The sequence below is a fragment of the Hevea brasiliensis genome, chromosome 1, assembly GCF_030052815.1.
Source record: "Hevea brasiliensis isolate MT/VB/25A 57/8 chromosome 1, ASM3005281v1, whole genome shotgun sequence".
Lineage (NCBI taxonomy): Eukaryota > Viridiplantae > Streptophyta > Magnoliopsida > Malpighiales > Euphorbiaceae > Hevea > Hevea brasiliensis.
Window position 1 is genome coordinate 97,734,491 of NC_079493.1, and position 72,089 is coordinate 97,806,579.

Genomic DNA, 72,089 nt, shown 5'->3' on the forward strand with positions numbered 1-72,089 from the left:
ACAAGTTTGGCTCAGCTTGCCTTGTATCAACCACGTGTGCTAGGTAAGCTTCACAGCCTTTTCTCATCATTCTTCTTGCAACTGTGGCTGAGATAACATTGGACAGGAAATCTGTCCTTTCACCCACAACAATGATCTCATTACCCTCAGAAGTTTTCAGAGAAATCCTCTTCAATTTGCAATCAACTATTGCCTGATGACGTGACAACCAGTCCATACCCAAAATCACATCAAACTCGTGGAAGGGCAATTCAATTAGGTTTGTCGATAATTCATACCCCTGAATCCTCAACGGGCAACCTTTATACACCTTATTCACTACCACACTGTGGCCTAGTGGATTTGTGACCAGAATGTCTTGATCACTCTCCTCTACTGAAACTCCCCTCTCTATGGGTAGTTTGATGCAAATGTAGGAATGAGTGGATCCTGGATCCACCAATGCATGTACAGAAGTATTGTAGAGGGAAAACGTACCCCTGATGACATTCGAGGCATCTTACTCCTCCTGAGCTTTGATGGCATAAGCCCTAGCTGGCATTCTAGTGTCTGGCCTCCCAGCTAACTCGGATGCAGGCCTCAGTGATGGACCAGCTGTCTCAGGTTTACCAGGCTTCCTACCTCTTTGTGGTGCAGGAGCAGGTCTATCAGTTTGTGTTGGAGCAACTGTAGTAGTCCTCTTCGGACAATTCTTGATCTGATGTTCTGTTGATCCACACCGTAAGCATGCACCAGTCACTCACCAACATTCCCCCTTATGCCACTTCTGACAGTACTGACAGGCAGAAGATGCAGGGGCTGGTCCCCTAAACACCGTCCCTGGAGAGCTGCCCATTGATGGTGTGGGCTGGCCTCTCCTCGGTGTGAACTGCGGTCTGGCCCCAGGATCGACTCGACCATGTGGTGGTCCTGAACTCTGAGCAGGAGGACCCTTACTCTTCTTACTGGAAGCAGAAAATGCACTAGACTGACCCGGACCCCTCTTCTGCTGTCTTTCCCTTCTATTTTGTTCATTGATTCTGACCCTTTCCACTTTCGATGCTGCATCTACCAGTTTAGCAAAATCCGTAATCTCTAGTGCTGTGATCATAACTTTGAAGTTGTCATTGAGCCCTTCCTCAAACCGTCTGCACCTCTCCGCCTCGGTAGGGACTATCTCCCTCCCATACCGGCTCAGTCTGACAAACTCACGCTCATACTCAGCCACTGACAACTGTCTTTGTCTCAAACTGATGAATTCCCTTCTTCGCTCTTCTAAATATACTTTGCTAATATATTTCTTCCTGAACTCTGTAAGGAAGAATTCCCAAGTGATCCGTTAAGGTTGCACCTCACTGGTTACTGTGTCCCACCACTGATATGCGTCATCCTGAAGTAGGGACACAGCACCCACCAGGTTCTGCTCGGGGGTGCAGTTTAACTGTTTCAGTACTCTGATGGTTCTGTCCAACCAATTTTCTGCAGCCAAGGGATCATCCTCCCTTTTTTCGAAGAAGTCTACAGCCCCATGTTTTCGCAATTTCTCCAAATGGGACTTCTGTGGGGCTGGTGGAGGTTGTGGTTGTGGCTGTGGTGGTGGAATTGCCCCCATCATTTGTCGATAGAATTCGGTCATTTGTTGAAATAGCGCAAACTGAGGTTGAGCAGGTGCCTCAGCTGCTGGTGGAGCAGATTCTCCCCTGCCCCCAGACTCAGCCCTTGGTGGAGCATGACTCTCCACCTCTTCATCAACTGCTCTTTGCGAAGCAGGATCCATGTCCTATTCAAAATAAGAAGACAAACAGACTGCATCAGTGTCACCTCAACATTTACAAATGCAATGCAATGGTATGTACTCTATCTAGGCCCAGAAATGCCTAAATCAATGCTCTGATACCACTAAATGTGACACCCCTTACAAGTCTACAGTGTAGCCAAGCAAGTTATGCCACTCAGTGTGTCGGAACATCAATTAATGTTTTAATTTCAATTTATCCCTTTTTATTTATTTATTTACAATTTTTGAAAAAAATCTATAATTACCGCAAATTTTATAGAAAATCCGGCAGAGTGCCGGCTATATTTTGGAAAACAGTTCTTCTGCACCTGTTTAAAAACACTCCCAATATAATTACAATCTCAATCTCAATCATTTGTCAAATCAATTCAGTATTCCAAAATTTACATTCAACTCATATTCACCAAGTTCAATGAGAAATACTCATATTTAATTCTGAACACAGTTCATAGATAATTACAGCAAAAATATAAGTACATGAGTTTATAATGTACATAACAAAAGTTTAAAAAATACAAAATAACAAAATATCAAAATATCCCAGATGGCCTAATGTCCTACCAAATGCACTGCAATGCGAGGTGACTCTGAACTCTGAGTGCAGATATGATGGCTCACCCAGTATGCGGTCTGCTGGACTCCCTAGCTAAATCTCCAGTACCTGCGCATGGCAAAAGCGACGCGCTAAGCAATTCTGCTTAGTGGTGACAATATAAAATAGAATAAAATAAAATATAATAAAATATGCAGAATGTAGGTTTACATTTTTGGGTGGACTAAATTTCAAATATTTATTGCAATATTATTCGATTAAAGTTGAGTAAGATTTATTAACACCGCCGAGTAACCTATACTAGTTGGATCGGATCGATAAACGGGTAAACCGCACAGGTACTAAGTACCTCGTACCATCACACCATCGGTCACATTGTGTCTCCCGGTGTGCAACAGAACAGCTAATAAGCTGTAATAATTATCGGGGGTTAAACCCAAGTATAACAACTCACTATCATAGCCAAAGGCTATTATGTTACAGAATGGCATGGGATGCAATGAAATACAGAACGGCATGAAGCCATATGCAGTACTGCTAACAGAACCCTATTGGCATGCCAACCTATCCAAACCAATCACATTAGGACTACTAGGGCATTTAACACTTTTAATTTGTGTAATTCTTTGAAATTGAAATTTTAATGATTACTATTCATTTCATTAGTCAACTAAAATGTTGACTTTTGCATTGACAATAGGTAAATTAGGTTAAATATCATCAACATACCACATTTTACATTTTAAACTTGTTGGTATTGGTTGCCAACACCATCTCTAAGCTTAATGATAATTAGACAAAATTTTCAGTTTTCATGCTTTAACTTTACTGTTCCATTAGTCACCTTTGCAGTGGTATTTTGGAAAAGTGATCAACATGAAAGTTGTTCCTTATTTTATCTACATGAATTTCTTTTTTTGAATCACTCCATTTGGAGTTTTGTAGCTCAAGTTATGGCCTAAACACCATAACTGGCCGGATTGGGCAGATTCCAAAATTCTGGGCAAAACTGATTCTGCCAGATTTGGTGTCTCAAGTTTGGTTGGCAATTTGACTAGGTTATGATCATAATTTGGGTCAGGTTTCTTCATGAAAGTTTTTGGTCTATATGTCACCTTGTTGCTGGTAAAATTTCAGGTCAATCAGACCTTTCTACATTGAGTTATGGCCAAATGACCAAACACTGTTCATTTGGTCATTTTGCCCAGGCAGATTGCAGGTCACCCGAATTAGGGCAAGCTTTTGGTCAAGTTGGTTTCGTTTTCTGGGCATGGTTTCTTCATCAAAGTTGTGCCATTATGTGTCTAGTTTTATGTCCAATTGGCCAAACACCAATTGAACCTCTACAATTCAAGTTATGGCTGTCCAAACAGGCTGGACTCACAGCCACACCTGCAGGTCACCCAAGACAGCCACTCCAACCTCAAATCCCACAACCCAATTCACTTCATTTCTGGTTCAAACCAAACCAAATGGTCACTAATTGACCATTAAAACCTACTTCTATGATCACAAGATCAAAGTCTCATTTTTCCCCCCCTCCAAACCCTAACTCAACATTATCAAACTTGCATTTTCACTTTATTTCTTCAATCTACTTAGCAAATACACATTGTGGGCAGCCCCAATACCCTTTCAACTTCATTAAACTCAACACCATCAAACCCTAACCATGGCTGCCAAAAATAAGGGATGGCATACCAATGTCTTTCATCAAGTTTCTTTGTCATTTAATCACCAATATAATGCTTAAACATGGAATTGAATTTAAATTTAAGGTTTTGGTCACTAACCTCTTTTAGCTCAAATCCAAGCCAACCAAAACTTTAATTTTTCTTCAAGATTTTACTGCCCAAAGCTTCCTCAAGGTGAGGGGTGAATTTTTTTGTGAAGACAACTAGGGCTTTTATGGTGTGGAAGCTAGGGAAAATCAAGCTTGAAAAAGCTTGTCCATGGAGGTTAGGGAAAATTGGTTTACGGCAAGGAAGAAGAGGAAATGGAAATCTGATTTCTTTCTCTCATTTTTCAGCCCATTTTGTCTTTTTAAACATATTTATGCCATGTTTCAACACTTGAGTGGGTGAAGGCACACTAATGACATCATGTGATGTCATAAATTCCCATTTAATTCATTTTTTTTCTTTTCTTTTCTATTCATTTTCAATTCAACTTTTAGTAATATTTATTCACATTTTATGTCATAATAATTATTTACTTAACTGGACAAGTCGGCCAAAAATCACCTTTGAAGGCGAAATGACCAAAATGCCCTCCGTTTGGCTTAACGGGCCAAAATTGTCTGTACCGATTGAAAAATTTTTCTAAGTATTTTCTTGGAATTCTAATGCCATAAGAACCTCAATAACCCTTCTTTGGAGTCCCAAAAATTATTTTATAATTTTTCCCCCGGGTCTAGGGCTCCTAGTTGCGAGAACCGTAACTTCTCACTAGGTTACCCATCGCTAGGGCACCGGCTCATTTAACTTGGTTGTATTTTATTTCTAAAATTTTTGCTAAATTTTTCTTATTAATATTTGAGTTAATTATAGTCCCTCACTTTAGTTTAAATATTTTTCCATACATTCTAGCTGTCCGGACCGACACCGATCACCGGAACAGCAGACTGTACGGACTAGCTAAAGTGAGGATGTTACATATAAAGTTTAAATTAATGGATTATTTTATTAATCAAATAAAACTTTAAGTACTATATTATAATTTATCGTTACTTTCTCAAATTTAATTTAGTTCATTTGATTACAATTGTGACAAATAATTAAGTTTCGGCTATAAGACACAAAAAAAAAAAGTTTTGACTATAATCATGAAAAGCATAAATATTTTGGTTTTTTTTTTAATTCTTTTATTTTTTTCATCCAATAGGCTTTACTAAAAAAAAAAAAAAAATCCTTATATGTATATGTATTTATTTAAATTGACCTTTTATAAATTTAATAATTGAAATTTTTTTATAAAATTTAAAAACTAAATAAGGATATAATGGTATTTTATAAAGATAAATTTACTTATGGTATATGTGATCAATTGATAAATTACAATTTAGTCACCAATATAAAGAGAGATATATTTGATAGTATTAATATTATTGTAATTTTTGATATTTTCATGTAAGATTTTGTCAGGTAAGTAATATTACTATATAGGCTAAGCCGGTGCCCCGGTAATGGGTGACCCTAACGAGGAGTTGCTATCTTCACAACTAGTAGCCCTAAACCCGAAGGGAATCCCATGAAATAATTTCTGGGATTCCAAAGAAGAGTTACGATGTCCTAGGTAGCATTAGAATGCCAAGAAAAGGTTAGGAGAATTTTTGAGATCAGTACAGACAGTTTTGGCTCCTTAAGCCAAACGGAGGGCATTTTGGTCATTTCATTTTCAGAGATAATTTTTGGCTAACTTGTCCAGTTAAATAAATAATTATTATGATATAAAATATGAATAAATATTGCTAAAAATTTAATAAAAAATGAATAGAAAAGAAAGAAAAAGAAAATGACTTAAATCCCTAATTATGACATCACATGATGTCATTTAAATGCCCTCCACCAATCACCATTCAACAACACAATTAAAATTCTTTAAAAAGGGAAAAATGAGTCAAATTAAGAAACCAATTTCTGGTTTCTTCTTCTTCATCCAGCCGTGACCCTCTCTTCTCTCTCCCTCCATAAAAATTTTCTTTCATCTCTTCCATTTCCCATCAATTCTCACTACTAAACCCTAGACATCTTTCATTAAAACTTGTCTATACCTCTTGGGAAAGTGTTTGGCAGCCTAGAAAAAGAAAGAAAGTGAAGTTTAAGCTTGGGAAAATTTTGCTAAAAAAGGTTAGTGCTATGTAATTCTTTCTTTCTTCTTAAACTATGTTAAGCATGCATAAGGAAATAAAAATTGAAAGAAATTAAAAAGGATTGTTGAGAAATTTTGAGTTAGGGTTTGTATTAATTTTGGTACTTTAGTGTTATGTCTTGAGATTGATCTTGTTGAGACTTTTTATTGATCATTTGAATTGTTATAAATGATAAATTGTAGTTGGGAGTAAGAAGGATGGAATATTGGTAGTGCTTCTCTTATGCAGGAAATTCGGACCTATGAGTCTAGTGTCTTTTTTGGGTTATAATTGAAGTTGTGTGACTCCAATTGGTGTGAAGCCAATTGGAGGTGAAACTAGACTCAAAATACCCCATTTTTCATGAAGAAACACAGCCCAAATTCTCTCAAAATCTTGGTCAATTTACTGTCCCAATCCGGATATTCAAACACTGAACCCAGAAAAATGACCACACTGTTCATTTGCCAATAACTCCCTTTAGACAGGTCTAAATGATCTGAATTTTATACCATTGGAAAGATTAAACATAGGACTACAACTTTCATTGAGAACTCCAAGCCCAGAAATGCTTCTAACCAAATGAAATTTCTGACCCAAGTTAGGTCACCAAACTGACCAGAATCAATTCTGCCCAGAATTTCCTGGACATAGACCACCTGACCAGTTTTGACAAATGGTCATAACTTCGACCATAATAATCCAAATGCAATGAAACCAATGGAAAATTTTTTATATGACATAGGTCTACAATATTGGTCTTTTGACTAAAACCCAGAACCCAAAGGAACTAGGTCAAATGGTTAGTAAAATTTAGCACATTAAAACCTGAAGTTTGACCAAACTACACTTGACTCCAGAACACTCAATTAGTCATATCTACCACTAGAAAACTCCAATTAGGATGAGCCATACTGATCTGGAACCCTAAGAAACAGGGCTCCAACTTTGTTTTACACATGGTTTTCAAATTATGAACATAAGAACCCTAAAATGGAGGTCAAAGCTACAGACTTGAATAGGAACCCTGAAGACACAGGGCACATGAGTCCAGGCCAGTGATTTGGCCATAATTAATTCTATAAAACTTGAAAAATTGTAATAAAAATTTTTGAGTGACTATAAGACATAGGGTAACAATTACTATGAAGAATCTTAGGCCTAAAAATAACATGAATTAAAGAAATTATAGGTATGAAATAACATTATTTTGCCCAAAGTACACCTAGACTCATTTATATAGGTTGGATCGATTGGTATACCAATTAGGGACTACATATTGCAGTACTTGCTAAACAAAATTCCTCGTGGAACGATACTCTACTTATCACTTTATTACTTGTTAGCGATACGTACACTTGCGGTAATTGTAAAATAGCGAAACAAGTTTTTGGCGCCGTTACCGAGAAACTTTTGTTTTTAGTAATATCAAGCGATAGGTGATTTAGCTGATTTAGGCAATTATATTTATTAATTAATTTTATTTTACTGGTTGTATTTCTTTTCTTTTCTCTCAGGTACCCGATCTGGTATATGACCAGAATAAAGCCAGAAGAAATTTTGGACTGTGATCTAGAAATAGACAGAACTCTGAAAGCCATCAGAAAGGAAAGGAAACATCAAGAGCACAATCAAGGAGATCCCAAAATCCCAACCATGGTTGATAATAATGACAGACCAAGACTCTTGAGAGATTACGGAGCTCCATCTACCCGAGGATTTCAGCCCAGTGTCACTAGACCCATAGTGGAAGCCAACAACTTTGAATTAAAACTAGCATGGCTCCAAATGATTCAACAAACCCAGTTTGCAGGTTCACCAACAGAGGACCCACACTACCACCTCCAGTGTTTTCTTGCCTTATGTGATACATTCAAGATGAATGGAGTGTCTGATCAGGCAATAAGACTCAGAGCATTCCCATTCTCCCTTCGAGACAGGGCAAGGAAGTGGTTACTTTCTCAACCGGCTGAAACATTCACTACCTGGGAAAACCTCTCTTAAGCTTTTCTAGCAAGGTATTTCCCACCTGCAAATACTGCAAAGCTGAGACTTGAGCTCAACACCTTCAGACAAAAGGAGGGAGAATCACTCTATGACGCATGGGAAAGATATAAAGACCTACAGAGGGAATGTCCACACCATGGCATAGAAGATTGGCTATTGGTGCAAAATTTCTATAATGGATTACTACCCTCTATAAGGAGCACAGTGGATTCAGCTGCAGAGGGTGATCTAATGGAGAAAACAGTGCCACAAGCACTTGAACTCCTAGAAAGGGTTGCATACTATAACTATGAGTGGTCAAACGAAAGAGGAAATGCAAGAAGAACTGTAGGAGTCCTGGAAGTCGATGCCCTGAGCATGATAAATGCCCAGTTTGATCAGCTCACAAAGAAACTCGAAAGAATGTAAGCCAACGCAGTTGGTGTAAGTAGTCAACATAAAAGCAGCTACGAAGGAGGGTACATGAATTCAGAATACAGCAATTTTAACAAACCTATAGAACATATGAACTATGTGAATAATGGAGGAAACTTCAACCAGAGGCAGCCAAACAATCCGTATTCAAATACTTACAACCCTGGATGGAGAAACCACCCAAACTTCTTATGGTCCAGTCAGCAGAACCAGCCAATAAACAAGCAACAAGGGTACAAACCTCCAGCACCCCCTGGATTTCAGAACAGAGGTTAGAACCTTGCATAGCCATCACTACCTCTCCAACCTCAACAACCCCAGCCGAAAATGACCATGGAAACCATGATGGAAGGATTCCTAGCAGCTCAACAACAACAAACTGAATTGATTAAATAGTTGACTTCTAAAATGGACCAACTTGCTACCCATAACAAGATGCTAGAGAATCAAATTGCTCAGCAAGCAAGTTCTTCAAATAAGGCTGCTGGCAAACTTCCCAGTCAACCAGAAATGAACATAAGGGAGCATTGTAAGGCAGTTACACTGAGGAGTGGGAAAACTCTAGTACAACCAGAGGTAGAATCGACAGAGGAAACCATAGAAAAATCTAAAGACCAAGCAGAGAAAAAGGAGAAAGAAGCTAAGAAAGATCAAGAAGAGGAAGCAAGGAAGACAAAGAAATTACTAGAACCATACCAACCTCCCCTACCTTTTCCTTAGAGATTTCACAAAGCCAAATTGGACAAGCAGTTTGGGAAGTTTTTGGAAGTTTTACAGAAACTTTACATTAACATCCCCTTCACTGAAGCACTTTCTCAGATGCCATCTTATGCCAAATTTCTTAAGGAAATTCTGTCAAAGAAAAGGAAGCTAGAGGAATATGGAATAGTAGCTCTAACAGAGGAATGCAGTGCCATTCTGCAAAACAAACTGCCTCCAAAGTTGAAGGATCCAGGAAGCTTCTCCATACCCTGTATCATTGGTAACAAGAAAATAGACAAGGCCCTCTGTGATCTTGGAGCAAGCGTCAGCCTAATGCCTCTATCAATATGCAAAAAGCTGGAAATCGAGGAACTGAAACCCACAACAATCTCATTGCAATTGGCTGACCGATCTATTAAATATCCTATAGGGATACTTGAAAACATCCCTATCAAAGTGGGCAAATTCTTCATTCCAGTGGACTTTGTTGTCCTTGAGATGGAAGAAGATGTCCAAATTCCTATCATCTTGGGAAGACCATTCTTGGCAACCACCAGAGCCATCATAGACATAAAAAATGGACGATTAACCCTCAAGGTGGGAGAAGAAGAAGTGGAGTTCAACTTGTTCGACACAATGAAACACAAATTTGAACCTGATGAATGCTTCAAGGTTGACATAATTGACGAACAAGTTAAAGAGGAATTTCATAAGACACATCCTAAAGATCCTCTTGAAGCATGTATTGTGCGCAGCCACACAGTGGATGATGAAAATACTAAAATAGCAGCATGTGCACAACAGTTGGCAGCTCCTCCACCCCTAACTTTAGCTAAGGCTTCCGAGATGGAGGATTTGAAAGAGGAACAAACTGAAGGTAAGCTTCAGGAAAACGCCGAACAGGTAGAGCTTAAACCTCTCCAGTCTTCGTTAAGGTATACATTTCTGGACTCAAATTCTAAATATCCTGTTATAATAAATGCTAGCCTATCTAAGTTAAAAGAGGAAAAATTGTTAAAAGAACTTAGGATCCATAACAAAGCATTAGGGTATAAAATAGAAGACCTGAAGGGAATCAACCCTTTGATTTGCATGCATAGGATACCCATGGAAGAAAACAGTAAACCCACAATCGAACACCAAAGAAGACTTAACCCAAACATGAAAGAGGTAGTTAAGAAAGAAATTTAAAAACTTCTAGATGCAGGTATCATATACCCAATTTCTGATAGTAAATGGGTTAGTCCAGTACATTTAGTTCCTAAGAAAGGTGGGACAACTGTTATCCGTAATGCAAGCAATGAACTAATCCCTACTAGAATAGTCACTAGTTGGCGAATGTGCATAGATTATAGAAAATTGAATGGTGCCACCAGAAAAGACCATTTCCCCCTCCCCTTCATTGACCAAATGCTAGAAAATTAGCGAAACACTATTATTTCTGTTACCTAGATGGGTATTCGGGATTCTTTCAAATTCCCATTCACCCAGAAGACCAAGAAAAGACAGCATTCACTTGTCCCTATGGAACATTTGCATATAGAAGAATGCCTTTTGGTCTTTGTAATGCTCTTGCTACCTTTCAAAGATGCATGATGGCTATCTTTTCTGATTATATTGAAGATATTATGGTAGTTTTTATTGATGATTTTTCTGTCTATGGAACTACTTTTGATGATTGCCTAGCTAATTTATCTAAGGTGTTGCAAAGATGTGAAGAATCAAACCTAGTCCTAAATTAAGAAAAATGCCACTTTATGGTAAGGGAAGGTATAGTTCTGGAACATTTGATATCAGAAAGAGGAATTGAAGTAGATAAGGCGAAAATTGAGATCATTGAAAACATGCCACCACCAACGTCAGTCAAGTGAGTGCAAAGCTTTTTGGGACATGCAGGATTTTACAGAAGATTTATCAAGGACTTTTCCAAAATAGCTAAGCCACTTACTAGCTTGTTAAACTAAGATGTTCCCTTTGATTTTGATGAAAATTGCCTTGTCTCCTTTAACAGAATCAAAAAGGCCCTGATATCAGCACCAATAATGCAGCCACTGAATTGGGAGCTACCATTCGAGGTTATGTGCAATGCGAGCGATTTTGTAGTTGGAGCAGTGCTCGGGCAAAGAAAAGATAGAAAGCTCCATGCTATTTATTATGCTAGCAAGACACTCGATGATGCATAAATCAATTATGCTACCACAGAAAAGAAATTCCTGGCAGTGGTATTTGCAATGGACAAATTCAGATCTTACCTCATTGGGTCAAAAGTCATTGTATTCACAGACCATGCTACAATCTGGTACCTTATGAACAAAAAGGAAGCAAAACCAAGACTTATTCAATGGATTCTACTCCTGCAAGAATTTGACCTTGAAATAAAGGACAAAAAGGGATCTGAAAATGTAATAGCTAACCATCTTTCTAGACTAAAATTGGAGTACATGGAAGATTTCGAAGATTTGCCAATTGACGATTCATTTCCTGATAAGCAATTACTTGCATTCTCCAAAGCTCCATGGTACGCTGACTTTGTTAATTTTCTTGTATGCAGGGTACTACCTCCAAACATGACTTATCAGCAAAGAAAAAAAATTCTTACATGATGTGAGATATTACTTATGGGAAGAACCACTACTGTACAAGAGATGTAATGATGGGCTGATAAGAAGGTGCATACCAGAGGAAGATATGGAAAGTATCATTTATCATTGCCATTCATCATTATATGGAGGACATTCAGGCACTTTAAAGACCACAGCCAAGATTTTACAAGTAGGGTTTTACTGGCCACATTTATTTAAGGATGTAAGATCCTTTGTGCTAGCTTATGATCAATGCCACAGAATAGGTAACAGTTCAAAAAGGAATGAAATGTCGTTGCATGGTATACTTAAGATAGAATTGTTTGATGTATGGGGAATAGACTTCATGGGATCATTTCCCTCTTCCTATGGAAACAAGTATATCCTGGTTGGAGTTGATTATGTGTTAAAATGGGTAGAAGCTATTGCAACGCCAACCAATGATGCAAGAGTGGTCACCAAGTTCCTTAAGAAGAACATCTTCACAAGATTTGGCACTCCACGAGCGATAATAAGTGATGGAGGAAGCCACTTCTACAACCAACAATTCGAAACATTACTGAAAAGGTATGGAGTGACTCACAAGGTGGCCACACCTTATCATCCTCAAACCAGTGGTCAAGTAGAAATATCAAACAGGGAACTAAAGCAGATTCTGGAGAAAACTGTAAACAGATCCAGGAAGGACTGGTGCATGAAGCTAGATGATGCACTATGGGCATACCACACTGCATATAAAACCTCAATTGGCACAATACCCTTCCGATTGGTTTATGGAAAATCATGCCATCTCCCTGTTGAAATTGAGCATAAAGCCTACTGGGCAATTCAGGTACTAAACTTTGACCTCAAGGCTGCTAGTGAAAAAAGGCTCTTATAACTAAATGAGCTGGAAAAAATCCAACAAGATGCATACTAAAATGCCAAAATCTTTAAGGATAAAACCAAAAGTGTTAGTACTATGCCCTAGAGCATATCATTTAGTATGTATCTTGTACATATTTTTATTAATAAAAGGCATTTCCACTTTTCTGTTTACATAATATATTTATGTGTAATAGAAAAGGTCCATTGATATTTTGTTAGAAATATTATTCTTAAGTTGTTAAGAATATGAGTGACAATATTTCTAGCACAAAGTATCATAAATAGGTTCACAATCGAGGATACTTCATAATAAGGACATGACTTATCTAGAAAGATTGTATTCATGTTTGTTCCCAAGTTATTTATCTGAGATATAAATAAGATGGAATGGTGAGTCTCATGCCATATAACAAACATGATAGGCACTTATAAATGATAAGTAGGCCGAACTAGTGACACTTATGACAAGCACATGGAGTTTACTCTTGTCAATGTTTTGTCATAAATCATATCAGTGCATATAATCTTTAGACCTGAGATAGCACAGTTATCTTGTATATAGGTAGTTTGAGTTTGATACTGCTTTCATACTTGTACTATGTATGGGTATATGGGCATGTGTTGGCTCCTACTAGTTATATATGGAGGTAGGTGTTGATCAAGATGGAATCTGTTCCTCTAAGTAAATAGAGATAAAATCCTATGTTCATTTGATTGTTCTTGATGTTTCAAGTTCTGCCAGAGACAGATAGATTTATTCAGAAAAGAGTTTCTGATGAGAAAATCTTTTTAATCAAGAACTGGAATTAAAAGAGAACATAATATTCATAGCAAATGGAGTTTGACATAAACCATGACACCAGCTTGATTTGGGATTTTGTAACAGAGAGATTCTAGTGCATGGTAACATATGATTATAGGTTCATTTAAGGTAAACCTTATTACTAATTGGGTGGCCATGGCATGCTATGCTAGGTGTTAACCATGGTCTATGAGGTTCATAAAATGATTTAGAGAAATCATTTATGGTAAGAAAGAGTTCTGATGATATTAAGAGTTGATATCATGTCTCATTGCCAATTAGTGATGAGCCTAGTAAGTCACACACATACACAAGTTATCACCTATTTAAATATGATTTAATTAATTAATTAAAGAGTTTAATTGATTAATTAAATAGGTTTGGTTTGCAATTAAATTGCAAAGTCCCTAGCATGACTTGAAACCAAATCTAGATTATTGGATGTGTAGTATAAATTAAATTTATATTTAAAGTGTTTAAATATGAATTTAATTAATGAGAAATTAATTAATAGAGATTAATTAATTAATTTATATTTGATATAAATTAATTAGAAGAAGAAAAATAATTATTTTGGGTTAAGAACTCAAAATTAAGACACAGGGGCATTTTGGTCATTTCACAGTGTGACACGTGGCACCATGAGATGGTGACACATGGGATTACACATAAGCTTGCCAAATGTTTTTTAATCATGTAAGATGATTAAAATCAAGATTAAATATAGGTTTGACACTTGGCACAATGTGATTGGGAACATAGTGCTTGGAGGCCTTTGCCATCAGCCTACCGGGCACATAGTGCTTGGAGGCCTTGTCACCACCATTGCCCTCCACTTCAGCTTTGTTCCAGGACATCACAGACTGCGCTTTGTTACTGGAACATTGAGAATTGATCAGACTATTTGCAAATCCATGGGGATATGTAAGAAGGTGGGCAACAAATGCTACTTGATGGATGCCGAAGGAAACACCATCCCTCAGAGAGACGAGGCAAGGGAGGGACCCGGTGAGACTTCACAACCCCAAGAAGAAAGGCAAGAGCAGATGTTCGAAGAGTCCCCTGTCCGATTGCTTCCATACACACCACCACCGACAGACCCGGTCCTTGCATACCTGCAGCGCATGGAGACGACAATATACAGAAGAATGCGAGCTATCAAGGACAGCCTCCAGGAAGCACATAACAAGTTAGACATTCTAATGGACAAACTAAATGAGTAGGATGAGGAGGAAGAGGAGCAAGGATCACCATCATCATCATCAGAGGCCTTTTAGAGATAGGACTATAGGATATGATCTTCATTGTAATATCTTACATGCCCTAGTCCTAACTTAAAACCATAGGTCTCTTTTATTTGCTTTATGTTCAAAATTTTTCCATGCTTAATAAATATTATGCTTCCTTAAAATTTTTTTACACATCATCTAATCTTGCACATTATATTGACATCGAGGACAATGTCTGATTTGAGTTTTTTTTTTTTTTTTTTGGGGGGGGGGGGATACATTTGCACTTGCATATCATTACATGCAAATCATTGCATTGTTCAAATTCAGCTACGTTATTCTTGTGTATCAAATTCAGCTGCATGAAAATTTTTGGATTATAAATTGTGAAACTTAGCACTATAACTAAAAATTTTTGTAAGCTAATAATTGGACTCCACGGGATAGAGGAATGAACGTATCTAGATAGGTAAAAAGGCATTCTAACATGTTGTTTGTGAAGAAGCTAATCTCTTTTATGGAACTAGACTAGCTAAACCTCTCCATAACTATTAATTTATCACATTAAACTTATAAAATTAGGAGAACAAATTTTGAAACACAATCAAACTCAAAAATTGCTTCACTAACTCTAGAACATATCTCTTGGACCTATCGAGGCGAAATCCTAGCATATGCTTGATGAAGAGATGATTAAGGCATTCTTTGACATAACCTCACTAAGCCTTAGCCACCCCTAATTAAAATATATCCCTTGTAGCCAACTTGAAGCCTATATTTATCCCTTAGAATTTATTACTTACCCATATTATTTACCTAGCCCCTAACCTAAACCCCTACCATACCCTTTTGAGGAAGCAAAATGCATAAAGAAACTGAAGAGAGGATGTGGAACTCAAAAAAGAATGTGAGTGTGCAATTAAAAAAAAAAAAGGAAAAAGGAAGAGAAGTCCCAAGATAAGTGTCATGGAAGCATGCTTGACAGTATAAAAAGCCAAAAGCCCTTCCTTTCCACACAAAATATGGAGAAATAAATTCAGTATACTTAGATTTTATACATACATGCTATCCTCATATTTGCATTCCCTAAAATCCTTTCATTGGCACCCAAGTCATTACCCCCTTAGCCCCATCACAACCCTTTTAAAGACCTTATGATCTTTTGAAAAGCACATGCTACATTAGTGGAGATAGAAAATTGAGATATGCCTATGGAGTTAGAATTGAAACACTTCATCTCAATTGCTTACGAAAGAGGCAGAATTGGGGGAGTTAGTGTTTCTTAATTCTATCCTGATAAAACAGGTTATTTGTGGGTTATTAATGGTCTTGCATAGAGGAATAATTAGTCGAAACACCATAAAATGAGGTGAAGTTCCAAACATGCAGCTGTTAGAACCCTTATGCCTTGAAAGAGGGAAATTGGTATAAAGGTTGGAGGAGTTCAATTCTATGCTTATTAAATTGATGGTTGTATTCCTAAGTATCCCCTGAAATATGCTTTAAACCAGAGTTTTGTTTTGCTTGAGGACAAGCAAAAGTTTGAGTTTTGGGGTATTTGATATGCTTGAATTGTATAGATATTTTTAAGCACATTTGTATTCTAAATCATAGCATTTAGACAAGTATTTTTATGCATAGTAGTTGATTTCATTAGTTTTCATAAATTCTATTGCCAAGCCCTTAATTCCATGTTTTCTGCATTATTTCAGGTGTTTTGGTGAAGCCCCAAAGGATGGATATGCAAAGGAAAGCTTAGAGAGGTAAAAAGACAAAGAATTGCTGCTGATACAAAGTACACGGGTCATGTAAACCAAGCACCAGACCCGTGTAACTCCCTGCCAGAAGAAAGCTAAGAGAAATGATGAGAAACACAAGTACACGGGTCGTGTAAGTAGACCCGTGTAATCTGAAGGGACCCGTGTAAGTCTCTGCCAAGCGCAAGCTTGAAGAACCTTATGGGAACAATAGTACACGGCCCGTGTAGTTGGCACAGACCCGTGTAACCTTCTGTGCCAAAACAAGACCACACGATTCTCCTCCAGCAAGTTACACGGCCCTACTTTGCGGGACCCGTGTTGTGACACACGGGCTATGTACTATGCCATAGCCTATTTTTTGACTCGAATTCCCCTCCTGTTTTTTGGTTCGAACGAGACTCCTAAAGCTTTTCGGACTCTAAATGACCTAACCCTAGGGCAACCAATATAAATAGAAAAGAAAACACCAGGAAAGGGGGGGCCACTATCGTCAGGAATGCTGCTGAAGGTTGCTGTTGTCGTGCTCTACATCAGTACCAAAAAGAAGTCTTTCAGCTGAAGCTCCACAAGATCAAAGCTGAAACTCTCTTTGGTTCCTTCGTTTCATCTCCTTAAACAGAATTTTATTACATCCCTTTTTATTATTTTTTTACTTTTTTATCATGACATTTGCTGAACTCACCATGAGTGAGTAGTTTTCTTATTCTGAATTTGGGAGAGTAGCTCTTGTAATTATTATTATGGATGAACATTGAGTTTTATTTATTGGATTTGAGATTTATTTTTTGATTTAATTTCTTGTGATCTTAATGCATGCTATGTGTTGGTACCTACTTAGTTATGATTATAGATGTTAATTGAAGGACTGAAAGGTGAAGATTAACATTAGAAAATCGACATCGTAAACCTAGGAATTCTGATCTAGACATAGGCTGATACCTTTGTGGAACCTAAAAATTCGTCAAAAGTCTTAAAGGATTTTAATTGATTTGATCACCACGAAAGTAGGGTTCGAGTTAATTAGAATACACCCTAGATGCCTTGAGAGAGGATCTAGGATAGCTTAGGACTGATTTCCATCGAGGAAAACGATCCTCAATTCAGTAAATAAATGAGATAACACCCCTAGTATGATTCAAGTGTGAAATCTTAATTCTAGAATTGCTTCAAATAAATCATTTCATTTTAAATTTACCATTTTAGTGTTTAAAGTTAACAAACTTCATTCCCTAAGTATTCGATAGCCTAGATAGTCAAGATTTCTGTGTAGATTGGTACTTGCTAAACAAAATTCCTTAAGGGAACGATACTTTACTAATCACTTTATTACTTGTTAGCGATACATGCACTTGCAGTAATTGCAAAATAGCAAAACATACTACCACAGGGATAATCATTGACAGACAACATATATCTAAGATGATTGTTCTACTAGCTTTTTGCCTGCCTGATGGCCATAGTGCTAATTTTTATTATTACTGGCTTATGCCTGCCCGCTGGCCTTGTGCCTGATATGACCGTTGTATACTGGGTAGACGTACGGATGTCTAGCTAGTATACTCTCGTGTATCCAGTCTTTATAGTCTGTCATAGGTTACTTGGGCACAGTTATGAGAAATAAAAGTTTAAATTTAAACAAGTACATGAGAGAACCATTAATATGAAGTATATAAGACCGAATATGAATTACATGAATAGAAAGATCCCAATTAACTTAATTGCTTCCAAAGTTTTATAAATATGTAAAAGACAGTAAATCATATAATTGTATATTTCTTTATAATGATATACATAGGATAATTATTTCAATTATTTCGATATTTTTATTTCAATTTATGGAGGTACCTGTGGAGGTACTTACAAAAACACTTGCAAGGTGTGGGACCCTTAAACTGATTTAGCATAATCTTTCCATAACACAACCATGATACTAGGATAGTAATGCCATAAAGGTGAAGAAAAGGAGTCACCACTCGAGTAATAACCGGGACAAATTCATAAGAAGGGATGTGGGTGGTAACTTACCCCTTACAGAGGTCCACTACCCTTCTTTTATCATGAGCCCAATGGTCTAAGTTTAGGATAATGCGTACAAGAGAAGGAAGGTGTTAGGCACCCTCTCTGCCTGGACTTATCTTAGAATAAGGGCCACCCTTTACTATTGATTCCTAAAGTTTGTCTTATTGTTTCTTTTGTTAAATTTCTTATTCATACAGTTAATGCAAGTCTAAAGTTACACACACATTAAAACTAAACCATTCAAAAAAATAACATGTATGTACATGCGTGTAGAAAGTCCTATCATGTGATGTTTTTAAGTTAAAAGAATTACCTTCTTTAGCATCTTACCCTAACATGTGAATTAAACTAAGTTAATTTTATATAATATTTATTTACATGTTGGATTACATAGAGTTCTAAGTAAAGATCATTAAGGGCTTTTCAATCATACCATGCTCATAAAAAGTGTGTTCCTAAGCATGCCTTAGTTTCTAGGTTGTATACTTAGGCCTTTTATTACCATATTTTCTTATATGCATCTTTACTAAAACTCAATTACATAACAAAAATTCAATTCAATATTTTCAAAACAAACCAAAGAATTTAAATTTCACAAAAAATGATTAAAGTCTTATAACTAAAGAAAAAGGAAGGAGAATAAAAATTAAACCTTAAAATGGCCTTTTACAGCCCATAAAAAAATGGTCCTACAATTATTACAAGGTCTTAGGTCCAATAACCTCATGCAAGAGGCCTTAGAATCTCCAAAGTGGGTCTTGATCCATTATTTGTATAGACAGCATCCTCCATGACCTTTTACTTGCTCTATGTGTGGGCCTTGTATTTTTTATGGACTTAGGCTCATTTTATTTATTTAAAAAATTTTAAAATAATTAAAATAATTAACTAATTAATTAGGATAATTAAAAAATAAAAATAAGATAAAATTAAAGAATAGAATTTAAATCAAACTAAAATACATAATACAATTTAAAATAAGACTCCTAAATGAGGAGAAATTTGGCCCAGGGTGTAACCCTAGACATCTTGCTCCATTTAGCTATTATTGCACCGAAATAAAAGTCATTAAACACATGCAAAATAAAAAAAATAAAAATTAGAATCAGATTTAAACAAGTAAAATAAAATTAAACATAAAATTAACATAAAAAAACAATAATTCACTATACTAGGTAGCAAATTTGCAACAATAATTAAAAATAGCAAAAACACCTAGAAAAATTATGACATTTTATGATAATATGCCTAACATATCATACTAAAATTCAAAAAAAAAAAAAACATTCAAAAGCATGCAAAATCATGTATGCAATAAGAAATGAAATTGGCATATGCGATTTTATTACCCAATCTGACCTATGGACACCAAATTGCACTTTCATACCAAACAAGAAGAGCAATAGAAAATCTAAAAATATGGCAAGAAATCTGACATCCTAACATGCAATTTAAGCTTAATAATTACTCAAAAAGACCAAATATAGACTAAGTTACGATCTTTTCAAAATCGAGTTTGTGCAATATTATGCCCACTTAGGTATAAATATTAAAAAATCATAACTCATTCTAGAAAAATCATTTTTAGGTGATTCAAAAAGCAAATCATATGTAAACAACATAATAATTCATTAAAAATTAATATCAGAGGCAAAATAGGTCATTTTTAAAAGGTAAAAAATAGAACAAAAGCAACAAAGTCCTAAGCATGCATGTGGAGTGATTTCAATGCCCAGTCAGATTTACCTCATTTTGGTGTTTTAATTTTTTGATCAGAGGCCTTTTAGAACACCCAAAGACACCTTGGAATAATGGAAATTAGTTCTAGAGCAATGGAGATGCAATTGGAGGTTAAAAGGTGTCCTAAAGTGAACCTAATAAACTAATTAGCTAGGGCTAATTTGTAGTGAAAGTTGGCAGCCAAATGGTGGCTTGAATGGGACTTTAGGGCATGTTCTCATTAATTCAAAATCTCCCCAAAGTGGTCAGTAGATTCAAAGTTTATTTAATATCTCTTAGGATGGGTATTTGTAGGAAAACCTAGGGCTAGTGTGATAAGATTAGGTTGATTATTTTTAATTTGAAAATTAAATTGCTCTCACCTTATCCTTATATCTAGATTTAAATTAGGCTTAGATAATGGCTGACCAAATTTATTTTATTTATCTTTCTAATTAAATTTTAATTAATTTTGAAGATAAAAAAGTCTAATTTAATTAAAGCCCATTTTCTATTTTAATTATCCTATTTGAATTAAGCTTGGAGGTGAGGCCTAGTGTGCTTGTTTCAAGCCTAGTCCATTGCTTCTTTGGCCCTTTGGGAACCTTTGAGACTTTGGTCTATGGCTTGATCAAATGGCTCAGGCTTCAAATCTTGGTCCAAGTCAATTTTTCCCCTTTAAGCACTTTAACTCTATTTTCCACTCTATTAATTTTTAAATAAATTTCAACCATTCTAAGTGTCCTTGAAGTAACCTAGAATACCTCTGAATCCTTTAATTTATCATCATGGGGCTCCTCACCACCTCTATACAACATGCATTTAAAGGGGTAAAAAAAAAATAGGTGTCCACACAGGTTCAATAAAAGTACTTGAAGGTACATTAGAACTTATTGGAAGGAAGTGAGTTACTTGAGGCAAACTTTATATTTAAAACAGAAGTCCAAAGGCCATCTATACACCAACAAAGTCCAAAGGCAATTTCTTCAATATTAAGATAAGTTTTAAGCCTACAACTCCCTAAATCTTAAAAGTACCAAGTGAAATGGGAAGTGCCTGCAATTTTTTCAAAATCAAAGCAAATTCACAAGAACCACACAAAAACCAATGATTAAAAAATCAATTGATCACCAAATGGACTATTAATAATGCAAAATAGTATATGAATGTCAAAGATCAATATCGGATGAATCCAAATCACGTGAAGATAGCTGAAGAAAACACTACAAGTGGAGCCTTCGGGTATTCAGATTGGCAGCAAGGAGCACCAGTGGCATGGGAGCAATATTGGTGAATAGTGACATGGGAGGAGCACTGGTGGTGGGTCACCAAGTGTGGCGCACAGTGTTGCATTGGTGGGCACATGATGGAGGAGAGTTAAAGGGAAAAAAAGGGGGTGGGGGGGGGGGGGGGGGCGGGGGGCACGAAGAAAGGGAAAAAAAAAGAAAAAGCTAGGTGGTTTTAATAGTTATGGAGGTTTGATAGTGATGGGTAGAAAGTGAGATGAGGAAGAAGATGAAAAAGTGAAGGAGAAAAAGATGAAGGATGATAGAGAAAGGTAAAAGATAAAATTAAATACAAAAAGTTGATTGGATAAGATAAACCTATTTAATTGGGTAAGGAATCTTATCTCCTTAAAATTTAGATTGGTATAAAAGAGGTGGTTATATTTTAAAATTTAAATTCTTATAAATGAGACAAGTGATTTAAATTAATTTTTTTAAAGGAGAGCAGATGGTACAGGTGCTGAAAGTTTAGATGAAAATTAAAATCCACATTAGAATGGCTTAATCGGGCAATCCATGTGCGTAGGGTAATTGTTTGTACTGAAATAATTAATTTTATTTATTAATTATTTTTAAGCCTAAGATTAATTAAATTAGTTTTTGTAAAATTAATTTAATTATTTTATTTATTTATTTAACTAAAGGCCTGGAGATAACTTAATGGATACATATTGGGGGTTAAGGAGATAAATACTAAAGGAAGTTAGTAGATATAGGTGATTAGCTAAAAAAGAACTGTTGTGGAAAGTTATAAGAAGTCAAGAGAGATGACAAATAATGGACAATTAACTTCCACAATTTGTAGAAAAGTGAAAGTGGATCTTATAGAATCTTCAAAGTACTTACCAGGAGATCTATAAGTATTAGATGAGTAGCAATATGGAAAGCCCAACAACTCAACCAAACAACAAAATCAAACTTTAGTAGTCAATTTATCCTTTGTTTTATCAATCTTTAATTTTCTAACTATTGCATTTACTTTTCAAAGCCTTGTGTTTAATTTTCAACAACCATTATACTTACTTTTCAATCAATCAATCAAAGCTTTCTTTCAATTTTTGACACACTTTTGCCATCAATGTCCTGTGAGATTAACGAAGCTACATACAATAGGGCTGTGCATGGTTCTTAGCGGAATCAAATCGAATAGAAGAGCCGTACTGAACCAACAGGAACCATACCGAATCGAATTTATTTTCATACTTTGGTTTGGTTGTGGTTCTTCACCAAGAATCGAACCGGAATTGTATTGAAACTAAACTGAAACCGAATCAAGAACCGAATTTATACATATATTTTTCTGTATTTTTTTAGATGTATAATATACTTTCAATATAATTATATGTATTTATATATGTATATATAATTATAAACTAAATACAACCTAATATTATATTTCATTTTTCTATATTTTCTTAATATTTTACTTATAAATATATTAAATTACTTTATAATTCTTAATATATATATATATATATATATATATATTAATTCTTAATTATTTTTGTATCTTATAGTTAAATGTTATATAATTAATAAATAGTTAAAAAGTATATTATATAATATACTTATACTATTATATTATAAAATATATTTAATCCTAAATTATATATGCACCTTATAGTTGAAGATTGTATAATTTAGGTATAGCTAAAAGATATATTATATAATATATTATGTATTAATAACTCAATTTAAAACTTAAATGCTAATTCAAGTATAACTTTTTAAGGAAATAATTACATAAAATTGTTTTAAGGGCCGAGAACCAAATTGGAACCGAATAACCAAGAACCGTACCGAATCGAAATTGAAACAATGAAGAACTGAACTGGAATCGTACCGAAATTTTAGTTCGATTCTAGTTCCTAGGCAAACTCTGAACTAAATTGAAACTAAATAGCCGTAGGGTACAACATAGTCAATTCCCATAATCATTTGATTCTAGAAGTCAAAAGTGCAATTAAGGTGATATACTCAATATTTGACACAATTAAATTCCTAAGCTATTAGCTAGCCAAATTATTTTCTAAAGGAAACAATTTTATAAGTGTTATTCTTGTTTAATTGATTCTATGGATTAAAACTTAAATATAGAATTCCCTTTTGAGTTAGAGCCAAATAGTATTCTCTTTTTCCTAATGTAACTTATTGAATTTGTTTAATGATAATATATGAAGTTTGGGATGGAAGGTAGAGTAAAGTTCATGTCAGGAATAATATAGAATATGTTTGAAAGTGAAGAGTTGTGTTGTGAATAATGAGACAAAGTAGATGGGTGTGACAAGTTATTCCCTAAGTTTTGATTCCATCATGTAATACCCACCATTTTTTTATGTCGAAATATCTATCCTTGATGGAATATTTGGATGAAAAGTAAAAACTTCACTGATAAGGGAGTGGCGGTGAGATGTGAAAAATGTGTTTATGTATTTGTGATATGTTTAAAATGTATTTAAGAATAAAAAATGTTTTAAAAGTTTTATTTCCAAAAGTTTTTAAGTAAGTGTTTCTAGCAGAAGGAGTTTCGACAGCCACATTATGGATTTTCGACAGCCGAAGCCTTTTTTCTGCTCAAAAGCTCTTTTGGACAGAATGGACTTGGCAGCCAAAAGCTGAACTTCTAGCAGCCAAAACTCTCTCAACAGAGAGGGTATAAAAAAGGGGCCAAAGCTTCTTTTGCTATCAAAAACACTTAAGGTTTTCTTCTTTCCTCTCTCTCTCAACTTCAGGGCATACAAGGATCTCTTTGAAGAGATTTTCTTGAATTTTTTTAAGGTGGATTCTTTCATTTAGAAGTGTTGAAAAGAATATTTAAGCTTTAAAGTTATGGTTCACACACCTCCACGCTCCAAGAAAAGAGGTAATCTTCTTTTCTTCTTGATCTAATAGGTAGATCTAAGAAAGTTAAAGAGGGATTGCATTTCTCTAACTTCAATTTTATGAAAAGTTATTTCTAAATTGAGTTTTGATAAATTTATGCATGCTAGGGTTAGGGTTTTGTGATCTTATATTGAAGTTGCATGTTTTATGGTTAGAATAGTTATGTTTAAGTCTTATGGGCCTTAAAGGCTAATTTCCCATGATGGATTTGAAGAAATCCATGTATATGTTATGTTAGGTTTGGGGGAAACTAGGATTAGAGTTTTTGATCAATGTATGTGGCTATTAAGTATGTTTTCGAGTTGTTTTAGCCCTAGAGATTTGTATTTATGATTAGATTATGTTTTGGAACTTTGGGATGAGTTTTGAGGTTTTTGGGAGAAGGAATCTACAGGTTTTTTACTGAGAAATTCTAGAAATTCCCATGTTCGGCTATCGAAAACAAAAGGTTTGGCAGCCAAAGGATGCAGTTTCTTAGAAAGTATGGAAAATTTGCAGGTTCAGTAGCCGAAGTCTAAGACTTCAGTAGCCGAAGTCTAAGACTTCAGTAGCCGAAGTTAGCACTAGACAAAAGTACCATCTGAAGTTTAAGACTTCAGTAGCCGAAGTGGGTTATGCCTGACTTTTTCTCCTTTCTTTTCTAAAGTTCCAAAACATGATTTCATAGTTTCTAAGGGCCTAAAATAAGATGTTTATGATATGTATAGCGTTTTAGAACCTTGTATAATATTATAGGATCCAATTTTATAGGATCAAGCTTGAGGGACTCAAAAGGTTAAGGATCCAATGATAGCTACCATTCGAGTAAGGTGATTGATATGCTTTAAGAGGTGAGTAACTCTAACCTTAATAAAATGGAAACTATTTATAGGTAATTAATGATCATCCTCATGTATCATATCATATCATATTTATTTAAGATGTATGCATTTAGAACACAAATATGTTGCATAATTGCATAATTTGTTATTAATGCACTGATGGTTGTTGGATGACCTACTGACTCCCCCTATGTTTATGACTATTTTATGCCATGTATGTAATGGATCCATAAGTAAATTTCATGGGGAGATCTTTATAATGCCCTTTAGGGGAGATCTGCAAGTTGCCTCAGGGTGGATGACACAAGATATGTTTTAAGTGAAAGTTTAGGGAGTTACTGGTGACAAGTCCACCTATGTGAAGTGTTTGTGATGTAAAAACCCATGTGAATGATGCATTACATATGTGTGAATGAATGATATAATTAATGTTGGTTAGTTTACTCGCTGAGTTTGTGTAAGCTTACCCCATTTCCTTAACCCCAGATGCGGGTTTGTAGAACTGAAGAGTTCTTTGAAGAGAGAGCATCAGGTGTAGCTTTAGCCTTTTCTTTTATGTATGATATATGGGTAGATGGACATGTAAATTGTGAATGGATAGTATTGTGTTGGCAATTTAAGAAATTTGGAGTTAGTATTTTTAAGTATGATGATGTGTAAGTTATGTTAACCCTTCTTGAGAGTATGTATATTGAACCATTACACTTTAGAACTTATGTATGTTGAGGTTCAAATTATGAACTATTTTTATGTTAAAGATGTTATGTGTGGATGAAAAGATTAAAGTGTAATGGTTTGGGATATGCTTAAATGGTGAGGTACAGGAATGTGTATATTTTTTACAGGCTTTAAGCTTGCTACGAGTTCTGATAGCCTAAAGCTGACTCAATCCCTAGTGCCTATAATGAGATCTTGTTTAGAACATTACAAAGTTGGTATCGGAGCTCTAGCTTAGATGAGTAGACCTAGTTGCTAGTAAAAGTATAGAAAAGAGGTGAAAGGAAGTATGTCGACCAGCATAGTTAGGAAAATACATGTCCAATAGGATTGAGTCCTTATATGTTATGTGATGAATTTTATGTGCATGTTAGGTTTCATGTTATGCCCAATTATGAGCTGTATTTTCATGTGAATGCGCATGAACCTTTTATGTGCCCAACATTTCTCATTTGCTTTCGAAAATGCGAGGTTCAAGACAGTCCACTAGATTGACTGGCACTCCACCTGAGAATAAGGGTATTGGAGCACTACCCACCAATCCTGTTGTCAAGGAGAGAGCAAGTAAAAGTGAAAGGGGACAATCTTTAAGAGGTCCTAGAAGGTCCTTTGAAGTCAGCAGGGAGACTGCACAGGCACCTAGAATGTTTGTAGATGCACGAAGGAGCTCTCATGGCTTCTCCTAATAGCATAAGAATTCTGAGCCTTTTAGTGTAGGAAGGATGGGAGAAGACAGTTATGAGGAAGGAAGAGGTGAGTTAGAGTTTGTATCTCCTCTACAGCTAGAATCAGAGTATGGGTTTGGGTATCAATATCCTTAAGTGGAAAGTTTTGCAAATCCTAGGTTTATAGGCTATCCCCAATATCCTTCTTTTATGCCCTGCCCACCTTACTTCCCACCGTATAACCCATATCCCATATACCCTCCACAATAGTACTCCCAAAGTTATTCAACCACCATGGGAACTCAAAATCCCATGGACAGAGTTATAAGAGAGCAAGTATAACCACCACCACCTTGTAGTTCCTATAGTTCCTAAATAAGAGACCGAGACAAGTAATCGAGGTAAAACAAATATGATAGACTACTTCAAGCTGGATACTCCAAAGTACAAGGAAGGAGATGGTCCTTTCGAGTATATTAAAACAATTAAAATGATAGCCGACGAATTGGATGCCAGTGATAGTAGGGCCATTCAGATGGTTGACTTAACCTTAAAATGTAAGAAGGCAAAAAAGTAATACAAGTCCTATATTGTTGACAGGGTTGACAGTATGACCTGGTATCAGTTTATGACAGAGTTTACTAATTAGACTTTCCCATAAAGCTCTAGGGAACTGAAGGTGGTGAAGTTTGAGCAGTTGAGGTAGACTACTGATGTGAGTGTTGACAAGTATACAGATAAGTTTATTAATCTTTTGCAATATGTGGGGCAGGATTATGATATGGATAAGAAGAAGGTGAAGAGGTACACTTAGAGATTACACGCTAGATACTTGTCATTAATTTTAGCTGCAGAAACCCACAACTTCAATCCATAGTAGATGCTGCAAAAAAGATAGAAGCTGGGGCTATCGTTGAAGGGAGTCTAAAATTTAAAGGTACAAAAGCCAAGCAATTAGCAATTCCTAAGTCTACGGATGCAGGAAGGTTTGATCATTTAACCAAGACTATTTTCTCATTCGAAAATAAAAAAGATAAAGGAGGGAAGTTTAGCAAGAAGCAAAAGAAGAATAAGTTCTAGAACAGAATCAAGTCAATCCTTGGGATGGGAGGCAGATTTAGTTTGGGCTTGGATACCTCTAATTGTGTTAGATATGGGAAGCCTGATCGAGAAGTTTATAGGTTTGGAACCTCGCAATGTGATAGGTGTGGTCAGGAAGGGCATATGTCGAAGGAATGTCCTAACATGGAAAGGGTGGCTTCACAGTAATAGACTGGGTTAGGCAGTGTGGCTTAATTGGTAGTGAGACAGACTTCTGTGAATCCCTCATTAAGAAAAAGATAGGGTAGAGGATGAGGTTCTTCTTCCTCTATGGCAGGCTCACAAGGGAAAGGTTCAATGGCTCTAGCACGGATCTTTACCGTGACACAACAGAAAGCCAAAACCTCCAACATAGTGGTGTCAGGTAACCATTGTATTGGAAGTTTCAACATGCATGTTTTGATTGATCCTGGTGCATCCCATTCTTTTATTAAACCTAAAGAAGTTTTAAAGTTGGGTTCAGTAGTTTTAAGTCTGTAATGTTCGTTACTTGTTAGTGGGCCCAAGTATGATCCTTTGGTGACAAAGATGATCTGTTATGTATGTCCAGTGATGGTGGAGGATAAATGTTTTCCAGCTGACTAGTAGTCTTAAAATTGATGGATTTTGATGTCATTCTAGGAATGGATTGGCTCTCAGCTAATTATACCACCTTAGACCGTGGAAATAAGGTAATAAGGTTCAAAGGATAGGATGGGTTGGAAGTAGTTTTTCAGGGAGATCAGACATCAGTAGTGAAGGGGACGATTTCCACGATGCATGCTAGTAAAATGCTTCGAAAAGGATGTAGAGGGTTTTTAGCCCATGCTAGAGAGGTTGTAAAGAACAGAAGTAGAGTGGAATCAGATCTTATGGCAAGAGAGTTTCCATATATGTTTGTTGAGGAACTACCAAGTCTACCATCTGAGAGTGAGATAAATTTTGAAATTGATCTAGTGCCTGGTACTTAGCCCATATCTATTCCTCCTTACAGGATAGCTCCTGTAAATTTGAAAAAGTTGAAAGAATAGCTATAGGAATTAGTGGATAAGAGATTCACTTGACTGAGTACCTCCCCTTAGAGTACTCCAGTACTGTTTGTAAAGAAGAAAGATGAATCTTTGAAGTTGTGCATTGAATATAAGTAGTTAAACAAGGTAACTATGAAGAATGAGTACCCTCTGCCCCGTATTGATGATTTGTTTGATTAGCTGGCTGGAGCTAGTTGTTTTTCAAAGATATATTTGAGGTCCATATATCACCAATTAAGGATTAAGGAGTTAGATATTCCAAAAACTGCATTTCAGACCAAATACGGGCACTATGAGTTTCTTATAATGCCATTAGGGCTCACAAATGCCTAGCTACATTTATGGATCTCATGAATAGGGTATTCAGATAATATCTGGATTACTTTGTAATCATCTTTATTGATTATATCTTGGTGTTTTTCAGAAATTCAGAAAAGTATGCACAGCACCTAAGAATAGTTCTTTAGATGTTAAGGGAGCACCAATTATATGCCAAGTTCTCTAAGTGTGAGTTTTGGCTAAAGAGTGTATCCTTCTTGGGACATACAGTGTCAGAGAATGGAATCAAAGTGGATCCTAAGAAGGTAGAAGCAGTGGCAGATTGGCCAAAGCTAACCATAGTGATGGAGATCAAGAGTTTCCTAGGTTTGGCTGGTTGTTATAAGAGATTTGTACCTAATTTCTGTAAGATAGCTACTCTAATGACTAGGTGAACTCAGAAGAATAAGAAGTTTGTATGGAGTGATGAATGTAGGGAGAGCTTTCAGAAACTTAAGGAGTGTCTGATTTCAGCACCAGTACTAGCTCTGCCTGCAGGCAATGAAGATTTCATTGTCTACTATGATACCTCCAGAGTGGGATTGGGATGTGTTCTCATGCAGAAGGGAAGAGTAATAGCTTATGCTTAAGATAGTTAAAGAAGCATGAAGCTAATTATCTCACTCATGACTTAGAGATGGCGGCTATAGTCTTTACCTTAAAGATGTGGAAACATTATCTTTATGGAATAAAATGCGAGATTTTCATAGATCACAAGAGTCTAGTATATTTTCAAGTAGAAAACGCTAAATCTAAGATAGAGAAGATGGGTAAAATTACTCAGTGATTATGACTGTACAATCCAGCACCATTCAAGAAAGGTAAATGTTGTTGCATATGCCATCAGCTGGAAATCATTTAGCAGTTTGGCACATATATCCATACAAAGATGACCCATCTTAAAAGAGTTACTCTAGCTAATTAGGGAAGGGTTAAAACTAGAGTTATCAACTAAGGGTACTTGGATAGCTTAAATGAGGGTGACACTAATGTACCTAAGGAAAATAGCAGAAAAACATCATGAAGACCTTGAGTTGGTAAAAATAGCAGAAGCAATATAAAAAGATAAGAATAATGAGTTCTATTTCAATGGAAAAAGAGTATTAAGGTATGGAAACATGTTGTGTGTACCAAATGACATCCAACTCAAGGGAGACATTATGAAGTAAGCTCATAATGCAAAGTATAGTGTGCGCCCTAGAGTACTAAAATGTATTAGGACTTGAAAAAGGTGTATTGGTGGCCTTCCATGAAGAAGGAGATTGCACAGTTTGTGACTGCTTTTAAGGTCTATCAGAAAGTGAATCTGAAGCATCAAAAGTCAGCAAGAATGCTCAACCCACTACCCATTCCAGAGTGGAAATGGGAAAATGTGGCTATGGATTTTATTGTGGGGTTACCAATAGCCTCCAACAGACATGACTCAATATGGGTAAATGGATAGGTTGACTAAGACTACTCACTTCATTCCTATTAGAGCTAACTATTGTATAAATAAGTTGGCTCAGGTGTACGTGGTAAAGATATTAAGGTTATATGAAGCTTCAATAACAATAGTTTCAATAAGGGACCACAGATCACATCAAGGTTTTGGCATTGTTTTCAAAATGAGTTAGGCATCAGGTTAGACTTCAGCACGGCTTTTCACCCTCAGACAGGTGGACAGCCAGAAAGAACCATATAGACCTTGGAGGATATCCTAAGAATGTGTGTACTTAACTTTAGTGGATCATGGAAGAAGTACCTTCCCCTAGTAGAGTTTACATATAACAACAACTATCATTCTGCCATATGAAGCTCTGTATGGGAGGAAATATAGGTCTCTTATATGTTGGAAAGAGTTAGTAAAAAAGCCTTAGAGGAACAGAGTCAGTGGAAGTCACCAATCAAGCCATGCCCTTAATCAGGGCAAGTTTAAAGACAATAGTTAATAAACAGAAGAGTTATGTAGATCTCCATAGGATAGAAGTGCTTTTTCAGGAAGGGGACATGGTCCTTCTGAAGGTATCTCTAATGAAGGGTGTCATCCGATTTGGAAAGAGAGGTAAACTAGCTCTAAGGTACATTAGACTGTATGAGATACTACAAAGGGTTGAAAATGTATCTTATAAGTTAACTTTGCCAGAAAAAATGGAGAGAATTCATTTGGAGTTCCATGTTTCTATGTTGAGAAAAATTTGTATTAGATCCAAATAAGATTATCAGTGAACCAGACTTGGAAATTTTGAAAGATATTTCTTATGTTGAACAGCCTGTTTGAATTGTAGACACTTAAGTAAGGAAGTTGAGGAATAAGGAGATAACTATGATCAAGGTGTTATGGAACTGTCACAACATGGAAGAGTGCACATGGGAAACATGTGTTTCCATGATACAATGATATCCCCACCTTTTTTAGGTATGTTATGTTTGTTATGTTTGCTTTTTATGTGTTTGTTTTAATATTCAAGGACGAATATTCTTAAGGAGGGAGAATGTAATACCCGCCATTTTTCAATGTCAAAATATTTGTGCTTGATAGAATATTTTGATAAAAAGTAAAAAGTTCACTGATAAGGGAGTGGGGGTGAGATGTGAAAAATGTGTTTATGTATGTGTAATGTGTTCAAAATATGTTTAAGAATGAAAAATGTTTTAAAGGTTTTATTTCCAAAAAGTTTTTAAGTAAGTATTTCTAGCAGAAGGAGTTTTGGCAGCAAAAGCCCCTTTTTTCTACTAAAAAACTCTTTTGGACAGAATAGACTCCAATAGCTAAAAGTTGAACTTTTGATAGCCGAAAGTCCCTCCACAGAGGATATAAAAAGGGGCTAAAGCTTATTTTGCTGCTAAAAGCACTTAGGGTTTTCTTACTTCCTCTCTCTCTCAACTCTAGGGCATACAAGGAGCTCTTTGAAGAGATTTCCTAGAGTTTTTTAAAGATCTAGAGGTGGATTCTTCTGGAAGAGAATATTCAAGCTTTAAAATTGTGGTTCACTAACCTCTAAGTTTTAAGAAAAGAGGTAATCTTCTTTTCTTCTTGATTTAATGGGTAGATCTAAGAAAGTTAATGAGGGATTAGATTTCTCTAACTTCAATTTTGTGAAAAGTTGTTTTTATATTGAGTTTTGGGAAATTTATGCATGTTAGGGCTAGGATTTTGTGATCTTATATTGAAGTTCCATGTTTTATGGTTAGAATTGTTATGTTTAAGTGTTATGGGCCTTAAATGGCTAATTTCACATGATGGATTTGAAGAAATCCATGTGTATGATATGTTAGGTTAGGTTTAGGGGAAACCTAGGATTTGAGATTTGATTAATGGAAGTGGGTATTAAGTATGTTTTCAAGTTGTTTTAAATCCTAGAAATGTGTATTTGTGATTAGATTATGCTTTAGAACTTTGGGATGAGTTTTAAGGTTTTTGGAAAAAGGAATATATAGGTTTTCGATAGGGAATTTTGGAAATTCCAAGGTTCGATGATCGAAAACCAAAGGTTTAGCAGTCGAAGCATGCAGTTTCTCAAAAATCCTGAAAAATTTCTAGGTTCGATAATCGAAGTCCAAGACTTCGATAGTCGAAGTTAGCACTGGATAAAAGTGTCGTCCAAAGCCTAATACTTCAATAGTCAAAGTTCAAGACTTTAGCAGCCGAAGTGGGTTCTGCCTGACTTTTTCTCCCTTCTTTTCAAAAGTTTCAAAACATGATTTCATGGTTTCTAAGGGCCTAGAATAAGATATTTATAGAGTTTTAGAACCTTGTATAAAACTTTAGAATTAGATTTTATAGGAGGGACTCGGAAGGTTAAGGATCCGAGGATAGCTACCGTTCGAGTAAGGTGGTTGATAGGCTTTAAGAGTTGAGTAACTTTAACCTTAATAAAATGAAAACTATTTATAGGTAATTAATTATCATCCTCATGCATCATATCATATTTATTTAGGATGGATACATCTAGAACATGAAGATGTTGCATAATTGCATAATTTATTGTTGGTGCACTGATGGATGTTGGATGACCCACTGACTCCCCCTATGTTTATGGCTATGTTACGTTATGTGTATTATGGATCCATAAGTAAATTCCATGAGGAGATCTTTATGATGCCTTAGGAGAGATCTGTAAATTGCCCCAGGGTGTATGACACAGGTCACGTTTTAAGTAACAGTTTGGGGAGTTACTGGATGTGAAAACTCATGTGAATGATGCATTACATATGTGTGAATGAATGATATAATTAATATTGGTTAGTTTACTCATTGAGCTTGTGTAAGCTTACCCCATTCCCCTAACCCCAAATGCAGGTTTGGTGGACTAGAAGATTTCTTTGAAGAGAGAGCATCAGGGGTAGTTTTAGTCTTTTCTTTTATGTATGATGTGTGGGTAGATGAACATGTAAACTGTGAATGGATAGTACTATGCTAGTAATTTAAGAAATTTGGAGTTATATAATATTTTTAAGTATGTGATGTATACGGTATGTTAACCCTTCTTGGGAGTATGCATGTTGAACCATTACACTTTAGAACTTATGTATGCTGAGGTTCAAATTATGAACAATTTTTATGTTAAAGATGTATGTGTGGATGAAAAAAATTAAAGTGTAATAGTTTGGGGTATGCTTAAAATGTGAGGTACAGGAATGTGTGTATGTTTTATAGGCTTTAGGCTTGATGCGAGTTTCGACGTCATTAAGCTGACCAGATCCCTAGCGCCGGTAACGACCCCTGGTTTAGGACGTTACCCATACACTTTTGCAATTAATTACACACTTTTGCTCTTAAGTTTTTACCATTATAAACATTTTCCTACTTGAATTTTTATCATCATTAAATCTTTTGCCTCTCATTTATCACCTTTTAGTCCCCTAATAATGGTTAAATTGACAAAGATAAATGGAGGTACTAAACAATCAATGAAATCAAATGTGATGTTCTAAATCATATATTTTTAAAATTATGACGGTGAAGTTATTAAGTTTAACATAATTGAGAGACTAAATAGTAATTTATTCTCTTTTCAATAGTGTAGGCCATAATGGTAGGCAATTATAGTTTTTTTCCTCTATTGTTAAAGAAGTTTAACATGTTTTGGACATGATATTAATATAATTATGTTATTGCTAAAGGCTCAAATGGACCATTAAAATTTAACACTATAGTTAATTTAGCTCTTAATTTTTATTTATATTAAGTGAACCTTTTAACTTTTAATTAATGAATCAAATTCCTTGTATTAAAATTTTAGTCAAATTGAACCCAATTTTCATAATGTGCTAGCACTTGATTAATGGACATACAAACATCCATGGTTTGGGCCTGAGGATGACACCTTCATAGTTCATCTAAAACCACTTTGTCACCCTATGATGAATTCTAACCTATAACTTGCATCTTAGGCGATGACCCACATAGTATCTTGGGAGCTTGAGAACAATATAGAAATCCACAATATAAATCCAATTTATAGGTCATACTTGATGCCAAGATCAATGTGCTCCTGGATACCAAATCCAAAACAACTAGTGTCATTGAAGTTCCTTCTTAAAAGTTTGTAATCCTTCACCTTTACCCCATTTTCAAGCAAATACATTGGTCAGATAATAAACAATCTTTTCATTATGCCTGTTCTCAAAAGATCTAACGACATACCTAGCCTTAGAGAAGACTAGGGTTTGATTGTTGAGTTGCTTAACCACCTTGGTTGGACGAGTGAGATTATTAGTGCTTTCATCGACAAAGATGTTAAACTATGGGTTTTTGCACCTTGATTTCCCTCATTGGGCTTGAAAGCTTATTCTTCGAAGCCATTATCACAATTTAGAGGCCAGCTTCGACACAGAAATGGAGTGAGGCTACAGTGAGCTACCTGTTATAAGAATTGATGAGAGAGAGGAAAAAAAAAAATCCCAACCCTCTTCTCTTCATTTTTATTCTCTTTGTGAATTGTAATAGAAAGCAATATTTCAAAACCTACCAACAAAATTTCAATCTCAATATCATTGGTGAGCTCTTAACAATCTATTAACATGCTTGTACAACTAAGATACAACAACATGGATACAGTCAATAGCTTTACCACCATGATCTCTGGCAAGTGGACAACATTTAACACTACCTTACCCTTCCACATTGCTGGTCAATAGTGATACCAATGACCTTCATGGAGACAAATTCTTTCAACACCTATTATCTTAGATTGCTTCTATAGAATACAAAAACTTATCTTAGATTGCTTCTATAGAATACAAAAACTTTGGCAAATATGATCTAAAAATATAAGTAGATATGGAATCCCAAACTTGCTTCCCATAGTTCTGTGGTCTCGAAAATATTATTACTTAGTGACGTTTGCAGTAATTATTAATAAATTTGGAGATTATTATTATTAAAATTAAAAAAGGCACCCGTTTTGATGATTCCTATGGAGTTTTTCAACTCTTATTTTTTTGGATAATATCTTTTGCATGTATCTTCGATTTGATTAGGATAAGGTCTTGCATATCTTGCAATCTCATTTGTATAACAACTTGTTTTTGAAGTCTTGTAACAACCTAATTACGTTGAGTTCATCTTAAACTCTTGTATTGTACATATGTTGTTACTAATATGTGACATGATAGGGGGATTTTTATCAAAAAAATTGTAATAAAAAACAAATTATACCAAAAAAATGTAAATTTGAGAGTAATTATAAAAAAATGGGTGAATTATGCTGAGTTGGATGAGATGAGTGCGGGACACTAACTATAATAGCGTTTTTAAAGGCCGAACGCTATAATAGCGTTCGTATAAAAAATTTTAAAGGAAAGTTGGACGCTATTCAAAATAGTGCCCAACTTCTTTTAAAAATTTTAATTATTTTATTTTATATTTTAAATAAAATATAAATATTATTTTAATAAATAAAATCATAATATTTAATATTATATATTATAATATTTTTATTATAAATATTATTTTTTAATTTAAAATTAAATTAAAATTTAATAAAATAAAAAATTAAAATTAAAAAATAAATAATTAAAAATATTTAAGAAAAGCTTGACGTCCAACTTTTTTTTAAATTTTTAATTATTTTATTTTATATTTTAAATAAAATATAAATATTATTTTAATAAATAAAATCATAATATTTAATATTATATATTATAATATTTTTATTATAAATATTATTTTTTAATTTAAAATTAAATTAAAATTTAATAAAATAAAAAATTAAAATTAAAAAAATAAATAATTAAAAAAATTTAAAGGTTGGAGGCTATTTATAGTAGCGTCAATTTTTTTTAAATTTTTAATTATTTTATATTATATTTTAATAAATAAAATTATAATATTTAATATTATATATTATAATATTTTTATTATAAATATTATTTTTAATTTAAAATTAAATTAAAATTTAATAAAATAAAAAATTAAAATTTAATAAAATAAAATAATAATAAAAAAGTTAGACGTTATTTATAGTAGCTTTTAATTTTTCTTAAACCTTTTTAATTATTTATTTTTTAATTTTAATTTAATTTTAAATTAAAAAAATAATATTTATAATAAATTTATTATAATATATAATATTAAATATTATGATTTTATTTATTAAAATAATATTTATATTTTATTTAAAATATAAAATAAAATAATTAAAAATTTTAAAAAATGTTGGACAAGTAGCGTCCAAGGTTTAAATTTTTTTTAATTAATTAATTATTATTTAAAGGAAAGTCATACGCTATTTTGAATAGCGTCCAGCTTTCCTTTAAAATTTTTGATGCGGATGTTATTATAAATAGCATCCGGATTTTAAAAACGCTATTATAGTTAGTGTCCCGCACTCATCCCGTCCAACTCAGCATAATTCATTCCTTTTTTATAACTATTCTCAAACTCATATTTTTTTTGTATAATTTATTTTTGATTACACCTTTTTGGTAAAAATTCCCATGATAGGGCTCTGACCTATAATACATGACATGATAGGGCTCTGATCTATCTGTTTCACAATTAAACTTACAAATTTGGTCTTCTACAATCAGAATGGGAACAGAACTTGCAATTTAGCAGCTGTATAAATAAAAAGACAAAAAGTTGCTTTATCTCCTCCAGTGTAATATGCAAGTTTCTTCTAGGGTATTCTATATGCCATATATCATAGAACCAAGAACATGGCGGTTTTCAACTCTAGAAGTTACGAGGATATGCTTGATCACGATTATACCAGAGTTTGGCGCTTTTAAACTTTGTTGATGGCTTGATGCACGAATCCCCATCAAAATATATGACACATTTGGTAGGTTTCAATGTCTTTCTAGTTGATATGTGACACTAAAAATTATGTAAAATCATATCTTCTTGGAGCAGTATGATTTTTATTTTATTTTATTTTATTTTGTTTTTATCTTCAGAAGTTATGAGAAGCAAAAGTTTATTAACAAGCTGATTTATGAGGATCGGGCTTTGGGACTTCAGCCCATGCTTTCTCCCGCCAAGCAGGAGAATTAATTATGCCACAAACCTACAATTAATGCATTCTTCTGTTTCATCTGTCTTGCAATTTCTTTTGAATTATGATGAAGAATTCGTTCAATTCCACTTTTCGTTGGAGACAAGAACTGAAAACTCTTACCATTTAAGATGTTCCTGGCCAAGGTCGAATCTATTTTTTTACAACTCTTGGGTTTACTTTGCCAAACGCCACAAGAAAGATTGAATTTCTTCGCAAACAAGGTAAGTTACCATCATAATATATTGATGATAGTGTAATTTAGCTAGCTAAGACAGAAGCTTGCTGAGTTGATAATGAGTTTTTGGTGATTGTATACATACATGCTACAAGAGACATTAATGCTACTGTGCAAATACAGGGAGGAAGAATTGGAGAACTTGAGAGGAGATGGAAAATGAGAGCTTTAGGAATCAGATTGTTTTTATGATTATGCTGTCTATAGTGATTTGGGAGAGCCTGATAAGGGTCCAATGTATGTCCGCCCAATTCTTGGACGGTATACAGAGTACACTTATCCTCGTAGGGGAAGAACTGGTAGACCATTTGAGGCGGGTAAATGTTACTTCCACAAAGACATGCAACAAGGACCTTACTTATCTTGAAAGTTGATGGTTCTCTAAAGCCAGACGGTGAAGAGAACTGGGTGGTATCCAGCAATTTTAGCATCTCATCTCTTCGATAGTGTTAGCGTGGATCTAGAGTCAGTTGTAGAGCATGAAACTGGGTATTTGTTAGGGTTGGGACATTCCTCTGATTTGAAATTCCTCCATTTTCTTTTGGTTATCCATATTTATATAATATTCATTATTTTTTAATTACTATACTATTAAATTTAAGAGCTTTTTATTCTTTTTTGCACGTATGTTACAAACGCCTCATCTTTGACAGTGACGAGATAAATTTGGCCTCAAATGAATAATTGTGAGTTTATTTAGACTAAAAAGTTGTTTTAAACTTATTTAGTCCTCAATGAAAAATTCAAGGCTTAAAGATAATGCACTTAATAAGCAATATCTGAAGATGCTTTATTTGTCCATGGTTTTTTTTTTCTTTTTTTTTTTTCTCCTTTTATATTATCTTTCTTAGATGCAATAAGTTGTCTTTAAATTTTAATTCACACGTCACTGTCCACTATATTTTATAGAATAAATAATATTATTGTCCATTTTAATTATTTTATATTTAATATATAGAATTAAATTAAAATATTTTTTAAAAATATACTATTGTATACAAATTAAATATTCTTATTTTTCCATCATTTTTTAGTATAATAAATTATTTTTTTTACCATTTTATTTCATTAATTATATGTCATAAGAAACTTTAAATTAATAAAAGAAACAATTTTTTTAGGTCAGTGACTTTGCAGGTCTGTCTTAATACTCAAAACCCAGAAATGACTCAAATATTATTAAATTTTTTACTTACATCTTTTTTTTAAAATATTTTTTAATATATATATTTTTTATTTTTTAACATTTAAAATATTAAAAAAAATGACAAATATTTTTTTAATAAGAAAGAAAATTAAGTAATTTTTAACCTTTCATTTATTTTTTAAAAAATATTTTTTAAATTTTTTAACTTTTAAAAATTTAAAAAATAATATTCATGAATAATATAAATCTATAAAATTAATTTAATATTATAACTAAATAATAAAAAATATCTTAATAAAAAATATTTTTAAAAAAATTTTTATGAAAATATTTTTTATATATAAATTATTTTTATAAATAAATTATTTAATTTTTTTTAAAAAAAAATTCATTTTTAAATTTAAACGATATAAATGCATTCCATTACAACCAAACAATGTAAATAAACGCCTTAGCGGCTTGGTGCGACGGTGCAAGTCCCGTGTTTTTTCAGAGATAGAGTCTTTCCCTTGTTGTACGTTCTATTCACGTATTTTTAGAGAAGCTCTGGATTCATTCTTATAATCCAAAAACATCCCAATCCATTCCTTTCTCTTCTTCGTATCAATAGACGAATCTTTGAGTAGCCGAACTCTTTCGTATACAAGTACAGTAGTCGCAATGGGTTGAGAGCTTGCGATTGCAAATATCCATTTTAAATTTGCAATAGTGGATATTTGTTTGAGGTAAACTTTTTATATAATAACTCTTTTGTTAATTTTTATTCGGTTTTTGTACTTGATTTTTGATTAATGTATTCAATTCAATATTATGTTCTTTCTGATTAAAAAAAAAAAAGAAGCTTTTTCCTTGTCCTTCTCAAAATGGGAACTGATTGAATTCGTAAGCCTCGTTGGATTTGGAGCCTCTTCTTTTAGGTAATTTTACAATATATTTTATTTTTCCCCTTTTTTAATATTTATTTTTAAAATTTTTTTATAATATTTGTATAATTATTTGTTTGTTTGGTTTGAATTTATGCACTGTTTGTGTTTGATAACCAAGAAACTGGAGGAAAACGAGTGGCACCAAAAATACTGTATGCCTATTTTGATACTTTCGGAGAAACACAGTGAAGGCAGTTTTAGAATCCGCGTAATAGCAGGGTAGAAAATGTTGGTGGAAACATATTTCCCTAATTATAAAGAGCTGATTTCCGATGCCCATTCGTTTCTATATGCTTAATGTTAAAAGGATCCATCCACATTAATAATTAAAATTTTGAAGAACGAATGCTTTGAAAAATGCTTCTTGAAGTAAGAATTGTGTAAGCATTAAGCTCCTATAAAGAAAGTTTCATGTGAAAAAGCAAGCTTTCAGACAAATTGCAGAATGCTTACACTCCCTATAATTTTTTAGCAAGCTGATCACCATTAAAGTTTCAAACTTTAAAATTCATGGGAAATTTTAAGATAAAGCTACATAATAATCTCAGAAGAAATTATTTCTAGAACTGAAAAGAAACAAAGGAAAAGACAGAAAGTGCACTTCAGAATAAGTACTGTTGGCTTGGTATTGGTTTGGGATGGACGGAGGGCTTCAGAATAAGGCGATTTAAAGTGATCCATGTATACTGATCTCTAAATTCTTGCAATTATATTTCTGATTTGCAATTGTACTTCAGTCAAATATGTTTTGCTAATTTCTTTAGTATCAACTTCAGATAATTTCATTGTTTTAATTTTATAATTCCTGTATTATGTGTTATGCCAATGTCATTATTCTTCACACGCACAAAAGAGAATGAAGAGAGAAGAACAGTGGTAAAGCTATTTCTGCCTTCCAGTTTCATCTTCTCTCTTTCTTATCCTTTCTCCTTTGTTTTTTTCTTTCTTTCCCTTTTTCTACACTCTCTCTTGCCTTCCCTCATTCTTCTTTTCTTCAACATGAGGTACACAGAATCACCATTGGCACCACATCATCATGGTTTCAAATAACAGCCATTAGGAAATGTAATCGCCCTTACGTAAGCAACGACCGTTATTTATAGGTTTTGGAAAGGCCCATTGCACAATACACCGTTATTTGCAGGCAAACTTAGAGTTGTAGGTGTAACGGCCATTACAACTTATTTACCATTATGCAATGATAACGGCTTGCTGCAATCACATGAAAATAGTGTTATTTTGGTTCTCATTTTATTTGTTTGTGTATTCTCTCTTCCACAACTGCTATATCTCTCATATTATCTTAAATTTTTCCAAATTTCTCATTTCTTCAATAAATTCTCTTCCTTATTTTTTGCTAAGCTAAAATCATCATTAAATATCTCTATTCTAGCTATAAATTTCTTACTATAAATTGTCTAATACTAATGATGTCTAAACATGATAAATTTAATGTCTTTATTTGATGTATTTGTGCTTGTTATATAGTTGTATATCATAGTTTTACTTGTATCTACTGATATATAGTTATTTTATGTACTTTGCAAGTTTTTTAAAAAAATTTGTGTAGCGTTAGGTCGTTATTGTTATGTTATGGCCATGACAGGCCTATTTCCGTTATCCGTGACTGTGACTGAGACTGTGATTTGAAACCATGCACATCATATCATCTAAATACTGTTTAATGGTGATAGCTCAAACAACTGAAATTTTGATAATCTAGAGATGGCAGTAATCATCATTCCTCTTTATACTCTATTCTCAATCTTTGTTTTGACATTATTTTTCTCTAATTTTCAAGTTAATTTTACTTCATTTTTATTGTTTATTTCAATTCACTATTTCAAATTTTATCTAAGTTTAGTATTATCTAAATGACTGTCTTACTTTTCCATCCTCTTGTTTTATGCCTAATGATTCCATTCTCATTCAGTTTCGAATTATGATTCGTTTTACCTTGAAGGATTCAAAATTTTTGCAATTTTAATTCTGTAATCATTCAGTTATGAATTTAGGATTCGTTATGCCTTTCAAGTTGCCTCTTTGCTTTCCCTACTGGAATATTATTCTGGGACAGAAAATTTGGGGTTAAATCCCTTTAACTAGAAATGGGGAAGAAGGTCTTGATTTATGGGTTACAGCAGTGGCCATAACAGCGCAAAGAAGTTGCAATTTGAAGGGGAAAGTACAATATATTTTTTTGTTTCACTTGAATTATACCAGCATTCTCACTCTCTTCTACTTTTTTTTTTTGGGTATATTTGGTCTGGCTTAATTCTTCTTTCCATGAATGGCCTCTGAATCTCTTAACATAAAGAGACACAACTCCCATATGTAGCGTGGTACAAGCGTTTAAAATTAGCTTTGAATGAGCTGATTCAGTTGGGACAATATTGGACATGGATACATTCAGAGGCCAATGCGCAGTTTATATTTTGAATTTGTAGTTTTAGGTACACATGTTCTCCTGATTAAGTTCTAAAGTCATTTTTTGTTGAACAGTTTGAAGAAATCAAATTAGGAGCAACAAGAAACAGGTTATTGTGCAGGAAATAATTGAAAAAGAAACAGAAAACCAAACACACATTACTTTATCAGGGTAACAGTTCACTATGGAAAAGCTGTGTGTAACAAATTTTCTTGACACTTGTTTCTGTTGAATTGCCATTTCCTACTTATATTTGATTGCTGAGTATGGGCAGAGACCTGAGTTAGTTGGCAGCTTGAGCTGGTTCATTATTAACCTTTTTTCTGTAGTCTATAGCCAGGTGTATCTATATGATTCTATTTCACAGTTTATGATGGCTTCATTGGCATAGATTGTTAAATCCAGTTGTTTCTTATTGTTTTATTAGTGTAATGGTTAAACTCATTTGTGTCATCTTTAAAGATTTGAACTCTCTCTCTCTTTTTATATTTATACTTTTGGACATTCTCCAACTGTTGAATGCTCAAAAAAAGTGAAAATCCATAACACTTGCCCTAAAAATTTGGAGAAAAAAAAAACATATTCATAGTTCACAAAATAATTGTTCTGTAGGTATTTTAATTGATTTCATTAGTTAAAAATAACAAAACCCTAGATTGTGGTCCTTTGTTGTTTCTCTCTTATTTTTATGGTTTGTTTGGTTTGCTTCTTTGAAATTTGATGTTTGTTGGTTTCTAAAGGTGGAGGAAAAATGTCGTTTGATCTTATGTTGAAGCCATCATGTAGTGGATGTGGATCTACCACAGACTTATATGGAAGCAACTGCAAGCACATGACTCTATGCTTGACTTGTGGGAAAACCATGGCTGAGAGTCTCGGAAAATGTTATGATTGTGGTGCTACAGTAACTCGCTTGATTCGGGTTTTTTTTTTCTCTCTCAAATTCTATTTGTAGCTTATTTTTTTGAATTTGGTGGACCAATTTTATTGTTTTTATTTGTTAGTTACATCACTACAACAATATTGCTATTATTATTCTTCTCCTTCTCCCTCTATCCTCACACTTTTTTCCTTTTCTTATTTTTGTCAAGTTTCTATAATTATTCATTGTATAGAACACAATATTGGCGGTTTTTGATATAAATTTTCGAGGGATGAATTGATTTTACGATGTCATCCCCTTGATGGTCTCCAATGGTTTATATCTAAGTTCCTTTCATAGGGTTACAAAAGACGAAAGGAATGAATATGTGATATGTTTTTACAAGAGGGTTGTTGCAAATATGATTTTCATGGGCTTTTATAGTGTTAATATTGTTGTATTGTCTGTGAATTTATGATAATTTTCAACATGACGTCATTGTATTTGAAAATCCTTGAGGATTGATTGATTAATAAATTATGTTTATTTGAAAGATGAACCTATGTGTACTTTCTTGTGGTTCCATCTAGGAATACAATGTTCGAGTGAGTCCTGACAACGACAAGAACTACTTTATTGGTAGATTTGTGACAGGGCTACCAAGTTTTTCAAAGAAGAAAAATGCTGAGAATAAATGGTCACTGCATAAGGAAGGACTTCAAGGACGTCAACTAACTGATGTGTTGCGGGTATTGGATTTTCATTTTCTTATTGGCTATTGCTAACATTTTGACACTCCTTCATATCTAGCTACTTTGTTTCTTTAAGCATATGTCTCTGTAGGATTTGGGTATTGGACTTGCCCAAAAATAGTTAAATGTGGTCATATAGTTTGGAATCCAGATTTGGTAAGGAAATGAGAATCTGAATTGAACATTATGGGAAATGGAATGGTTAATTCTCCTATGTGTTTGGTTCAATATGGAATGGAAATTTGATTACTATGTAATCGTTAAGTTTATCTGGATATTGGAATTGGAATAAAAATTGGTTATTATTCATTCTATGTTTATAAATACAAAAAGCACATGGTTAAGTTTCAACATAATAGAGAAAATCTTAGATGAATGACAAGACTAGATAAATATGTGATGATTTATTCTCATTTATAGCCATTTATTATATGATTTTCACTTCTCTGGCTATGTCTGTAGTCCAATGTGTTCCACATAACTATGATGATGTTAATGATTGCATGTTTGTGTGTATGTATGGGTGAGGTGTGTGGCAAATGATGTGGTCGTCAAACCCAAATGTGTTTAGCATGTATGTACTATTTGAGAATAAACCTGAGCAAAATGACATTGGTGGTCAGTTATTATTATTTTTTTTTTGGAGTGAGGATATTACATTGAGTTTGTGGTGCTTGCTTAAGTATGATCTAATGTAGGTTGATATTACAATCCGTTCATATAGATTTTAATTTTGTAATGAATTAACCTTTTTTAATGAATTAGGTTTTAATTTTGTAATGAATTAAACTTTTTTAATGAACCATTCTTTGGCTTTTTATGCATCTTTTTATTATACTGAAACATATCCATTCATATAGATTTTAATTTTGTAATAAATTAACCTTTTTTAATGAACCATTTCTTTGGCTTTTTATACATCTTTTTATTACACTGAAACATACAATTTATTATGATATTTAGTTAAATTATTCATTAAATGTTTATTTGAGTAATTTTTCTTTGTAAAACAATTCATGATAGTAGCGTTCGATTTGGTTTGCTTCCATGACACTGTTTCCTATTCTTTTGTTTAGAACCTGTTGTAGTGGGGCCATTAGAAGATGGCCATGGTAGCGATAAACCACCAGGCCATTGATGATGAAGTTAGAAGTTATAATATTTGGAATTGATGGTGGTCAGTTGGTTTGTAAGCATAGAGATTTAAGGCACAAGGTGTAAGGTGCAATGCTGTTTTGGAGCCTAGACGCCTTAAAAAAAGGGTATAATTCAAAAATTAAGATCTAATATGCCGATCAAATTCAAGATATTGGCATTATTAGCATCAATCTAAAGTTAACAGATTACCAAGAAAAAGAACACAAAGCAAACATCATTTGAATGCTATTAAAAGCCTTATATTGTATGTGGAAGTGAAGAGAAGATATCGAAATCATGTGATTATGTTTCTTGGATTGGGTTAGAAAAGCTTGAGCTCATATGATCCCTAAATTTCAACATTTCAATTTGAAAAGTTCAAAACAAATATAATTTTTGAATATCGTAAAGAATTTAATTCATGATTGAAACAAAAACTCTTATGAGCTTGAAACAAGGTAGAATAAGAGAGATTTGTCAGAAATGGAAGGATCAGTAGTGACTCCAAGGTTTATCTGGTAAGATTTCGGTGGCACTGTTGTGTCAACACCAGATCTGGTAGGTCAGGAAAATTCAAGTTTGGTGGTGGTGGCCTTTGCTGGTGAGAGAGCTCTATGGCAGTAAAGATATGTGAGGTCACTTTTCCTATGCCTTGTGCCTGGGAGAAGGTCTGCACCTAAGCAATAAAGTTTATGACTATTGAATTGCCTGCCTTAGCCCAGTAGATGTGCTAGCATCTTATGCTTTGGGTGTGCCTTTAATATCTATGCCCGTAAGGATACATACATAAATTTGTGTTGAACGTGCCAAATCATGTGATACAACCCATGCTCAACTCCTGATTCTTTTTCGTCCTTTTCTCTATCTTCACATTCTTTTTTCTCCTTTCTTTGATGTGGAAAGAAATTCATTAAAGGAACCAAGAGGGTTCATCCTGTGTACAACCAGAAGTTCTTTGCAGATAAGGATTTTACAAAGTCAAATTTCTTGTGCTGACTGGTTGGCAAATTTTGCTAGCTCATCTCTTAGATGCTTGTCCTTTCTGCCACTGGGTTTTCTTAGTTGGCTCCTCCATGACATTAATGGAGTTATGTATTCTTGTAGATGTGTTGCTTAATCTTGGGCATTAGCCTCGTATATAACCAAAAGATAAGCATCTTAATAACATTGAATAGCATAATATCTCCCTTATATTTGAAATAAAGGAGTTTCAACATTTCAACCCATTTCTCTATAATAACCAAGAAGGATGACTCATCTCTTTAAAGATCTCTTTGCCCTTTCTCAAATGTTAAAGGATATTAGGGGAGATCAAGGCAACAGTTTCCTCTGTTCTGTAGAAGCAATTATAACCTGCTTTGCTCACAACTCTTCGTCTATCAAACTTACTGCTACTGTGTAAACCTCCGTCAATGAACAAAGTCTTCCATTGCTCAGTCATCTTCTGCTAAAGCAAATGTTGGTTGTTGGATTGATTTTCTTTGCATGGAACATATTTGCTAGTCAGATATCATGGTGTCTATCTTTAATTTGCAGTATAATCACTCTTTCCTAGGACTTTATAGTGCAATTTATAGGTTTAATTAAAAATAAAGAGGGGAAGTTCAACGTCTACATTTCATTGATAGTCATGCAATTTTTGTGCACAAACAACTCTGTATGGCTCAGTAAAATTAATTCTCTTCTATTGACTATTTTGTTCACTGGGTATGACATGAAATTGTTAGTTTATGTGGTCTTGCTCATGCACTCTAATGTGTGTTAATATCTTTATTCTTATTTGTCTGTAAACTGCACTGTGTAGGGGAAATACAAGAATAAACCTTGGTTATTGGAGGATGAAACAGGCCAGTTTCAGTACCAAGGTCATCTTGAAGGTTCACAATCAGCAACTTACTACTTATTGATATTGCAGGGGAAAGAGTTTGTTGCTATTCCTGCCGGTTCTTGGTATGCGTGATAATCTTTATATATTTGCAGTTCATGGTTCTATGCTTGGGTTGGGCTAGTCTTAAAAGATATACTATTCCCTAGTTCAAATGTAGTTTAAAAAAAAAAAAAAATTAACTTGTCTTATTCTACATACTTGGTTATTTATGTTGGAATTTAAACAAGGATGTTGACATTTTTCATTTTTATTTTATTTTAATTGTTTTGCAAGATAATTGATGATAGAATGTAGTCTTTTTCCAGTCAGCATTAGGGTCATTATGGTTGCTCAACATGTTCAACAGGTATAACTTTAACAAGGTTGCTCAATATAAGCAACTTACTTTGGAGGAAGCAGAAGAGAAGATGAAGAACAGGAGAAAAACTGCCGATGGTTATCAAAGATGGATGATGAAAGCTGCAAATAATGGAGCTGCAGCATTTGGTGAAGTGGAAAAGTTTGATGATAAAGAAAGTGGAACATCTGGTGGAAGAGGACGTAAAAAAACAGGTGGTGATGATGAAGAAGGCAATGTGTCTGAAAGGGGAGAAGAAGATGAAGAGGAGGAGGCAGCAAGGAAAAATAGACTTGGACTCAACAAACATAGTGGTGACGACGATGAGGAAGGTCCAAGGGGAGGAGATCATGATATTGATGATGATGATACTGAGAAAGGTGAGTATTTCCCTTTATTATTTGTTAATCACAAATAAGGATTTATGATACATCCTTCCGTTAATCCCACATTCCTGCTCTTGTGCCCATGGGGCGGCATTCTCTTCTTGCTAATGTACATGCAAGATGTTCTGCAATCATCTTTCCTATTTTAGTGATCTTGATATGCTGAATTTGGAGTGGAAGATTTTATCTTAATTTTTAATTGTGAAGTGCACTCTCCAGTTTAGCTTTTCTAAAGTAGTTCCCACTTTAGAAATGTGTATTTGTGGATATTAGGTGATGATTGGGAGCATGAAGAAATTTTCACTGATGATGATGAAGCAGTTGGTAATGATCCCGAGGAACGGGAAGACTTGGCCCCTCAGGTTCCTGCTCCTCCAGAAATCAAGCAGGTATTTAACTGTTTCTGCCAATTGCAGTTGTGGATTGTTAATCGGTCATATCAGAGCTGTCATTTTTGCCTTATTTTGTCAGCAAGCATTTGGGTATCAAGGCTTCAAAGCTCAAAAGTTACAATGATATGCTTTGATTATTAGGTCTCGCTGGGACCTCGGTTCTCTTGTATATTCATTGTCTTGATCAATAATTTGTCTTTTCAATTAGAGGTCAAACTTTAATGGATGCTATGGAAACTGGTTGCTGTATGGAGTACATATGGATTGTTAATAAAATGAATGATTAATATGTTATGTTTGTGATAAACGTATTGTCGGAATATTTTGATGACATTTGACATATTACTGAGATAAAGGTAAAGCAAATGAGTTGAGAGAAGTATCCTTATGTTGCTTGTTCAATTTGGCAGGGAAACTAACTTTGTTGCCTATTTGCTTGGCTTGTTAACATATGTTTGTTTCGTAGGTTTGATATCTCATTTGTAGTGCTCGATGCAGTAGTTTATATTCTGTTTAAGGTCTGTTTGGCACATGAGATACATGGAGGCTGAATTGAATTTTTTTCAGGAATAAGAGATATGTACATGAAAGATAGGTCTTGTGATGAAAAGAGTAGAAAATGGTGAATGCTCATGGGGAGAGTCATATTGTCAGTGGTAATAAAATGTTTAAATTTTATAATAATAAAACTTTGAATTTCTGAAATATGTTCTATTGATAAATAAAAATGACAATTGTAAGTGTTGAGCGCTTAATGTGATTTGTAAATTGAAAAATTTGTTGTTGAGGAGCATTTCAAATGGATTGCCAAAATTCTGCCCCCTTCAACTGTACATTGTAACGTTTGGTCTTTTGATATATCAGCTTGGGTTTTTGGTTGCAGGATGAAGATGATGAAGATGAAGAGAATGAGGAAGGTGGATTAAGCAAGTCTGGGAAGGAGTTGAAGAAGCTACTTGGGAGAGCTGGTGGATTGAATGATTCAGATGCAGAAGATGATGATGATGATGAGGATGTAAGTTTTCGCGATTTGGTGATTTTATTACCCTGATGTATGATATCTTAAGAGCATGTTTGCCATGACTTCGTGATTGTTGTTTCACATTTTGCTTTGATAGTTTTTTTCCTCTTTCCTTTGGTAAAATAAAGTGAGTTTTTCAACGGATGCAGCATTTGCTTTCTTTAATTTGAGAAATATGTGATGCCTGAACCTGGACTTATTTTTTAGGGTAATTTATAAAATAGTCCTAGAGGTATGTCAGAATACTCAATTTGATTCCACTATTTTAAGAACCTTATGATTACATCCTTAATGTTTAATTCCATTAAAAAATTAGTCCCTCCATCCAAAATTAACTAAATTTTCTGTTATTCAAAGGCAAATAGTGAAGTCAAACCCACATACAACTCAACTCAACTCAACTAAGCCTTTATCCCAAAAATTTGGGGTCGGCTATATGGATTCGCTTTTTCCACTCTGAACGATTTTGGGTTAAATCCTCAGAAATGTGTAATGCTTCTAAGTCATGCTGTACTACTCTCCTCCAAGTCAATTTAGGTCTACCCCTTTTTTTCTTTCTATCCTCTAGCCTAATGTGCTCTACTTGTCTGGAGCCTCCGTATGTCTACGCTTCACATGACCAAACCACCTCAATCTCCCTTCTCTCAACTTATCTTCAATTGGCACCACTCCTACCTTTTCTCTAATACTTTCATTACGGACTTTATCTAGTCTAGTATGGCCACTCATCCACCTTAACATTCTCATCTCTGCAACTCTTATCTTAGATGCGTAGGACTCTTTCAGTGCCCAACACTCACTACCATATAGCATAGCCGTATGGTGTAAAATTTTCCTTTTAATTTATTAGGAATCTTACGATCACATAAAACTCCCGTGGCACGTCTCCACTTCAACCATCCGGCTTTAATCCTATGACTAACATCCTCCTCACATCCCCCATCTACTTGAAGGACTGAGCTTAGATATTTAAAGTGATTACTTTGGGACAGTGCCACTCCATTCAAACTAACTCCTTCCCTATCACCAGTTTGGCCTTCACTGAACTTGCAATGCATGTATTCTGTCTTCGTTCTACTTAACTTAAAACCCTTTGACTCTAGAGTACTTCTCCAAAGTTCTAGCTTCCTATTGACTCCTTCTCGTGTCTCATCTATCAGAACAATATCATCCGCAAACATCATGCACCAAGGAATACTCTCTTGTATATGTTTCAGTTCATCTAAAACTAATGTAAAAAGGTAAGGGCTTATGGCTGATCCTTGGTGTAATCCAATTGAGATCGGAAAATCTCTTGTGTCCTCCCACCGCACAATAGTAGTTGCTCCTTCATACATATCTTTCAATACTTGTATATACCTAATAGATACCCTCTTTTGTTCTAACGCATTCCATAAGACCTCTCTTGGAACACTATCATAAGCCTTCTCCAAATCAATAAAAACCATGTGTAGATCTTTCTTCCCATCTCTATATTTCTCCATCAAGCTTCTAATGAGAAAGATCGCTTCCATAGTTGAACGACTGTGCTTGAAACCAAATTGTTTGAGTGAGATATAAGTTTCATGAGGTAGTCGATGCTACTCAACTCTCTCCCACAACTTCATAGTATGGCTCATGAGTTTAATTCCCTATAGTTTGAGCAACTCAGTATGTCTCCTTATTTTTAAAAATAGGTACTAAAATACTCTTCCTCCATTCATCGTGCATTTTCTTTGAGTTTAGAATCTTATTAAATAATTTAGTTAACCATGCCACTCTCATATCTCCCAAATCGCCACACTTCAATTGGTATTTCATCGGGTCCACAGCTTTACCTACTTTCATTCTCTTAAGTGCTTCCTTTACTTCTAAAGATCTAATCCTTCTAGTATAATTTACATTCTTTTCTATTGTTCTATAATCTATATTCACGCTATTTCCATTTTGACTATTATTAAAGAGATCATTAAAATAATTTCTCCATCTTTCTTTAATGTCCTCATCTTTCACCAACACTTTTCCTTCTTTATCCTTAATGCACCTAACTTGATTGAGATCTTGACATTTCCTTTCTCTACTCCTTGCTAATCTATAAATATCTTTCTCCCCTTCTTTAGTTCCAAGTTTCTCATATAATTTTTCAAAGGCCTGTGCTCTTGCTTGGCTAACTGCCTTTTTTGCCTCTTTCTTTGCTATCTTGTACTGTTCATATGCCTCATTATTATCACATTTAGGTAATTTCTTATACCATTCCCTTTTTCTCTTCACTGCCTTTTGTACTTCCTCATTCCACCACCATCTCTCTTTTGAGGGTGGTCCATGTCCTTTAGACTCCCCAAGTACTTTTCTAGCTACTTCTCTAATCTTTGATGCCATCTGTATCCACATATCATTGGCCTCCATATCTAGCTTCCATACTTCGGACTCAAGAAGCTCATTTTGAACTTCACTTGCTTTACTCCTTTGAACTCCCACCACTTTGTTCGAGCTACACTATTTCTTCTGACCTTACTTGAATTGTTCCTAAACTTGACATCCAAGACCACCAACCTATGTTGACTTGTTAAAGCTTCTCCTGGAATGACCTTGCAATCCTTGTATAGAGCTCTATTTGTCTTCCTAGTTAAGAGGAAGTCGATTTGGCTTCTATGTTGCCCACTTTTGAAAGTCACTAAATGTGACTCTCTTTTTATAAAGTAGGTATTTGCTAGTATTAGGTCGTATGCCATAGCAAAATCCATGATGCTTTTTCCCTCCTCATTTCGACTGCCAAAACCAAAACCTCCATGAACATTCTCATAACCTTGCCTATCACTTCCTATATGTCCATTCAAATCTCCACCAATGAAAACATTCTCTTCATTCGGTATGCTTTGCATTAAATCATCCATATCTTCCCAAAACCTTTGTTTACTCTCACTGTTTAGTCCTATTTGTGGGGCATAAGCACTAACTATATTTATTGTTTCTCCGTCTAGTACTAGCTTTACTAGTATAATTCTATCTCCTACTCTTTTCACAGCTACTACTGCGTCTTTCAATGTCCTGTCTATGATTATACCCACTCCGTTCTTGTTTCTCTCCTTTCCGGTAAACCACAATTTGTACCCTGAATTACCCACTTCCTTACTTTTCTCTCCTACCCATTTAGTCTCCTGAATGCAAGCAATATTCACCCTTCTCCTTTCCAAGGTATCCACAAGCTCCATTAATTTTCCTGTAAGTGATCCAACATTCCAAGTACCAACCCTGATCCTCCTCCTATCCTGCTCCTTCCTAATTGGTCTCCTTCTATGATATCTTCTATTATTTTCTATGTCTATCTTGTGTTCTGTTCCACTATTTGTTCTATTATCTGTCTTATGGACTAACTTCTTTACCCACACCCGTCCATGATGTGGGAACCCTTGCTCACTTAACACCACACCCGGGCGCCGGCATGGCGCGTCGCTTTCGGTGAACGCCCTACACCCTTGCATATTTATCACTACACCCGGGCTCCGATGTAGCGCGTCGTTAGTAGAGGACGCCCCAACGTTTATATCATTTGAATCCATATCATAGGGTGTGACGAAATTTTTACGCTGGTTGTCACCTACCGCAACCCTCCTCCTTTATCCGGGCTTGGGACCATATCAAATCTCTCTCCCCTCTCTTTGGTCTCTACTCTGTCTGTCCTCTCTCAATGGTGAAGTCCTCCTGTCTCTGTCTCTCTCTCTCTCTCTCTCTCTCTCTCTCTCTCCCTGTTCCTCTGCCTCTCCTCTTCAACTGTTGCTTGGACTAGAAGATTATAAATGAATTCTTTTTATTTTTATTTTACTACAGTTAGGAATAGATGGTTGTGGTTTAGCTCTCTATCGTTTATTTCTTTTTATTCAGTAAAATTAGGGACAATTTTGTCTTTTTTCCTCGATTTAATGCAGTTGGATCTAATTTTGATGAAGGGACTAATCTGTTAACAAAATTAAATATTTAGGATGAAACTGCAAAATCTTAGAAATAGAGGGACTGAGTCGTGTATTTTGACATTTGTCAGAGACTATATTATAAATCACCCTATTTTTTTGATTGCTGGTTATGTATTTGATTATGCCTTCACTTATTTTCTTCCATTCACATGGTCTCTTTTTGGGCTTTTTCCAGATGGATGAAGATGTTGGTGTTTCTTCTGTATTAGCTCCAAAGAAGGATGCACCAAAGGAGGAACCTGCTGACAACAGTCCTACAAAACCAATACCTTCTGGTTCTGCTAAAGGGACCCCATCTACTTCCAAATCAGCAAAGGGAAAAAGAAAATTAAATGGTGATGATTCAAAAGCATCTACTGGTGGGCCTCAAAAGAAGGTGAAGGCAGAAAGTGTATGATGTTGCTTTTGATAAACTTGCTTCATTTATTTTTAAAATATTGTAAACGGTTGAGCTATTGATAACCAGTTTTCTGTAAATTGTTTTTCTTGTGGGTCAGGAATTAAAACCTACTGTGAAAGAAGAAAGTATGCCTGCTACCAAAAGTAGTGCAACTCCCAAAGGTGCACCATCATCACTGAAAACAGGATCAACATCACCTGTCACTGAAGAAGAGATCAGGGCTGTTTTGTTGCAAAATGGGCGCGTGACTACACAGGATCTTGTTGCTAGGTTCAGATCGCGACTGAAAGGTTCTGAGGTACGACACCTTGTATATCAGTTTATGTGCAGGTGCTTCATTGTCTGGACTGTCATTGAACTTACTGTCATTGAACTTATTTGTGGTAGTCAAATATTTTCATCGAGCATACTGTGCCAGTTTTCATAATCCAATTCACCTCGGATACAAATGATATACAAGGAGTATCTAGTGTTTCTGGTTATTAATTTAGAAATGGTCATGCGTACTGTTAAAATATCTACTTTGTGCATAAATAGGGGGTCAAGTTTGAAATCTTAGAAAATCATGTGGTGCTTGAACTATGGACTACTGTGCTAGAACATCTGGGCATACTGAATTTCCAGTCTTAAATTAGCGGCTGTATCCCGGATAGTAGTTGCATGTCTTTTTTCCATCAGTGCAGTATAATCGCACTGATATATATATATATATATATATATATATTTTATAGAAGAAAAATGAATCTGGTAAATGCTGGAAGTTTTCAATTGTATCCATCTTTTGAGTGAATATTAGTTCATTCTTGCAGGATAAGAAGGCTTTTGCAGAAATCCTGAGGAGAATTTCTAAGATTCAGAAGACTGGTGGATCTAGCTATGTTGTTATCAAGAGATAGATGATCCTTTTTCTGTCTTATCTTACGGAGCTGCAAATGAGTTTCTAAGATTTGGAAGACTGGCGGATCTAGCTACTTGTCATTAAGATATAGATTGCCCTTTTTCTTTTGCCATTTGAGATAATCTTACGGAACAGCAAATGCACCTATCCGTGCCCCAAACCCAAAAACACACTGATCTCTGAGCATCGATGGCTTGATGTTTGGAATAAGCTCCTTAGCTTTTCGGTATACCAGGGGAAATTCTTAATTAGATTTAGTCTATCATATACCCAAATGAGATCTACAAGTAAAATGGGTGGAACTCCAATGTTTTTGTATTGGGTCCATAATAGACTATCTAGGTAAGTTTTCCCCACAACACAAGGAGATATGTTCATGTAAACTTTCTTAGCTATAATTAAGAGGTCTTTGCGGTTCATGGAGGAATGGTCATTTTCTATTTGCCTTTAGGAGTGGGACATATTTGTTGCCTATTTTCATTTTTCTAGAGCTCAAGTGATGTTAATACTTGTGGTCAAATATCATTTCTGGCAATTTTTTTTTAAGTATCGAAGCAGATTTCACCAATTATTATTTAAATTTTTTAAAATGAATTCATATAGGCTTTATATATGTATATTGTAACAACTCAATTTTTTTTCTAATAAATATATTTTTATTATTTCTTTTATTGAGCTAATAATTTATTGATATTTTATTCATGAATTTAAATTAATATTTTTCAATGGTAATTTTTATTAAATGGGTATTATTTTTACATATATTATTATTTTTATCATTATGATTATTTATTTATATGACTAGTTTTAAACATCAATATTAAATATTTAATAAAATATTTAAATATTTAGTAAAATATTTAAATATTTAGTAGTAGTATTTAAATTATTAATTGATTAAATTTTAAGGAAATTTAATTAAAAAATTTTACTTAATTGTTTATTTGGAATTGGTAATAATAATTAAAAAAAAAGAAGAAGAGATAGTTAGGATGGGACGTCTAATAGAAAGAATATATATATATATATATATATATATATATATATATGTATTTTAATTTGATGGGACGTGCAATAGCAGGAAAAAAAAAAAACAAATTTGAACATTGAACAGATAACCCTCACTCCCCTTTTTTTTCGCATTCCCCCATTTTTTCCTTCCCATTTTTACTCCGACGAGCCACCATCCCCATTGGCGAGGCATCGGCGGCCTTTCCCCACGTCAGGGCAACCTCCAGGCGGTGGCACCACTTAGCAGGAGGCGGCAGAAAGAGAGAGAAGAAGAGAGGAAAGAGAAGAGAGAGAGAGAGAGAGAGAGAGAGAGCGCACGACAGGGGCCAAACTTTGTAGCGTTGCCCTGGTCGACTCCGGGGGTCGTTTTCAGGTGATTTTAAGTGCCACGGACTTCTAAGATGATGAACTTTCAGATGAGACCAGTGGCACCCCGTTTGGTGGCCGGAGGAAGGAGAACAGGGGAGGGAAATTTGGAAGAAAATCAAATGGGTTCCGTCGGTTCCCGGCCACTTTTCTGGCGATCCGACTGTTGGATCGAAAATCCGAGACCACCGATGGACTCAGGGAGACGAAATCTTCGAGATAGGGCTGGTCCTGCTTCGATCGGACACCGTTTGAAAAAGGCGAGAATCGGACGGTCTAGATCGCTTAGTGAGATTTTTAAACTTTTTCGATTTCCAAAATTTAAAAATAATTTTATGATAATTATTAATAAAATTTGGACTTAATTTAGGTGCGATCGGATCCAGGATTGCTCACCGGCATTGAGACTGCATTTTCAACCAGATGTGGCTGCTTAACGGCCCGTATCAAAATGTGGTCGATATTATAGTCAATCCTAGCATTTTTGGACTTTCTGAACGCGTTTCAGGTGTCAGATTTGGCATAGGTAAACCCGAACTCTAAGCTATTCAATTTTTATCTCATACTAGATTTAGAATAAAATTCATAAAATATTCATGGATTATCAGAAATTTTTGATTCCTTTTGCAATAGCCTTATAATATTGCTAAGGACCGTGGAGCAAAATTTTAGAATTTTTAGAGCTTGTTTGAGTGAATTTTTATGAAATGTTAAGTATAGGGACTAAAACGTAATTTTTTACGTTTATGACTATTGTCTGATTTAGAGGGCCCAGGAGGGGCCATATGATGTTGATGAGATGTGATTGTGGAAATTGAGAATTTAGAAGTGTTATTTGAATCTTTGTGCAGGTTGGGTAGGTCCCAGGTGTAGGGGAAATTCTGTCGGATTTTCGACATGAATTAGGCTGTCTGTTATCTCTTTAAAATTTTATTTTGACGTAGTACCAATAAATTTATAATATAATTATTATGGTGATCGAGGTCAGCTATTTTTCTCCATCCAGCATCCACAATAGTCCTCAGTGTATAATGAGTAAAATATTAATTTTAATTATAATTTCGATATTATTATATATTCAAGCATGCCCATGCATCACTTATAAATATGTATCTATGTAGTTAAATGCTAGGCACGTTTTATATTACATTCTTAATTGATGAATCGCCATGGATGTTATTTGTGGCAATTTGGAGCAGTGTACGTGCGTTGGCGTGCGTATGGTATGGTATTGGATATGAACAGGACGGGTAGTGTGACACTCCTTACCCGTCTACAGTGTAGCGGAGCAAGATGTGCCACACAGTGTACCAGAATACCATATTTTATTCCAATCATTTTTATCCTTCCTTAATTTATTTCTTCATCGATATGAAGTGCAATTTGTGAAATTTAACTCATTTAAGTCATTCATTGAAATTGTAAATTCATTTGAGGTTCTAAAAATTTTATAGAAAATCCGGTGAAGTACCGGTTAAAAATGGATAAAACAGTTCTTCCGAAGCTGTGAAAAACACTTCCAATACATTTCCAATCATTCTCAAACTCTATTTGTACCAACATAATCTCAATATTCTCACAACTTCTTCTGTTTGACATTCATTCATTTCACATGATAATCATGTTCAAATCATCAATAAATACTAAAATTTCATTTATAAATACAAATTTACAAATACTGACATTCGTACCAAATTATATTACATAAGTTTCAATTTATACATGAGAAAATAAAAGTTTGATTACAAACAGTATAAAATACTAAAACGGGACCTAGTGTCCTACCAATGCACTGTAGCCTGTGAGGTGACACGGACACTATACAGAATTGTGAACGGTCTCACCCAGTCTGTGGTCTACTGGGCTCTCTGTCTAAATCTTCATTACCTACACGTTGCAAAAGCGACACGCTAAGCATAAAGCTTAGTGGTGCCAATAATACAAGAAAATATAGTATGTAAATAAAAGTAAAATTTCCTAGTTATTGTGTTTATAAGAAATGAATAATTATTAACTTATTGTTTAGTCGAAGGCTTATTACATTTTATGATATTAACTCCTTCTAGCAGTTTATTAATCGTTTTCTTGATGATTTTGAGCTTCTTTATTTTATTGTAATCATTCTTGTTCTTTATTTTGATATTTAATTTTCTTATTTTCTTTAATAATCAATTCAATTATAATTATACTTTTTTATGCCCAAGTAACCTATACAAATTGACTGGACTGGATAAATGAGTAAACTAGCACTGGATACCAGGTATCTTGGGCCGTCACACCAACGGTCACAATGTGTCTCTTGATGTGTAAACAGAATGGCTAATAAGCCATAAAAGCAATGAGGCATAAAGCCAAATATAACATCATAATCAGTATAGCCATAGGCTATCATATCACAGAATGGCATGAAGCCATACATCATACGCAGTATTGCTATCAGAATCCTATTGGCATGCCAACCTATCTAAACCAATCACATTAGGCTTATTAGGGCATATTACAAAGTCATTTCTTGAATATTTGTACTTAACATGTAAGGTTACTATTCATTTGGTCATTTAAGTCAAAATATTAACTTTCTCATATTTAATAGTTACATGAGTTTTAATCATATAGATTTATCACATTTTGGTTCCCAAAAGTGTTGGCATTAGTTGCCAATCCATACTTTTAACCATTGGAGAATAATTCAAAACTTCAGTTTTTGGGTGCTAGAATTCACTGTTCCATTAGGCCATTCTACAGTGAGAGTTTGACCAAATGTTCTCCATCAAAGTTGTTTCTTATTGTTTCTAGTTACATTTTGTTTTTTGAATCACTCAATTTGGAGTTTTGTAGCTCAAGTTATGGCCTAAACACCATAACTGACTGGATTGTAATTTTTCCAGAATTTCTGGGCAGAATCAATTCTGTAGTTTTTTGTACACTGATTGCAGGTCAGTTTTTGGACATGTTACCTTTCTAGACTGAGCTATGACCAAATGAATGAATACTGTTCATTTGGTCATTTTCCAGGGACTGCATATTGGTCACCCGGATTAGGTCAATTTTTAGAGCCACATAGGTTGGTTTTCTGGTACAGTTTCCTTCATCAAAGTTGTTTCATTTTGTGTCTAGTCTAACCTCCAATTGGCCTTGCACCAATTGGAGTTACCTAGCTTGAGTTATAACTCCAAGAGCACACTGGACTCAAAGGGTCCAGAATGCACACTTAAGGCAGTCTAATTCTCTATATTAGTTAATGTCACCGATCACTACATTTCCAATTCAAACTACACAAAATGGTCACTAAATGACTATTATAACATCATTTTGTGTTCAATTGCATCTACCTCCATATTTGAGTTTCAAACCCTAGCCCTAGAATTCCAAAGTTTCATTTTCTTGCTCTAAACTCATAAACTAATGTTTTGAGTGATACAATCATATTAAGGACAGCCTATTCACTCATTTAATCCAAAGAAACCATCAAAACCATAACAAATCCATGGCTGCCAAAAATAGGGTAACACCTTAACATATTTATTTTTAATGGAATTTCATATATCCTAGCTCAAATTTATCATTCTAACAAGAATTTAAATGAAAGAGTCAAGGAATTGGACACTAACCTTGACTTAGTCACTTTTCAAGACTTCAAAACTTCACTTTCTTCCTTTCTTTTTGCTGTCCAAAGCTTGCTCTAAGTGTGAGGATGAGTTTTAGTGAAGCAAGCTAGTGGTTTTATGGTGTGTTTGTACGAGAATTCAAGTGAGAAGGAGGAGCAACAATGGAGGTGTGTGTAGAGAAAGAAGTGTCTCAGCTAAATGAGGAAGAAGAAAGCAAAATTTGTTCCTTTAATTTGACTTCTTTTTTCCCATTTTAAATGAATTTAAGTGTGTTGTTAAATTATAATTGGGTGGGGGCATTTTAATGACATCATGTGATGTCATAATTCCTAATTTCTTTCATTTTCTTTTTCTTTTCTTTTCTACTCATTTTCAATTCAATTTTTAACCATATTTATTCATATTTTATGTCATAATAATTATTTACTTAATTGGACAAGTCGGTCAAAAATCATCTCCGAATACGAAATGACCAAAATGCCCTCCATTTGGCTTATTGAGCCAAAATCATCTGTACAGATCGAAAAATTTTTCTAAGCCTTTTCTTGGCATTCTAATGCCATAGAAACCTCAATGAATCTTCTCTAGAGTCTCAAAAATTATTTTATAAATTTTCCCCTGGGTTTAGGGCTTCTAGCTGCGAAGACCGCAACTTCTCACTGGGTTACCCATTGCTAGGGCAACGGCTCATTTAACTTAGTTGTATTTTATTTCTAAAATTTTTTCTTAATTTTTCTTATTAATATTTGAGTTAATTATGACTCCTTACTTTAGTCTAAATATTCTTTTAGACGTTCTAGCTGTCCGGATCGACACTAGTCACTGGAACAGTAGAATATACGAAATTGCTACAGTGAGGGTGTTACAACTCTTCCCCTCTAATTTAAATTTCGTCCTCGAAATTTACCTGACTTAAGTAATCGTGGAGTTGCTACCTCCTTGCTTCTTCTCTTCCTTGTATCGCCTCATCAATGTCTGGGTTTGGCTCCTCTTGAGCTTCCATAGCATATACCCGTGGTGCCACCTTGACTTCGGGCCTTTTGACTGTCTCAGAAACAATCTTCTATGAAATGTCAACCGTCTCTGCTCTACCCGATCTTTTACCCCTTTGAACTGTAGGGACAGGTATATCAACTTGTACTGGAGCTATTGAACCACTCCTCTGAGGGCAATCTTTTATGAAATGATCCGTAGCCCCACACTTGAAACACGCTCTAGTTAACAGTCGACACTCCCCTCTGTGTCTCCTACCACAGTGCATACATTTAGGCACTGGGGCTGATCCCTTGTTACTGTGCCTGGGGAGCTAGCTATAGATATCCCAGTCTGGCCTCTCTGGCCCTGTGTCTGATCTTATAAACCAGAACCTTTAAGCTTCTTACTATCAGTCGGTATACTTGACTGCCCTGGTCTAAATTCCCTCTTACGCTGCCTGTCTTTCCTATTCTGTTCACTTACTCTGACCCTTTCCACTTTCAGTGCGGCTTCAACTAATTTTGTGAAGTCCATAATGCCCAAGGCAGTAATCATTATCTTAATATTATCATTGAGCCCTTCTTCAAACCTTCTACACCTTTCTGCTTCAGTGGGGACTATCTTCCTTCCGTAGTGGCTTAGTCTGATAAACTCCTTCTCATACTCCGCTACTGATAGCTGCCTTTGCCTCAAACTAATAAACTCTCTTCTTCTGTCTTCCAGGTACACACTTCCCACATACTTCTTAAATTCAGCAAGGAAGAAATCCCAAGTTACCAATCTTGGCCGGACTTCACTAGATACAGTGTCCCACCACTGATAGGCATTATCTTGAAGTAGGGACATAACACCCTCCAAGTTCTGCTCTGGGGTGCAATACACTTGCTTCAATACCCTTATGGTGCGGTCTAGCCAATTCTCAGCCACCACCGAGTCATCTTCTTTCTTGCCCATGAAGTCCATAGCCCCAAATTTTCTCAGTTTTTCCAGATAGGATTTCTGCTGTGGAGGCAGTGGTGGTGGCATAACCCCAGCCATCTGTTTGAAGAATTCAACCATTTGCTGAAACATAGCCGGCGGAGGTTGTGCAGGTGCTACTAGTGCTGGTGGAGCAGGTTCTCCCTGGCCCCCAGTCTCAGCTACAGGTAGAGCACGACTCTCCACTTTCTCATCCACTGCTCAATGTGACGTGGGGTCCATATCCTAATCAAAATAAGAAAATCGAACAGATCTGCATTAATGTCAACTCAACTCTTACAAATGCAATGCATGGTATGGACTCGATCTAGACCCAGAAATGCCTAAACCATGCTCTGATACCACTAATGTGACACCCCTTACCCATCTACAGTGTAGCCGAGCAAGATATGCCACACAGTGTACCGGAACACCATATTTTATTCCAATCATTTTTATCCTTCCTTAATTTATTTCTTCATGAATATGAAGTGCAATTTGTGAAATTTAACTCATTTAAGTCATTCATTGAAATTATAAATTCATTTGGGTTCTGAAAATTTTATAGAAAATCCAGCAGAGTACCGGCTAAAAATGGATAAAGCAGTTCTTTGGAAGATGTGAAAAACACTTCCAATACATTTTCAATCATTCTCAAACTCCATTTTTATCAACATAATCTCAATATTCTCACAACTTTTTCTATTTGACATTTATTCATTTCACATGATAATCATGTTCAAATCATCAATAAATACTAAAATTTCATTTATAAACACAAATTTACAAATACTGACATTCATACCAAATTATATTACATAAGTTTCAATTTATACATGGGAAAATAAAAGTTTGATTACAAATAGTATAAAATACCAAAATGGGACCTAGTGTCCTACCAATGCACTGTAGCCTGTGAGGTGACACGGATACTATGCAGAATTGTGAATGGCCTCACCCAGTCTGTGGTCTACTGAGCTCTCTGTCCAAATCTTCAGTACCTATGCATTGCAAAAGTGACGCGCTAAGCATAAAGCTTAGTGGTGCCAATAATACAAGAAAATATAGTATGCAAATAAAAATAAAAATTTTCTAGTTATTGTGTTTATAAGAAATGAATAATTACTAACTTATTGTTTAATCGAAGGCTAATTACAATTTATAATATTAACTCCTTCTAGCATTTTATTAATCATTTTCTTGATGACTTTGAGCTTCTTTATTTTATTGTAATCATTATTGTTCTTTTTCTTGATATTTAATTTCCTTATTTACTTTAATAATCAATTCAATTACAATTATACTTTTCCATACCCAAGTAACCTATACAAATTGACCGGACTGGATGAACGGGTAAACTAGCACTGGGTACTAGGTATCTCGGGCCCTCACACCAATGGTCACAATGTGTCTCCCGATGTGTAAACAGAATGGCTAATAAGCCATAAAAGCAATGAGGCATAAAGCCAAATATAACATCATAATCAGTATAGCCATAGGCTATCATATCACAGAATGGCATGAAGCCATACATCATACGCAGTACTGCTATCAGAATCCTATTGGCATGCCAACCTATCCAAACCAATCACATTAGGCCTACTAGGGCATATTACAAAGTCATTTCTTGAATATTTGTACTTAACATGTAAGGTTACTATTCATTTGGTCATTTAAGTCAAAATATTGACTTTCTCATATTTAATAGTTACATGAGTTTTAATCATATAGATTTACCACATTTTGGTTCCCAAAAGTATTGGCATTAGTTGCCAATCCATACTTTTAACCATTGGAGAATAATTCAAAACTTTAGTTTTTGGGTGCTAGAGTTCACTATTCCATTAGGCCATTCTACAGTGAGAATTTGGCCAAATGTTCCTCATTAAAGTTGTTCCTTATTGTGTCTAGTTACCTTTTGTTTTTTGAATCACTCCATTTGGAGTTTTGTGGCTCAATTTATGGCCTAATTGGCCAGATTACAATTTTTCCAGAATTTCTAGGCTGAATCAATTCTGTAGTTTTTTGTATACTGACTGCAAGTTAGTTTTTGGACATGTTATGTTCAAAATTTGGATTTTTTTTCTTCATGAAAGTTGTAGGGCTATGTCTCAGGTTTCTCTTGGTAAAAATTCAGGTCAATTGGACCTTTCTACACTGAGCTATGACTAAATGAATGAACACTGTTAATTTGGTCATTTTCCAGGGACTGCATATTGGTCACCCAGATTAGGTCAATTTTTAGAGCCACTTAGATTAGTTTTATGGGACAATTTCCTTCATAAAAGTTGTTCCATTTTGTGTCTAGTCTAACCTCCAATTGGCTTGCACCAATTGGAGTTACCTAGCTTGAGTTATAACCCCAAGAGCACATTGGACTCAAAGGGTCCAGAATGCACACTTAAGACAGTCTAATTCTCTACATTAGTTAATGTCACCAATCACTCCATTTCCAATTCAAACTATACCAAATGGTCACTAAATGACCATTATAACATCATTTTGTGTTCAATTGCATCTACCTCCATATTTGAGTTTCAAACCCTAGCCCTAGAATTCCAAAGTTTCATTTTCTTGCACTAAACTCATAAATTATTGTTTTGAGTGATACAATCATATCAAGGGCAGCCTATTCACTCATTTAATCCAAAGAAACCATCAAAATCATAACAAATCCATGGCCTCCAAAAATAGGGTAACACCTTAACATATTTATTTTTAATGGAATTTCATATATCCTAGCTTAAATTTATCATTCTAACAAGAATTTAAATGAAAGAGTCAAGGAATTGGACACTAACCTTGACTTAGTCACTTTCCAAGACTTCAAAACTTCACTTTCTTCTTTTCTTTTTGCTGTCCAAAGCTTGCTCTAGGTGTGAGGATGAGTTTTAGTGAAGCAAGCTAGTGGTTTTATGGTGTGTTTGTATGAGAATTCTAGTAAGAAGGAGGAGCAACAATGGGGATGTGTGTAGAGAAAGAAGTGCCTCAGCTGAATGAGGAAGAAGAAAGCAGAATTTGTTTCTTTAATTTGACTTCTTTTTCCCATTTTAAATGAATTTAAGTGTGTTGTTAAATTATAATTGGGTGGGGGCATTTTAATGACATGTCATAATTCCCAATTTCTTTCATTTTCTTTTTCTTTTCTTTTCTACTCATTTTCAATTCAATTTTTAACAATATTTATTCACATTTTATGTCATAATAATTATTTACTTAACTGGACAAGTCGGTCAAAAATTATCTCCGAAGACGAAAAGACCAAAATGCCCTCCATTTGGCTTATTGAGCCAAAATCGTATGTACAGATCGAAAAAATTTTCTAAGCCTTTTTTTGGCATTCTAATGCCATAGAAACCTCAATGACTCTTCTCTGGAGTCTCAAAAATTATTTCATAAATTTTTGCCTGGGTTTAGGTCTTCTAGCTGCAAAGACTGCAACTTCCTATTAGGTTACCCATCACTAGGGCAATGGCTCATTTAACTTAGTTGTATTTTATTTCTAAAATTTTTCCTTAATTTTTCTTATTAATATTTGAGTTAATTATGGCTCCTCACTTTAGTCTAAATATTTTTCCAGATATTCTAACTGTTCGGACTGACACCAGTCACTGAAACAGTAGAATGTACGTAATTGCTACAGTGAGGGTGTTATAGGTAGATACGGCTTGAGAGACACTCGCTGGGACCTGGTCCTTTATGGATAAGTCGGGATAGACACGGCTTGAGAGATACTCGCTAGGACCTCGCACTTGGTTTATTAAGCGAAAGTCCGGCTTGAGAGACACTCGCTGGCAGAGGTTGGATTAAGAGAGCTGTATAGGGGATCAGCTCCTATATATGTACTGTTTGAATAGTGTTGGGTGTGTGAGTGCTCCAAATTGCCTTTTTGCTATTATGATGTGATGTGTATGAAAATTTTGATAGTATTGCATTTAGGATGCATTAGGTTTAGATAGCTATAGAAATTGTACTTAAAATTGGTATTTTACTCTCTGAGTCGAATGCTCACTCTTGTTCACCTTATTTTTCTAGGCTACAGGAGGAGACCTTTTTCAGAATAACTTACTTTTTTTCTCGCAGGTTATCAATAATTACTTAATTTTATTATTATTCTCTAAATTTGTAATTTAGAACTCCGCATGTGTTAGCAGTAGTATAGACCCTGTTAAGAATTGTGTTAATTTAAATTCTTGAGGTTAATAAATAAATATTTGTATGATACTTAAACAATTTATAAAGAATGTAACCTGGTTGAGTTGGGCTCCCCTAATTTGAGTTTCTGATAATTATTGGGTTAAGTTGGCCTAAAATAAAATTATAATATTTTAATTTAAATTATTTTTATATACATGTTGGGCCTAAATTTATGGGCCTGGTCATGGGTTTGGGAACAGTAAGGCTTACTACGGGCCTTGGGGGCTTTATGCTAGCCCAGGTCCTAGTGCTGGTCCGGCCCATAGGTTGGGTCGTGACAAATATGGTATCAAAGCTTAGGCTCCAGATTCATAGGAAGTACATGTTTAAAGCTTTAAGAAGAGTCCATTTAGGAGTTCATATGCGGAGTATAGGATTCTATTTCGTTTCCTTTTGTAAATCCTTGTTTCTAGATTCTCCATTATTCCTCAGTTAGTATAAGAGTGCTTCAGTTTAGCACCTCGATTTTGTGAAGTACATGGTGACGTGAAATAGATTTAGCAGACGTATTGAGGTCTACCATGGAAACACGTACTCCAATAAATACTATATTTTTGTCACTATGGGTTTAAGTGGTGTGCCCATTTCGTGCAAGGCACGAGTACATAAAGGTGATTCTTAAAAGTACAATTGCCCTAGATAAGGATGAGGATACCACTGCTGGCAGTCATCAGTGGATGACCCAGTCAGAATAAGTTTATGATAATAGTAGATTCGAGAGAGATAAGAAATTAGGAGACTTAGTCTGTCAGAATGTATTGTAGTAATTATGCAATATTCTCGATGTCTGCTCTGTAAGCTGCAGATTACAGTACCGACATAAGATTATTGTGTAGAGCTGCATGCATCCCTATAGTGCTCCATAATGAGGGTGTTTGCGGATGGCCTCTGTTTTGGTACAATTATGCTAGAACAAAGTTCTATATCTGCAGAGGAGTTGGGAACTCCTAGTTAGGGATCTAGAGCTAGAATATCGAAAGGTCACAGTTGGGTGGTAACTAGAGTTAGTGACTTGGTTACCTTAGCATGAGCTAGAGTTACATCAAGAGTTGCCATCAGACCAGAGGTTTCGGATTAGTTGCAAAGTAAAGGTGACACCTATAAAGTGAGACCATCTGGTCTTCGGTATGGAATTTTGGATGGTTTTTGCAGTACGACAGACGTTTTACTTAGAGCTTAGTGAGAATAGTATACCCTGTGTGTATCAGCAAGGTGTAAAGTACAACCCTACTACCTAGAGAAGGTCGGAACTATGAATTGATGATTTACAGAGCTATGATATGATAAGAGAGTCATTAATTTGATATGGTTTTGGCAAGCTGGTAAATGTAGTACCTTTATTGCAGTAAGTTAGGGTATAGTCCTATCTTTTCAGAAGGGATCGAAGGTTATTACTGATAATGATGACTTATGAAGTAATGTCCCAGATGGGACTGTAGCATGAGATAGAGAGTTGTTAGCTCAGGTGTTCTGGAGAGGGTACAAGTTCCATATAGGATTCATAAGATGTAAGATCAAGATGTATGTAAGCCTTTAAATTGAATGACTGACTTGGGTACCTAGTATTTTAAGTTTCAGCTAATTAAATGGATATGAAAAATTAGAGTTGCTACAGATGCCCTCCCTAAGGTAGTAGGGGGTAGTATGTAGTCCAAAAGGGTAAGAACAGAGATCACGAAAGAGAAGTATGGTTGCTATTCCCTAAGTTTTTCCTTAGCTTCTTAATGCTTAAGACAAAAATATACTCCAAATAAAGTAAAAAAAAAGGACAACAGTTAGCATATATAAATCATAGAATATGTATATATATATATAGATGGAGTGCGGTTCAAGTGCAGTAGGAGAGATAGCCTGAATGCTAGTAAAAGTCTAGCTAGGGCAGTTGGAGGATCAATTCTGAGTAACATTGAGGTATAGATGACGTGGTAGGGATAGTGCAAAAGGTATAAGTTTCTGACATGACAACCAGGTTCAAAAAGAAGATAGAGCTAAAGAATGGAAGAGTGAAAGTTCGGATTTAGGTAAGATAAAAAGAGTTGGCTAAAGAATAAATTGGAAAAATAGATTAGGATAAGATTAGGAAGAATAGAGCCAAGATACCAAGGAGGTGAATGTGGTTCTAGGTAGGGTAAACGAGATAAATAAAAAAGTAAAGATAGAGAGCGTAGAAAAGGATGGATTAGGAAGGACATTGTCAAGTTATGAAACCCAAAAGTATAGGACTTAGAGCAGGTCATAATTGATGTAGTATTAGGAGCCTGAACCTAGAGCTTAGAGTTACAGGATCTGAATTAGACCTTATCTATTTTCTACCCCTAAGGTTGGATAATGGGGTAATGACATAAGAACCCTTTTGGTTGTTGACAGTATAATGGAAATTAGGTGAGGTGTGCGACCAAAATAGGTAGTAGCTGTTGAGCGTGCTGTGGTAACTTGAATTGTATTGTCAGATAAAAAAGCAAGATCAGTAGGAGTAAGTTGGATAAAAGTCAACATAAGGGATATAAATATGCAATATGAGGGATAATGTCACAAAGGCTTGATGTTAAAATTTAGAGTGGTGAGACCTAGAGTCTAAAATTAGAGTTAGACAGATATTTTCAGTGTGATTGATAGGATAAAAAAAAGTAATAATAAATAAATAAATAAATTAATTAATAAATAATAGTATGATAATATGTAGCAGAACGCTAGTAAAGGTCAGAATAGGACAAGATAGGTATAGGTGTAATTATAAGATATTGAGAAGTACATGGATTAGAGGAGTGATTGTTGGTAAGATTGGAGTAGATCTAAAAGAATCTGTGAGTGCTTTTATCTTCTAGAATATAACCAAATATAAGGAGTATTGGACAAATAATTGTAAGTATGGAAGATAAATGGAGAGTAAAACGAAAATAGTAAATTCTAAAATGATATGTCAAGTAGGACAACAGTATAACAAATGGTAGATACAACTGATATCTTGTAATAAAGCACAAGACTAAAGGGTATGAACTAAATCTTGTTTATCAAACAATGGTATACCATAAATGGTGGGAGAATATTTCTCATTCTTTCCAAATTATGGTATACCATAAATTGTTTATCAAACAATGGTATAGCTATGAAGAAGCTATATCAGATATAGACTCTTCTAAATGGATTGAAGCTATCAAATTCGAAATTGATTCTATGCATAAGAACCAAGTTTGGGATCTTGTTGAGCCACTTGAAGGTATTGTACCTATAGGAAATAAATGAGTTTTCAAGAAGAAGATTGGTTCTGATGGAAAGGTAGAGACCTACAAGGTAAGTCTAGTAGCAAAAGGGTTTCGCCAAAGGCAAGAAATCGACTATGAGGAGACTTTCTCGCCTGTTGCCATGCTTAAATCAATTAGAATTTTATTAGCAATAGCTGCATATTATGATTATGAGATTTGGTAGATAGATGTCAAAACAGCTTTTCTCCATAGAAATATTAATGAAAACATTTTCATGGAACAACATAGGGGTTTTGAATCCCAGGATAGTTCCAAGGTGTGCAAGCTAAAACGATCCATTTATGGGTTGAAACAAGCTTCGAGGAGTTGGAACATCCGTTTTGATGAAGCCATTAAGTCATTTGGTTTTATAAAAAATGTGAATGAACCATGTGTATATAAGAAGGTTAGTGAAAGTACTGTCACTTTCCTAGTCTTATATTTAGATGACATTTTGTTGATAAGCAATGATATAGGTATGTTGACAACTGTCAAGGTATGGTTTTCAAATACATTCTCCATGAAAAACTCAGGGGAAGCAACCTATGTTCTTGGAATTCGCATCTATAGAGATAGAGCGAAAAGAATAATTGGTTTATCCCAAAGCCTATACTTGGAAAAGGTGTTAAAGAGGTTTAACATGCTTGATTCTAAGAGATGATTGTTACCAGTAAGACATGGTATCCATCTTTCTAAGGAGATGTCCCCAAAGACACCTGAAGAAAGAGATAAGATGGCCAAGATTCCATATGCCTCGACTATTGGAAGTTTGATGTATGTAATGTTGTGTACTAGGCCGGATATCGCGTATTTTGTTAGTTTGACTAGCAGGTTTTAATCCAATCCAGGTTTGGAACACTGGATAGCTATAAAGAATATCCTTAAGTACTTGAGAAGAACTAAGGATTTATTCTTGATTTATGGAGGTGGCGACTTGCAATTGGATGGTTATACTGATTCTGATTTTCAATCAGATATCGATGATAGAAAGTCTACCTCTGGTTTTGTGTTCATTTGTAATGGAGGTGCAGTCAGTTGGAAGAGTTCCAAACAGAGAACAACTACTGATTTCACTACTGATGCAGTACATTCTTTGCATCGAATCTTTGCAAAGAAATTCATTTAGATAAAGAAGTTCATGATAGAACTTATAGTAGTTCCTTCCATTGAGTCAGCAGTTCCTCTTTACTGTGACAATAATGGAGCGGTCATACAAACTAAGGAACCTCGGTCTCACTAAAAATCCAAACACATAGAAAAGGCGCTACCACATTATCAGAGAGATAGTTGGGCGAGGTGATGTAGCCATGCAGAAAATAGAATCAGCCAAAAATCCAGCTGATCCATTCACAAAGCCTGTGTCACAAACTTAGTTAGATCGACATCTTGAGAAGATGGGTCTAAGCTATTACAATGAATGGCTCTAGTGCTAGTGAGAGATTGTTAGTAGTATGCCCTAGAGCATATCATTTTGTATGTATCTTGTACATATTTTATTAATAAAAAGGCAGTTTCACTTTTCTGTTTATATAATTTATTTATGTGTAATTGAAAAGGTCTATTGATATTTTGTTAGAAATTCTATTCTTAAGTTGTTAAGAATATGAGTGACAGTATTTCTAGTACAAAGTATCATAAATTGGTTCACAATCGAGGATACTTCACAAAGGATATGACTTATCCAGAAAGATTGTAATCATGTTTGTTCCCAAGGTATTTATATGAGATATAAATAAGATGGAGTGGTGAGTCTCATGCCACATAACAAACATGATAGGCACTTATATATGATAAGTAGGCTGAACCAGTGACGATTATGACAAGCACATGGAGTTTACTCTTGTCAATGGATTGTCATACATCATATTAGTGCATATAATCTTTAGACCTAAGATAACACAGTTATCTTGTATATAGGTGGTTTGAGTTTGATACTGCTTTCATATTCGTACTGTGTATGGGTATATGGGCATGTGTTGGCTCCTACTAGTTATATATAGAGATAGGTGTTGATCAAGATGGAATCCGTTGCCCTAAGTAAATAGGGATGAGATCCTATGTTCATTTAATTATTCTTGATGATTTAAGTTCCTGGCCAGGACAGATACATTTAGTTAGAAAAGAGTTTCTGACAAAAAAATCTAATTAATCAAGAATTGAAATTAAAAGAGAACATAATATTCATAATGAATGGAGTTTGACATTAACCATGACTCCAGCTGGAATTGAGATTTTGTAATGGAGAGATTCTAGTGCATGGTAACATATGATTATAGGTTCATTTAAGATATTCCTTATTACTGATTGGGTGGCCATGGTATGTTGTGCTAGGTGTTAACCATAGTATATGATGTGCCTGAAATGATTTAGAGAAATCATTTAAGGTAAGAAAGAGTTCTAATGATATTATGGGATAATATCATTTATCATTACCAATAAGTAATAAGCCTAGTAAGTCACACATCTACACAAGTTAATCACCAAGTAAAATGTGATTTAATTGATTAATTAAAAAGTTTAATTAACTAATTAAATAGGTTTGGTTTGTAATAAGATTGCAAGGTCCCTAGCATGACTTGAAATCAAATCTAGGTTATTGGATGTATAGCATAAATTAAATTTATATTTAAATTGTTTAAATATGAATTTAATTGTAAGAAATTAATTAATGAAGATTAATTAATCAATTAATTTATATTTGATATGAATTAATTTGAAGAAGAGAAATTATTATTTTGAGTTGAGAATTCAAATTAAAATATAAAAGTAAGATTAAATCATATGGTGATATGTGGCACCATGAGATGTTGACACATGGCACCATATGATCTTTCCACTTGTCTTACTATGATGGAAGACTACTTTTTATGATTTAAATAGAGCTTGACACTTGGCTCTATAGGATGAAGTCAACCAAAAGCAAGATAGGATCTTGTGGTGACATGTGGCAAGGAGTTAGTAAGGTTTGACTTTACTATAAAAGGGGAAAAGGAAGAAAGAGAATTAATTCTCTTCTTCTTCTTCAAAGTGGATGGCAACTTTGGCTCTCCCCTCTCTCTTCATTTGTTTATTTTAATTCAAGAAGAAACCCTTTATCTTCTTTGAATTAAAATTGCTAGAAAGTGTTTCTAGTCTTCCATACATTTATACAACCCCACTAAAGCATAAACCCCAAATTTCAAGTGGTTGAATAGGCTTGGGAAGTCAAATTTTCGCTGCCATTGGTATGCTTGTGGTGGACAAGCTAGAGGGACAACATTTGGGGTCCTAAGAGCATCCTAAGAGTGGGAATTGCATCAATTGTGCATCAAGAGGTTAGTATTCAAAAATCCCTCTTTTAGTTAGGGTTTAATTGAATTAAATGTTAATTCACAATTTTAGATGACAAATGAAAGTGTAAGGCATG

General features: G+C 34.7%; 1 protein-coding gene, 1 non-coding gene and 1 pseudogene across 5 annotated transcripts; 1 reads left to right on the plus strand and 2 right to left on the minus strand.

Moving 5' to 3' along the window:
- Nucleotides 1-8,223: 8,223 nt before the first annotated feature.
- LOC131169676 (small nucleolar RNA R71) lies at nt 8,224-8,330 on the minus strand. Its single transcript, XR_009140573.1, has one exon. It is a non-coding gene; the product is annotated as a small nucleolar RNA R71 (small nucleolar RNA).
- A 26,005-nt stretch (nt 8,331-34,335) lies between these two features.
- On the minus strand, nt 34,336-34,870 carry LOC110663287 (60S ribosomal protein L11-like; annotated as a pseudogene).
- Nucleotides 34,871-39,388: 4,518 nt separating this feature from the next.
- On the plus strand, nt 39,389-54,746 carry LOC110663298 (transcription initiation factor IIF subunit alpha). 4 transcript variants are annotated; one of them, XM_021822558.2, is made up of 11 exons: nt 39,395-39,675; nt 39,792-39,867; nt 43,045-43,226; nt 43,757-43,915; nt 46,860-47,005; nt 47,290-47,660; nt 47,940-48,055; nt 48,942-49,073; nt 53,205-53,420; nt 53,527-53,727; nt 54,239-54,746. In XM_021822558.2, the coding sequence occupies exons 3-11, from the start codon at nt 43,056-43,058 to the stop codon at nt 54,323-54,325; spliced, it is 1,599 nt and encodes a 532-aa protein (XP_021678250.1). In that variant the 5' UTR covers nt 39,395-39,675; nt 39,792-39,867; nt 43,045-43,055; the 3' UTR covers nt 54,326-54,746. The 4 variants fall into 4 exon arrangements, with proteins under 4 accessions (XP_021678252.1, XP_021678250.1, XP_021678251.1 ...); XM_021822559.2 differs by lacking the exon at nt 39,792-39,867 and adding an exon at nt 42,379-42,475; XM_021822560.2 differs by lacking the exon at nt 39,792-39,867 and having other exon boundaries at nt 39,389-39,675; nt 53,205-53,405.
- Nucleotides 54,747-72,089: the final 17,343 nt, after the last annotated feature.

Excerpts from the sequence above, each read along its gene's own strand:
- LOC110663298 (XM_021822558.2), top strand. The coding sequence starts at position 43,056 with ATGTCGTTTGATCTTATGTTGAAGCCATCATGTAGTGGATGTGGATCT. Across the intron at positions 43,227-43,756 it reads CAGTAACTCGCTTGATTCGG|GAATACAATGTTCGAGTGAG; the intron begins GTTTTTTTTTTC and ends GGTTCCATCTAG. Across the intron at positions 49,074-53,204 it reads ATGATGATGATGATGAGGAT|ATGGATGAAGATGTTGGTGT; the intron begins GTAAGTTTTCGC and ends GGCTTTTTCCAG.